Source organism: Vipera berus (genome assembly GCF_964194415.1).
Source record: "Vipera berus genome assembly, chromosome: 2".
Taxonomy (NCBI): domain Eukaryota; kingdom Metazoa; phylum Chordata; class Lepidosauria; order Squamata; family Viperidae; genus Vipera; species Vipera berus.
Window position 1 is genome coordinate 242431019 of NC_138203.1, and position 62262 is coordinate 242493280.

At 40.8% G+C, this 62262-nt stretch overlaps 1 protein-coding gene across 1 annotated transcript; it reads left to right on the top strand.

The window, feature by feature from the left end:
* Nucleotides 1-496: 496 nt before the first annotated feature.
* LOC308661523 (protein SSUH2 homolog) lies at nucleotides 497-46156 on the top strand (the record flags this gene model as incomplete). The annotated part of the gene is made up of 9 exons (XM_081316471.1): nucleotides 497-626; nucleotides 963-1023; nucleotides 3753-3877; nucleotides 11897-11959; nucleotides 13074-13171; nucleotides 18840-18932; nucleotides 27706-27811; nucleotides 28922-29029; nucleotides 46010-46156. The coding sequence occupies exons 1-9, from the start codon at nucleotides 507-509 to the stop codon at nucleotides 46154-46156; spliced, it is 921 nt and encodes a 306-aa protein (XP_081172597.1). The 5' UTR covers nucleotides 497-506.
* Nucleotides 46157-62262: the final 16106 nt, after the last annotated feature.

The window sequence follows — 62262 nt, forward strand, 5'->3', positions numbered from 1 at the left end:
CAAAGGGGAAACCAGGTTCACTTAACAGCCATGTTATAATTTAACAATTGCCGTGATTCACTTAACAAATGTGGCAAGAAAAGTCGTAAAATGGGGCAAAACTCACTTTACAAATGTCTCATTTAGCAACATAAATTTTGAGCTCAATTGTGGTCATAAGTCCAGGACTACCTGTACTGAAATCAAATGGATATACTCAGGATTAGAAATTCTGGGATGCAATGTTTTCAAAAAGACGTCTCCATTAGGGCAGCCAATTCTGAACCAGTGTGTCAAAAACATGTTATTGCTGAAATATGGTGTTTGGCACTTATTAATGAAACATGGCCAAAACCACTAGCCAATGTTCTTCATAGATGATCATTGTTCTCTGCCATTGGGGTTGCAAGGCTTAAGTCATCAGCTTCAATTTAGTCTGTTTTACTGGAGATGCCACAGACCAGATGCATATATGCTTTAGAATTGAATGTGTGCTTGCTGTCTTGTTAATTCCCAGGTTCCCTAGAATGACAGATGACATGGCCAGAAGTGCACTGCTCAGTTTTGTCAATTCCAAATGTTGCTATGGCAACAGAGCTGCAGGCGAGCTCCTCATTCAGGAATTGAAGCCACAGACCTTCTACAGAGTGAGTGTTTTGGGATAGGTTACCAGGGAGTGAACAAAACCAGGTGAGGGAAATCAATAGCCTTGCACAAGTGAAACTTCTGCAACTGTTAGAAACTAGAAAAATGTGATGTTTGTTCAGACGTTGGACTAACTCCTGAAGCCCTATAGGGGTAAACAAAATGCTTTAATGGCCTCAGTGACATTTTTTCCAAAACCATGTTGATGATGGTAGACAGGGTGATCCAGAAGTGAGTTAAAATGATGTCTCAAAAGATCCAAAATAGAAAAATAATTCTTTTTCTCAGACTAAGATTTCTAGAATTAACATTTGATGACAAGTTGTGTTTCTCCACAGTATCGACTGGAAACCTTTAATGAAACAAGAGCATGTGAATGGACATTTGAGCCTTATACCAGTAAGTAAACATTTAAAGAGATACATTTACTTCCAACCAAATCTTTATAAAGAGTTTTTGGCAGAAAAGGGTCCAGTAATTAAATGCAACCTGCGCATACCACTTATAAACTATCATTTGTATCTAAAAACACAAATGAGCTTAGGACTCCCAGTTTCCAAATACATACATGTGTGGAATTTTGTATCAAATTCGTCCAAATATGGTATTTGATTCAAATCCCTGAAAATCCCAGTTTTATTTTAAGAAACAATTTATCATGAACACCTATGAGAGACAATATTCAAGGAGGTAGTTTTCAGTGGCATAGAATTAGGAGTATGTGTTGGTAAAGCAAAAAAGAAATCTCTAAATTTCCCATTAATAAATACCAGACATTGATATTCCAGGAAGGTTATCGCCAAGTACTTGCTCAGTGATAAACCAATAAATGATAGGATCATTGTTTATTAGAAATAGTGGATGTCCAGGAAGTGTTAGTACATAATACGTATATGCATTACAGTTTTCCATTCAGTAGTTCTATGCATGAAAAAGAAGATTAAAAAATGACATTAAGTAGTTATCATAATCTTTTAGAAAGTCTAAGGTAAAAATAGGTAAAAATAGGTAAAAATGGAGTTGAAAAACTAAATAAAACCATTCTTAAGGAAAGAGTCGGTTTGGTCTAGAGCAGGGGTGTCAAACTGCTGGCCCATAGGCCAGTTGCATCATGCAGAGGCCACACCCATGCCAGCTCTGGCAATGCAAAAAAAAAGTTGTGATACATCACAACACATCATGTGACGCGGCGAGTTTGACACCTGTGGTCTAGAGGTTAAGGCACCTGGCTAAAAACCAGGAGTCTGTGAAGTCTGTCAAGTCCCTCTTTAGCCATTAAAAATGACTGGGTGACGATGGGCCAGCCATTCTCTCTCAGCCCAGCTCACCTCACAGGCTTGTTTGTGGGGAAAATAGGAGGAGGAAGGTTTGTTTGTTGGATATGTTTGTCACCTTAAGTTATTTATAAAAAAAATGATAAAGGTGGGATATAAATAAATAAAAATAAAAAGAGTTCTTCAAGACTCTTTATTACTGTGTTTTTCCACCACCCCCGCCCCCATTTTTGCAGCCAAGTACAAGTTCCCTCTGTAAAATGCCATTGATCTAGTGGTGGGATTCAGCTGGTTTGCACCACTTCGGCAGAAACAGTAGCTAATTTTTTGTTGCCCAGGCCCAGAATGGACTTCTAGAAGAGGCATCCACACAAGAGAACTGGTTGTTCACATATTTGAATCCCACCACTGTATTGATCAAATAAAATATTGCAGTATTTTCCAGTCATAGACTTTGTTTCTTCTGTTTCACTGATTTATAAGTTTGGGGAAACATGGAAATCATACCTGTAGGAAGATTAAATTTTGTTAAATATTTTTTCCTAATTTTATTAAAACCTTTAATCCAAATGAATTTCTGTAAGGGCTAGGGGAGACCACAATATATATCAGTTTGCCTGTAACTCCTGCTATACACCAAGAAAAGTCTTGATCAATAAAATGTAATTTTGCACAGTACAATGCCATCTATGAATTATTTCCACAGCCAATTCCAGATGACGCACTAAAATGGATGTGCAGGGAATTTTATGCCATGAAGATTTTCAAGCTGATTCATCAAATTCAGATGATAAATTCTCTTCCCATTTTTTTTTAAATGACTTTCAAGAAAACCTGTCAATATTTGATATAAAGAATAGTATAATACGGGACTGGTTCCCTTGATTCTAAACAAAGTGGGAATATACCATTTGTGAAATATTTTTAATGGTTGTAATTGATGTCATGCAACAAGCCTTACCTTGTCATCTTTGGAACTTGTGATGAACAGTTGGAACTTGTGATGAATTCTTTGTACAATATATTCAGCGGAGACAAGTTTTCCATCTCTAATCAATCTCTGGTCCTACCTGTTATCTGAAACCTTGTTCTGTCTCTCAGATGTATATCAGTAATACAGCCTGGCAAGTAACTTGAAAGTGGGAGAAAGAGAAAAGCAATATAAATGATAGCTGGCATAAATCATTTTGCTGCCTGATACAGAGCAACAAATGAACTTTCTCTCTTTCCTCCCAGTCAACATGTATTGTGCTCAAAGAAAGGGAAATTCCAAGCAAGCTTTTCTGTCCATCACTAACAATAAATATACATCCAGTCTTTGAGTTTAATGGTGCCATTATTATTATTTTGCTGTCTTCAAGTCAGTGTTGACTGCTGGTGATTGACTGAACAAATCCCTGCAATTTTCTTGCAAGACTTCAGAAGTGACTTGTCACTGCCTTCTTTCTAGGGCTGAGAGAAAGTGACTGGCCCAGGTTACCAGCTGGTTTTGTAATCAAAGCAGGACTAGAATTCACAATCTCCCAGTTTCTACCCTGCTACAGCCAGGATGGCTCCCTCTTAGTCCCACATCCTGGATAAAATGATGCAAGCCTGTTGAATAGATTCCAAGATTTTGTTGCGGGTCCCAAATCTATACTCTCAAGACAATAAAATAATGTAATGCAATAAAATAAATGCAATACTATGGATCAGCTACAGTATGATAGATATAAAAAAATGATAGGAATGTCCAATGAGAATAAATATAATTCAAAGATGCACTTTTAAAATGTTAGTTTCATTGATCACAATGGATTAAAAAGTACTAAATCTTTTGTTGGATTGTAGCATATATTTGTTTTATTTTATCAGATGCTTTGGTGGATGGTCCACAAAATGGTGTATCTCCTCGACCTTGGGATATTAAAGTCCAAGTTCCACAGATGTTTCAGGAAGACACAAAAAAGTTTCGTGTTCCCCATTCTTCTTTACTCAAGGTAATTTTATCAAAACAAACAACAAACAAACAAAACACCCCAACATTTGTTAAAACCATATTTTGATTAATGCCAAGGAAACTTAAACTAGTTGTAATTGTAGTACAAGTAATGAAACATGGTTTAATCTTCTTGCCTCTTGCATTTAAAACAGTGATAGGAAGCTGTATATTATAGCTGAGTGTGGCTCAGTAAATCTTCCCATATGGCTCATGAATATTAAGTAGAATCCTAAATCCTGATCTGAAATTTTGCCCTTAACAAAAAGTGCTATTACAGAAGGCCAGGTGGTAATGTCTTTCTCCTTGTAATTTTACCAAGTCATGGTAAAATTACAGCCATGGTGGCACAATGATTAGAATGCAGTATGGCAAGTAACTCTGCTTACTGCCAGGAGTTCGATCCTGACCGGCTCAAAGTTGATTCAGCCTTCCATCCTTCCGAGATCAGTAAAATGATTGTTGGGGGCAATATCCTGACTCTGTCAAGTGCTTAGAGAGTTCTGTAAAAGCACTGGGAAGCAGTATATGTCTAAGTGCAATTGCTATTGTCTACTTTTTTCCTTTTTTTATTTAAAAAGTTTTACAATACATTTTAACTTTAATCCCCCCCTCCCCCACCCCTCTCCCTCTCCCCCACTCCCTCCTCCCCCCCCCCGACTTCCCAGAGCTAAATACAGGGCATAAAATCAAAAAACAAACATAAACACCCCTGTTATCAACAATAAACTATAAATTCTATCTCTCACTAGCTCATATAAAATGAGTACAAACAATATTAATATTACAAATAAAGTAGGAAAGAAAAAGAGGAAAACAGAAAAAGATCTTTACTCAAAATAAATTTTCTTAATCCCAGTCCTTATTCATATTAATTTCAAAAAAAAAAAAAGAAAAGAAAAAAAAAACTTTCACCTGCTATTTGCATTCTCCCACCTTTCTCTAATTTCCAAACAAATTCTCAGTTACGCACCAAAAGCGCTTATCTCTGTTAATCTTAATAATCTCCAACCAAACTAAACTATAATCAAAAATAGTTCTTGCATGTATCACGCCAAATGTCTCGCAGTTCCAAATCATCCTTAAGTTCAAATAAAAGTTCAGATAAAAAGAGTATATACAAAAAAAAAAAAATAGGCAATCTCTAAGACAACTTATTGTTAATTAGGAGCTTACATACCCACTCTTAGTTCAACACATACTTTAAGTCCATAACCCTAATATACTTTTCTAGCAAGCAAATAACATCAATCTTAAATTGTGTAAAATATTAAAAAAAAGAAAAAAAACTTTCTTTCTCCTCTATAATAATTTTACTCCATTGACATTCTAATCTAAAAATTTAATCAGCAATCTTAACGCCCCAAAACTTTTGGAGCACCTCTGTCATGACCCCCAAAACTTCTTTAGACCGTTCTCCTCCTACATCTTCACTGTAAGCACACTTTGAAGATTCCATAACTTTCTGCTGGTCTTGCTCTCGCTCTCGTCTCGCTCTTCTTAGGGCGGCACGCGTCATCCTCTGGCCTCCTGCAGCAACCGATGAAACTGTAGCTTGATCCCCTCCAACACCATTGTCCTCTGTCTGTCTATCTGCAACATTTTGAAACTTTCCCACACCGTATCCTTTTGCAGCTTCCAAAAATGATAGGGGGGTTGCTTTTAACACATTACTATAAAAATCACGTGCCTGAGCCACAGTAACCAAACAATGTCTTTTACCTTCGTACGTCGCCACCAACCCAACTGGAATCTCCCATCTGAACTTAATATCACGTTTCTTAAGTTCCTGTACTAGAAATGCAAAATCTTTCCTTCTCCTTAGGATCTTCGGAGGGATCTCTTTTAAAACCAAAACTTCTTGCTCAGCCACTACCAAATTAGTATCATAAGCAGCTTGAATGACTTCATCTCTAATTACTCTCTTTGTAAAATAGACCACCACATCTCTGGGTAACTTCCTCTGTCTTGCAATCCATGAATTTACACGAAAAACTTTGTCCATATTTCCCTCAATTTCAGATGCTGACTGGCCCAGTACCCCTTCCAGAGCCTCAAAAATCAGCTGCTTTAAATCTTCTTTACCATTCTCCTTTAAACCCCTAATTCTAATAGCATACTGCATCTGATTATACTGAACAAGGCTCAATTCTTCGTCCACTTTATCCCTTATATTTTCATTTTCTAATACCTTTGCTTCTAATATAGAGTTCTTTTGACTGAGATCCTCCACTTTTATATCCAGCTGTAGCACACATTCAGCTACGGATTCAACCGTAGACAAGATGTCCACCCTCATTGCTCTCAGCTTCTCTTCCATCTTCTTCTCCAATTTCTCCATTTTCTCCTCCAATTTCTCCTCCAGCTTTTTCAACTTTTCATCCATCATATCAGACATCAGGTGTGCATGCTTTCCAAGAGCGTCTTGTAAATCCTTAAGCGTCAATACCGGGGGAGATGCAGGAGGAAGCAAAGCTTGCAGTGAGGTCTCTTGCACCAGGGAAGACCCCGCATTCCGAAGAGCTTTAGAAGTTTTAGCCGCCATCTTCCCCCACTTTCACTTATTATGCAGTTTCACTTTAAAGCTATAAAATCCATTGAGCTAGAGAGTAAAAATAAAGAGTCCACTTCACCTTGACCTCCTGTACCGCTCTGCCTGCATCTTGATAATCAAAAGTATTTCCTTTTGGCAGGGGTGGTTGCTAACGCCTGGCTCTGCTCCAAGAATCCCAGAGCAGAGGCGCTGCGCAGCTCGGAGCAACCCAGGCTTCGGGGGGGCTCATCCTTCAGCCGCCCAAGCTCTCAGCTCAGGCAGCCCCAGAGAGCTCAACCCCTACCTGGGGCCTCACCCCCTCCTCTTCTCCCGAGGAGGGGGCTTCAAATCCATCTAAACAGCTGATCGGTGCTGTTTACGATGGAAAAACACAGCTGCGGAGCGGGCAGCCCGAAAACGGCTGTCTTTCGACGTCGCGTTGCCACCGGAAGTCGCTATTGTCTACTTTTTTCATGAGGAAAGTTGTTTGATGCAGTGAAAGGAAAAGAATCACTTTTCCCCTTCATTATGAAGAAATGAGTTTTCCTCTTTCTCTTCTTCTTAATGGAGAAACAGAGTGCCTAAGGTCTAAGTCACTGGATTGCTTTCAGTGGAATTTTACAGAAGGGGATTCCCATCCATTGATGTAACCTGTGTCCTGGGAAGCCATCTAGTTCTTGAACAGGAAGAGTTTGCTGTCCTTGTAACAAGATCTGCTTTCTATCTGGGATATTTTGCATTCCCTCACTCTTTTCCTTCTGGATCACTACAAGATTATTATTGCTCAGAGTTAAGCCATTTCCAAAACATCCCCTTTTGTTACTCCATCATACAGTGCTCGTACAGCTTTCAGAGACCATCTTGCTACTGGTCCATCATGTCACTGAGCTAATTAGCGATGGCAGTTCTAGACATCCTGTTTGCAGTCATTTAAGTGAGGATCGTGTAGGTTGTTAAGCTAGTTGTAGTTAATCTAACATAACCATGATGGTTCCAATTAATGAGACAGATCAAAGAACATTCAGGCATTGTGTATTCTAAAAAGTCTATAATAATGAGAACAAAGCATCGGCACTCATGGATGGATGCCAGAATCTGAATTTTCTTCCCCTGAACACATCGTATCAAACACAATTCCCTCCCTTAGTTTTACATGTCATAAATCACATTCTCCAATTAGTTTAACATGGAAAGCTTCACTTCCTTTCTGTAGCACACCATTCCTTATCTTATTAAAACAACTGGGTTAGCATTCTCCCCCCCCCCAGCTTTGTTTGATTCAAAGCAAAACAGTTTAAAGGAAAAGGCTGCCCTCTTATATTATCAGAGCATAAACATCCAATGTTTGCAGTGTTGACAAACAACTTCCCACTTCCTGCCAGCTTCCCCATTGACTTTGCTTATAAAATTGTAATGACTAGAACTCTAGTGAAACTACCGGTAAGTTTGAATGGTTGTTGAACAAATAGTTGTTAAACAAGAATCACCTATATTGCACAGTTATAAATCAATGAAGTGACTTCCTAGAGAGCAAAAATCTTTTTAAAATCATTTAGATTACAGGGAGTCCTTGACTTACATCAGTTTGTTTAGTGACTGTTCAAAGTTACAATGGCACTGAAGAATGTGACTGATGACCTTTTTTTTACAGTTATGACCTTTGCAGCATCACCGTGATCATGTGATCAAAATTCAGATGCTTGGCAACTGGTTCATATTTATAACTGTTGTTGTGTCCCAAAGTCATGTGATCACCTTTTGTGGCTTTCTCACAAGCAAGGACAATGGGGAAGCCAGGTTCACTTAACAGCTGGGTTACTAACTCACCAACTGTAGAAATTCACTTGACAACTAGCAAGAAAAGTCATAAAATGGGGCGAAACTCACTTAACAAATTTCTCACTTAAGAACAGAAATTTTAGGCTAAGTTGTGATCGTAAGTCGAGGACTACCTGTATATATACCACCTCTGCCCAGCATAAAAACCCCTTAAACTTTTAACATTTTACTCATCGCCACCTTTCATGCATTATCAATCAGAATTCTGCCAAATATCTTCTTAGGAAAACTTAACAAACTAATTGGGTTATACTGTTTATATTCACTCTTGCTACCTTTCTTTTTACATAAAAGGTAAAGATAAAGGTTCCCCCACACATGCGTGCTAGTCATTTCCAACTCTAGGGACCGGTGCTCATCTCCGTTTCAAAGCCGAAGAGCCAGCGCTTGTCCGAGGACGTCTCCGTAGTCATGTGGCCAGCATGACTAGACGCCAAAGGCGCACAGAACGCTGTTACCTTCCCACCGTAGTGGTCCCTATTTTTCTACTTGCATTTTTACGTGCTTTCGAACTGCTAGGTTGGCAGAAGCTGGGACAAGTAACAGGTGCTCACTCTGTTACGCGGTACTCAGGATTCAACCCGCCAAACTGCCAACCTTCTGATTGACAAGCTTAGCGTCCTAACCCACTGAGCCACCGCGTCCCTTCTCTTTTTACATAGGGATACAAAATTGGCATTCTAACAATTATCAAGCACAAAACAGTTGTAACGTATACAGTAAATATCAGCTCCATTCATTAAAACAAACCACAGGCATATTTTAACATTTCTCCAATTTTTCAACATTCTCACCCATTTATGACTTCCTTTCTAACACTTTCCCCACCAAATACTAATGTTTACAATTCCAGTCTTTGATAAATCTCTGTAATTCCTGTGCTGATTTTTAAAATGCTCTTTCCAGCAACCTCTCACTTCTGCTTCATCCCAAATTTTTTTACATTTTTATTTTAAATTCTCTGTGCTGGAAACTCCTTATTTAGCCCTATTCCCCCATTTTCTATGCATTTTTTCTTTCCTTCACAACTGCTGTTTGCTCTGCCTCTTTTAATCTTAACCACTCTTTGTTTTCTTTAGCACTCTATATAACATAATAATTTCTACTAAACAGCTTCCATTTCTTACCTTTTACTCAAATTCATTCTTTTGGGAGAGTAATATTTTTTTCTTTTATTTTTTTCATGCAGGATTGATACTGCCTCTTCTTGCAGTTTCACCACATTCACTCTATTTTATCCATTCTTTCTTTTTCTTTCATGTCCTTTTCCCTCCAGATTCATTCACATATATATATATATAAATTCCTTATTCAAACGCTTTCATTATTCTTGTATTCTTGACTAACTGAATTGTTCATCATAAATAATAAACATGTTTAAGATTTATTTCATAGAATCTTAGACCCATGGACCTGGAAGGGACTGTTGTTGTTCAGACAATAGGTCATTCCTGACTCTTTGGGACCCCATGGACACCAGGCATCCCTATCCTCCGCTGTCTCCTTGAGTCTGCCCAAATTCATGTGCAGTGCGTCAGTGACACTTGTCTAACCATCTCATCCTCTGTGGTCCCCTTCACCTTTTGCCTTCAATCTTTCCCCACCTCAAGGTCTTTTCCAAGCAGTCCTCCCTTCTCATTTGGTGGCCGAAGTATTTTAGCTTCAGTTTCAGTATCTGTCCTTCCAAAGAACAGTCAGGGTTCATTTCCTTTAGGATTGACTGATTCGATCTCCTTGCAGTTCAAGAGTCTTTTCCAACATTAATACAAACTCTTACTCAGTGCAAGATCCACTATAACATTTCTGACTATGACTTTTGTTTTTGTTTCATCATATAGGGGGTGAGATATTACCCCCCGTAGATAGGGCTCGTAACTTGGGTGTCCTCCTAGATTCACAGCTCTCCTTGGATGATTATATAGGAGCTGTGACTAGGGGGGCCTTCGCTCAGGTTCGCCTGGTGCGTCAGTTGCGGCCCTATCTAGACCGGGATGCCTTGCGCACAGTCACTCATGCACTCGTGACCTCGCGTTTGGACTACTGCAATGCTCTCTACATGGGGCTACCCTTGAGGACTACTCAGAGGCTCCAGCTGGTGCAGAATGCAGCCGCGCAAGTGGTGGTGGGGGCTTCCCGATACTCCCATGTAACACCTCTACTCCGTGAGCTGCATTGGCTTCCGGTTGTCCTCCGGGTAAGATTCAAGGTGCTGGTTACGACCTATAAAGCCCTAAATGGCATGGGTCCAGGTTACTTACGGGAGCATCTGCTGCCGGCATCAACTTTCCTTCGTCCAGTGCGCTCCCACAGAGAGGGCCTCCTTAGGGTGCCGTCGGTCAAAGAGTGTCGACTGGCGGCCCCCAGGGGGAGGGCGTTCTCTGTGGGCGTGCCAGACCTTTGGAACCGTTTACCGGTGGAGCTCCGGATGGCTCCCGACCTTCGCTCCTTCCAACGTGACCTAAAAACATATTTATTTGAACAAGCCGGCCTGGTCTGATGGGTTTAGGGGTATTTTAATATTTTGTATTAATTTATTTAATTGGGCTACTGTATTTAATATTTCTTTTAATTTTTATATATTGTATTTTATTGTATTGCCCTGTACACCGCCCTGAGTCCTTCAGGAGAAGGGAGGTATAAAAATTAAATTATTATTATTATTATTATTATTATTATTATTATTATTATTATTATTATTATTATTATTATTATTATTATTATTATTATTATTATTATTATTATTATTATTATTATTATTATCTCCAGCAAAGCAAAACTCACAACTTCATGTGGCAGCCAGTTCCACGGCTAACAGCCAACAAAGTCAGTGAGCCCATTTTTACATCTTAATCATTGTGGAATTAACTCATTTGGCCTGTTCCTTTCCCCCATTCTGTCTAACAGCTCATCATATATTTGAAGACCACAATGTCCTTTAAGAATATAGAGAAGGTCTGGACAAGATTATCAGTTATCATATTTAAAATTTGGGAAGGAATTGACAGGGGGATAAAAAAAGGCCAAATCCAGTTGAATCATCTGTCTATCTCTGCAACAAACCATCATAATGTTGAATTCGAGTCACCTTGAAGCAAGATGGGCAGCAAACCAATCTAATAAATAATATAATACATAAAATAAAATAATAAAGATACGGAGAGTGTAAATTGCCTTAGTGACGCATTTCATCTGGTGGAGGTGTGTTGTTCCCCCTTGATGAAATGAAGAGCCTGGTAGAGTTGTGTTGCTCTGCCTCAACAAAGGCCTGAAGCAGTGCTGATTAGGACCAGCCCTCTTCTCCATTTAACCTTGATTTCAAAACATGAATTGAATCTGCTGTTATGGAGCAAAATGAAATTTCCATTGTACTTTCCTAATTTTAAAAGTCAATGAGATTTGGCTCTTCGATCCATATTTGTTTATGCTTTATTATAAATCCCTACAGCTGCTAGTCTTGCACAGCATGAGGAAAGTCTTTTTTATTCTTTGCCATAATTACTTTACAATAGAATAGATGCATGTTAATACTTGAATTAGGTAAGAATAACTGCCTTTGTTGACAGCCATCCTTGCCTAATTCAGGTATCATCATATACAATTGTCTATTTTAGGTAACCGTATGTAGTATGTAGTTCATTTCTATTTCAGGAATGTCGTAAGTGCCATGGCCAGGGCCGATACAAATGTAGTGGATGCCACGGTGGAGGCAGGGTGAGTATTGATGGTGCATTAATTTGTCTTATGTTCTTTGATGCTAAAAAAAAGGGTATTACACATGCTTACTGTTCAACAGCATTGCTGAGCAACTTAATTCTATTTAAAATAGGAAAGTTGCATGTGTTGCTATTAAAGCCCTGAGTTTGGTGTGGAACTGGTAAAAACTTAATCTCTGAATTTGTCAAGTGATTTTTTTTGTCCCTCCAAATGGCACGAATCTCCAGTATGTCAAGGCAAAGTGAAAAGCATTTATTAAGGTAGGTCAGATCTTTATATAAAATACAGAAACAAATGATACACCCATTTGGTATATGTGATATGTCAGAAAGCAAGTGATCAAACAAATTGATTATATGTGAGAATTGTCTATGGAGATTCTCAGTCGTCCAGGTCATGGTTGTCCCAAAGGAGCTTTTTCAAGAGGCAACTGGACTTTCTTGTTTTTTTTTTCTTTGAAAACATTTCACTTCTCATCCGAGTGAGAATTGAACACTAGAAAACACTGATTGTAGTTAACATTCTACAAGTGGCAAATGTATTTATTATATTACTGCCTTTGGCAGCTGGGTTTTTATCTTTTAGTCTTGCAAGTGATTTGAGGACTTTTGGAATATGTTTTCTATTGTTTAATTGCTGAAAAAGAAATTCTTAGCTTAGAAGAAAAACATGCTTTCCTAAAGCTAAAAAAGAGGCTCAGATTGCCATACCAAAAAAACAACACCTTTTTAAAATGCTAATAATGAAACCTAAAATTCCAGGTAAACATTCTGTTTTCTGTGAACTCAAATTAATTTCATTTCTGTATACAGGGGGTTGGACTAAAAGACCTCCAAGGTCCTTTCCAACATTATTATTATTATTATTATTATTATTATTATTATTATTATTATTATTATTATTATTATTATTATTATTATTATTTTGTTGTTGTTGTTGTTGTTGTTACTATTATTATTGTCTGCCTGAAGAGAATTACAGACTGAGCTAAAAGAACTTCAGCCCAAATCAAATAAAAACCATGCCTTAAGTATTCTGTTATTGTGCGGTGTGTGTGTGTGTGTGTGTGTTTCATCCTGATGTTGTCTTAGCTATTTTGTGTCCCCCATAGATGAGGTGTGTCACATGTAATGGAGCCAGGAAAGCCAAAGCCAAACATTTAAAATATCAGAAACGGTGTCAGATGTGCTCAGGTACAGGTCGCAAAAGGTAAGGACTTTGAGAAAGTGATAATGATGAAGATAATGATAGTAACAATGGTGCTCTCATTTTATACATATATTCATATACATGAATCCATTATACTATTCCCTTTCAGGATTAGCAATATTATACAAAATGAATAAAAATAGAAAGAAATACTAAGTAAAATCAACTGAAGAGAGAGAAAAAAGGAACAGGAAAGAAAAGCAGACAAAATCTAGTTTAGACTAGTATTCATTATATCCCTTCATACCTTTCTATCCCTCTTAACTACCCTTGCTTCCAAAGCATATACTGCTTTTTGCTCTTTAAAATTCTCACTGTCCTCTTCTTGAGGATCAGATCATCTGATCATCCAACCTCAGCTTCCTTTGTCAACCTTTTCTTCTTGATCCACTTGTATGTTTACTGATAAAGGGGAATACTTGTAGCTCTGGGTTAAAATGAGAAGTCTTTCGAGCTTTCTGAGCTTGGTTGTTTTCTTGCCAGCCTTTCTTGAAATATCTGCAAGAAAACAGCCAAACTCAGAGAGCACCAAGGACCTCTCATTAGTATATTTCTTTTGCAATTCAGTTTTCATTTATCTTCTCTATGTACAGATCTTCAGCTTCTGTCAGCAGAGGCCACTCACAGCTTTCTGAGCAGGAACATATGATGTAATTGTCCTTTCATTCTGAGCCTATTGTAAACACACCCCAGCTATGATCCAAAACTGCTGTTTTCCAACTCAAGTCATATTAAATCCTTCAGAGTGGACGGTCACCAGCACTCTGTTCTGTTTTAACGGCTGTCCTTTCTCTGAATGGTTGCAGTGTCTCACATGTCACCTCCTCCCCTCTAGCTAGTCATCACTGATCTGTGAAGGAAGAAACAGTCCCTAAGAGGGAGTGTCCTGAACTGATGGATCAATGGCCACAGGAGCTAGCCAATGAAGACTGCCTGTCTGCATATGTGGGAAGGGCAATCTGATGATATACGTGAAGTACTAATACCACTTTACAGTGCCTTGGTAAGGCCACACTTGGAATACTGCATCCAGTTTTGGCCACCACAATGTAAAAAAGATGTTGGGACTCTAGAAAGAGTACAGAGAAGAGCAACAAAGATGATCAGGGGACTAGAGGCAAAAACATATAGGGAACGGTTGCTAGAATTGGGTATGTCTACTTTAATGAAGAGAAGGACGAGGGGGGACACGATAGCAGTGTTCCAATATCTCAGGGGCTGCCACATAGAAGAGGGACTCAAGCTATTCTCCAAAGTGCCTGAAGGCAGGACAAGAAGCAACGGATGGAAACTAATTAAGCAGAGAAGCAACCTAGAACTAAGGAGAAATTTCCTGACAGTGAGCAGTGGAACAACTTGCCTTCAGAAGCTGTGAATGCCCCAACAATGGAAGTTTTTAAGAAGAGATTGGACAACCATTTGTCTAGTATTGTATAGGGTTTCCTGCCTGAGCAGTGGGTTGGGCTAGAAGACCTCCAAGGTCCCTTCCAACTCTGTTATTCTAATTCTATTTTTTTTGTCTGATTCTGGGTGACAGGATGAAGACCTCAATCTAGGCAATGGTCTGATAAGAAGGAGCTCTGTCTGCATGTGGGGCAAAAACATGGAAAGTGTTTCAGAAGGGATCCTCCTTAATTTTTGGAGACTAAAAAGAGAGGAGGGGAGATGCACTTGATTGATGACAGCCTTGTCTTGTATTCCAGACAAGAAGCACCTCCAAATGAAGTAATCTACTTCATCATTTTAACAGAATCCTGACAGATTGAAAATATTTCTCCTGTCCTTTCTTTTGAATCACCAGAGAACTGGGAGTGGAGGGAACTTCTGAAATGCTTCCCATGCTTTCCCTCACCTGAAGATTGAACTGCCTCTTATCTGATCCTTGTTTAGACTTGGAGTCTTCCTCTATCTCTCAGGGTCATTCCCAAATCCTATTACTGGCAAAAAGCAACAGACTGCTGGCCGTAGTCTAAAGTGAGCACCAGTTCAGCCTCAGTCCCAACCAAAAGCAATCTAGACTGGCATATCTGAGTTTGGCTTAAGAAACACTGGATCCTTCTGAAATGACAGGCTGCAGTTCAGGACTGCTTTATAACCTCCAAAATACACTTCTTCAATACTGGTCTCAGGGTTCAGTCACCCGTTCATTCTTGATCCAATCATCCCTTCTTATATTACCAGACTCACTTTACTGCATTCCACATATTTTTATGTTTCTTCTGATATACGCAGCTTTCATTTCCACATAAGAAAGGAACACAGTCATCTGAATTTTTTTTTAAAAAAGGAAATTATTTCTGGCAATAGAGAAATGCATGACTTTATATCTGAAGTCATACTTTAAGGTAATATTGGTTCATTGCCCATTATCCCTTTCCTGGTATAGAAGATAACCACATAAACATCATGCTGTTTTCCTCTTTTCTTTGTAACTGCTCTTCAAGGTTTTCTCATTACCTCAGTGTAGCAGCCATCAGGTAGCTGGGGGGGGGGAAAGTAATATGACAGATTTAGAGCCACTAAAACAATGATGGAGATGTTTTCTTCCAGGCCAGACTGTGGAGGTGGATTATGGGTAACATAGATGCTGGCTTTTCACTGGGATTAGAAAGAAATTGTTCTGAAAGTTTTGAAATGTTCGTAAGACTTTCTTCCAACTTTCTAGGTAGCAAGAAAATTGTTCTAAACTTAGATTTTCAGAAAACATACTCCAAAGCAACAAGTTTGCATCAAAATAATGGCTGAAGGATTGTACACTGCCACCAAATAGTTCAAACGAGATTAGATTTTCTTCTAAAAGTGCACTAAGAGAGGAACCTCTATTGCTCATATGCTATCTAGGTTTTAGCCAGAAAGGTTCAATCTCATATATTTCACAGGAGATCGGAGAAAAGTAAACTCACAACACTGGGGCCAAAAAAAGTAAACTCTTGTCTCTTCGGCTGACACCAGAAGTGGCTTCAACCGTGAAGGAAGTGTATTACCTTTGTCTCTGAGGAAAATCCAGAAATACTGAATAGGTTACAAATGTGTTTTGTGCAAGATTGAAGATATTAGGAACAACTTGCCGTAAGAAGTTGTGGGTGCTTCATCACTGGAGATTTTTAAGAAGAGACTGGACAGTCAATTTTCTGAAATGGTATAGGGAGCAGGGGGCTGGACTAGAAAACCTCAAAGGTCTTTCCAGCTTTACTCTGACTGATTGATAATGGTAAGGTAAGGTAAAGGTAAAGGTTCCCCCACACGTGTGTGCTAGTCGTTTCCGACTCTAGGGGCCGGTGCTCATCTCCGTTTCAAAGCCGAAGAGCCAGCGCTTGTCCGAGGACGTCTCCGTGGTCACGTGGCCGGCATGACTAGATGCCAAAGGCGCACGGAACACTGTTACCTTCCCACCGCAGTGGTCCCTATTTTTCTACTTGCATTTTGACGTGCTTTCGAACTGCTAGGTTGGCAGAAGCTGGGACGAGTAACAGGCGCTCACTCTGCTACTCGGGATTCGACCCGCCAAACTGCCGACCTTCTGATCGACAAGCTCAGCATCCTAACCCACTAAGCCACTGATTGATAATGGTAGTATTAGTATTAATCGTATTAGTGGTAGAAGCTTTCTTCAGTGTCATTTTCCTTGGAATGTACAATAATGCATCCAAACAAAATAGGGAATCCAGTAGACCCATTCTCCCTACATTTTTTTCTTCTTCTTAGTGGTTTCCCGCAAGTGAAGGGTCTGCTTCTTTTCAGATCAACCCAGGGTTGATCCAGTGGTTGTGACTGGAATTAATCAAGCAGCTTGTCAACCAAGCCTGACTTCATGGTCTGAGTGAGACTGAGTAGCCCAAAGTCTCTCAGTGATCTTCATGCCTAAGGAGATATTAGAACTCATAATCTCTTGGTTCCTATCCTGGTGCCTTTAACCAGGCAAATAAAAGAGAGGAGAAAGAGGATAAATGTACTCTGTTGAGCCTAGTAGACTTGCCCTGCATGTATATGTAAAGAAGATAATTATTCTTCTTATTCAGACAAGAAAATAGGTAAGACAAGACATAGAAACACCAGTTCTCTGCAAAATGCTATTAGTTTTTTTCCCTTCTATTTTACCAGGTGTTTTTCTAATAACAGTGCTGAGATTGAAATGAAATGCAAGGATTTTGAATTATTATTTTTACCAGTGCAAATGGTAGAACTTAATTGGAACTGGATATAACGTCTTAAATCACATGAGGAGAGATCAAGATATCATGTTCAACAATAATTATCTTGTGGAGAGAGAGTCAAATCTCAGCATGATAATATAAAACTTTCTTTTCCTACTGATTTTCCTACCCATTTTTCTACCAATATTTGTCTTCAGCTGATATCTATTTACTCAAGCTTATGTGCAGCTCACAAATTGTTATCTTTTAGTTTTTCCAGCTGCTAAAATGCATGGTTTGCCATGATCTTTAGGGAATGCAAAATACCTCTCTGTTCTTCTAAAGTGTTTTATAAGACTCCATTAAGCTTAAAATAACAAAGAACAAATAATCAAGGTAATAATTTGAAAATGGGGATCTTAGGGGACTAACAGTTTCTTAAAATGCTTTAATAAATCAGTAGGTAATCGCTGCTGATCTGTATCATCACACTAATGCTATATAAATTTACCAACAATAAACACATGCCATCTGTACATGTTGTAGACAGGATAATACATTCCTTGAAAGGGTCACCTAATCTTCCACGGTTGAATATGGAAGTGGCTAAGATGTGCAGATACCCATACTAATTTCCTGCGCTGCCATCTTTGTTTTCAAATGACCTCGGTATTACTGGCATAAATCACAGAGTTTAGTCAATTAGCTGTTGAGTTAGAGTTAATTAAGAAGCAAGCAAAGTTTTATTTCTTTAGTTCCTAAACTTTATCTTAGTAGTCAGAAGGGTAATGTCACACAGTGGACCCATATCAACTATTCTACATTTAATTCTTCCTCTCCTTCATCATTTCTCAAAATTCCAGAGTTAATAAAGTTTTAGAAACCACAATAGTGTCAGATTATACAAATATACTTAGAACAGCTTGGGTAACAAGATATATTGATAGTTTATGTAGATCAAATTATCTGCAAAGCATGACACATCTGGAAGTCAAGCTAATTGAAAGAAGGGTGGTCCATATTTTTTCCTCCTCCTCCTCCTCCTTCTGGATTATCTCTTTAAATATCAAAAAGGAGAATGACTTTTTCTGCTCTTTTGTCTTCCTAGGCTAAGTTAAATGCTTACTCCACTGACACAATTAGCAAACACTAGGAATTAGACTTGAAAGATACCACAAAATAAATAATACACAAATTGTCCTTACTAATATCAATATCAATATCAATTATTCCAATTAAGGATCTACTCTTACCACAGTCTGGATGATTTGAAATAAGGTACTCCATGTCAAATCTCCTGCATCTTTAGGTTGTTTTTTCTGGTTTTCCTAGACATCTCTTAAATATTTCAATCAAACAGAATTTTACTTTCACTGGAATTTGCTAACAATGGATGTCACAATTTTTAAGCATATGTGCATATGTATGCATGTATATAGATATATTTTTTTAAAACGGTATTTTATATTTAGTTTTATATTTAGCATTTAAAATAAACTAAAAAAATAAACAGATTCCATTTTTACATCTAAAAGGTGCAACACCTGTTCTGGAAGAGGCAACAAAATCTGTTCAACCTGCCAAGGGGCAAAAAAGTTGCTGCACTTCATCCAGTTGATAATAACTTGGTATGTGATCCTGTTGTCAATGTTGTTATTGTTGATGTTAGTATGAAAAATCAACTGCTGTAATTGCTAAAGCCTCTTCAAAGAGCTCTCAACCTATGTGATGAATGTTCAACAACTCTTAATTTTACATCCTTTCCCTGTCTGTCTTCATTTTTATCATTACACATTAAATCAGACATGTCAAACACAAGGCCCGGGGGCCAGATCCGGCCCGCGAAGTGGTTTCATGCGACCCGCAAAGCCATCCTGGAAACAGTGAGGGAACGGCCCCCACTGCCTTGGCCCTGGCCCAGAGACCCTCCTCCTGCCAGAGACCCTCAAATCTGTCCCACTCCTGCCCAGGCCTCCATAGGCACCCTTGATGCAAATGATGTAGAGCTGGCCATGCCCACCCAGTAGGCCATACGCACTCTAGCCACGCCCACCCAGTAGGCCACACCCACCCAGGCCATACCCACCTGCCCCCCTGAGGACAACTGCAATGCTGATGCGGCCCTCAAAGAAATTGAGTTTGACACCCCTGCATTAAATCCTCTTTTTCACTGTTCAGCTGTAATTGGTATTAGCCCTCTTTTCCAGTGCTCAGCCTGATATTTCATTGGCTGTCCTGGTGTTGACATATTTGGTGCCTCACAAAAGGATGGGATAAGGCAAATATTGATTTGGGGGGTGTCTTTAAAAATGTAGCTTAGAATATATTCTGTACTTTGGTAGCCATAGGAACAGTGGTGGGATTCAGTTGGTTCGCACCACTTTGGCAAGAACCGGTAGCTAATTTTTTGTTGCCCAGACCCAGAATGGACTTCTGGAAGCGGCATCCACACAGAGAACCGGTGGTTCACATATTTGAATCCCAACACTGAATAGGACTATTCAGATAGCTCTCTCTCTCTCTGAGGTTGGAGAGAGAGATTTCTATATAATTATTTCTATTTATTAAATAATATATCACAAAAGCCATACATACTTAACAATGGGATGTTAATTTAAGATCTGTGTTTGGTACCTTAAGTTCTCTATCATCATCCTCAAAATCTATATACTACTAAATTCTCGTTATGTTTATTTGTTCATGTTTGTATTATCAATTTAGTCCAAATGGTGGGATTATAGCACAACCATTTTTGAATCAAGGTACCTAAGATCCTCTCACTTAAAGATTGTGTAAAAATTCACTCCCATGGAACTGAAATTTCCACAATGTTCAGATCGGTTTTATTTGCAAATTTGTGGCTGTTGCAGCACCCACACAGTCACGTAATCATGATCTCTGATGTTCCCTGCCAGTTTTCCACAAGCAAAATTAAAGAGGAAGCTTGCAGGACATCAAAAGTTTCTTCCACCCTCACTTATTTTTTGTTTGCCTGTGATCATTCTAATTTTCTGTTTAGAAAGTAAATATTGACAGTATTGAAATTTGCTTGCCACTACAATTATTTCTTTATTTATGATATAGAATGTTCTTAGAATTGGTCTTGATCACAGGGCTGTCCAGCACAGTCCAGAATAGGGCTGTCTGGCATTGGAGTAAAAAAACCAACAACACAGTAATTCACTGTGGTCACATCAGACTGCACTACCTTTTTCCTCAAAAGATGACTGAACAGATCATAGACTTGCCTAGTAATAGCTAAATTTGCTGTTCTATCCTCCTTTGCTCAATACAGATGGTGATGGTAATATTGTAAAACCACGCATAAAGTCCTGGGTTCTAATTGCTAGAAATGAATGCAAAAACAGATACAACAGGCAGCCTGTAACAGTGTTCCAGTTTTCTAATATAAACACCACGGTTCTCTATGCCGCTATTTTTATTACAGAATTTACATGATGTTATTATCTGATTTAATTGTGCTGAAGCTATGTAAGCATTTGCGTGCTTCTGAAGACACACCCATTAAGCCTGAATTAAGTTACAGTGAGGCTGTATCGGTTTTACTAATGAAGATACTCTTCCAAAATAGGGGTGGACACATTGTGTAAATTAGCCCATCTGAGGTACCTCAGTCCAAAAATCCCAAAAAAGTCTGACTGTGGGCAGAGATTTCCTGCAATACTTTACTTAACCACTGAGCCACAAGGGGTCAGTGGTGAGGCTTAGCTGTAGGAAACCTTATGTTTTGAGACTTATTGAGAAACAAAACCTTTATCCCTTGACTAAAATGGCATGAGACAAATATTTAATTATAATAAATGGCATGATTTATGACAAGACAACTATTGCCTTTATTCAAAATGGCATACCTCATATACTTCCTTTGTTATGTATTTACATGTTTTAATCATAGTTAAAAGCCGCGGCAGCTTTTGACAGCTGTCAAAAGCTGTCGGAGATTAACCACGCAGGCGCAAGCCGGCTGACAGCTCTCGGCTGTCAAAGTCGCCGGCTACCGTGCACGCGCCACCAGTTTGACAGCTCCGAGCTGTCAAACCGGCCCGACACCGATTGGCTAACACAAACAAAGCGGGAAACCGGCACAGCCCCGATTGGTTAAACATCTGACAGCTGTAAGTATAAATAGGAGCGCTGTTTACTTGTTCTTTGCCTGGTTCAGAATAAAGTTAAGTTCTGTTTAAACCTGCTGTCCTGCCTGCTCCTTCAAAGCACTGGCAACGAATGTGGGATGCCCTGCTTCGCGTAGCTGAAGTCACCGTCTAAGGGGAGAAGAGATTTTTTCCCTTAGTCTCGAGCTAAGTCACTAGCTGAAGTCACTGACTGGAAGCACAGCTTCCACTATAACGCAAGCAGTACCCACGACCGGACAGCATGACGAACCACGGCCATATCCACGAATTCAACACCCGCCACCCAGAGTGCTGGGAATCACATTTAGGCCAGGTGGAAGGGTACCTGGTGGTAAAGAAGATAACCGATGACCGGGCCAAAGCAGCAGCACTTCTCTGGCTCAGCGGGCCTGCCGTATATGATGCCGCTGTGGGACTATTCAGTCCAGAACCCATCGCGACCATATCATATGCAGAACTCACTGAGGGACTGAGCAAACATTTTATGCCAACAAAGTCAGAGCTGTTTTGGAGAGTGAACTTCGCCCGGCGCGTACAACTCCCCGACGAACCTGCCAACGACTTCATAACTCGAGTCAGGCATGCTGCACGGCGATGCCGGTTCCCTGACCTGGAGGACCGGATCCATGACCAGATCGTTATCGGGCTGAAGGACGAGTGCCTGCGAAGAAAACTAATTGCCAAACCCACTCTAACGCTGGCAGAAGTAGCCATGGAAGTCATCGCCTACGAAGATAGTCACAGCGACAACCCCCGATCCCCTGATAGCGGACCCAGCGGGTCCATGCACCAGGAGGACGGTGCCTACAGCGCCCCAGAGGACGACGACGTCTCCACGGACATCGATGCCGTTCAACGCCGATTCGAGAGGCTCAAGTCCCAGCGCAACAGCCGAGGGGGTTCCTTCAACAACAACAAGAGCCCCAGCTACCAGCCTAGCAAGGTCAAATGTGCCAGCTGCGGTGGAAACCACTTGAGGGCATCGTGCCGGTTCCGCAGTGCCAAATGCCACGGATGCGGAAAAACAGGTCACCTCAAAGCCGTGTGCCGTAGCCTAAGCTGAGAAAACCTACACGAATTGGAGGTGACGTCTGCGGGTACGAACCGACCCACACCCAGAGAAAATTTTTTAAACCCCTAGTACTAAATGTTAAGGGAAATTCAGGGAAAAATACGATCCACACCATCCTTAAGCCCAAAGTTAAGGTGGACGTCCTAATCCATGGAGTTCCTTGCGAGATGGAGGTTGACTCGGGGTCCTCCGTCTCTCTCATCTCATGGCAAACTTACAAAAACATTTGCAGCCGTAGTCGGCAGCAACCTGTTTTGCGACCCACTAAACTCCGCCTGGCGGATTTTCAAAAAAACCCCATTAAGCTCAAGGGAAAAGCCTCAGTCCCAACAGAATTTAGACAATTTAAGGGACCCCTCACTATATTAGTCACACAAGAAAACAGGACCAGCCTGCTGGGACTGGACTGGTTCGAGGCATTAGGAATAGCACTGACAGGTGTCAACGCCATTCAGCTGTCAAACTTAGACACCGTCTGCCATCAGTTTGCGGACGTTTTTGATGGCTCGTTAGGAAAGTATACAGGACCCCTGGTGTCACTAAAACTGAACCCTAACGTAATGCCCATAAGAATTAAGGCTAGGAGGGTCCCATTTGCATTAAGAGACAAAAAAGAAAACGAACTAGACAGGCTAGTTAAACTGGGAGTTTTAGAACCAGTCGAAGGGGCCGAATGGGAAACACCTATAGTGACCCCAATCAAGCCCAATGGACAAATTAGACTCTGCGCTGATTATAAAGCCACCCTGAACCGCGCTTTAAATGCCCACGCTTACCCGGTTCCGGCTGTCAAAGACATCCTCGCGGCCATTAAGTCAGGCGCCATTTTCGCTAAATTAGACTTGGCGCAGGCGTACTTACAACTGCCTGTCACCCCTGACACTGCCCTAGCACAGACAATCGTCACGCACAAGGGAGCCTTCAAAATTAACCGCCTACAATTCGGCATATCTGCAGCCCCAGGGATTTTTCAGGAAATTATGGAGAAAACACTCAAAGGAATCCCTGGGGTCTGCCCATATTTTGACGACGTTCTAATTGCAGGGGAATCCGAAAGGGACTTAGCGACCAAACTGGCAAAAGTGCTCCATAGGTTCAGAGCAGCAGGGCTTAAATTAAGGCGGGACAAATGCTCCATAGGGGTGCCTTCAGCGGAATTCCTAGGCTTCAAAATTGATGCAAAAGGGATACACCCCACTGAGTCTAAAATAAAAGCCATCAAAACGGCCCCTATCCCTAAAAACAAACAAGAACTGCAAGCCTTCCTGGGATTAGTTAATTTTTACCACACCTTCCTGCCACATAAGGCTACCATAGCAGAACCCCTCCATAGGCTTTTAGACAAGGGCACCCCATGGTCTTGGTCCCCGCAGCACGATTCAAGCTTTAGACTCCTAAAAAACTTACTGTCCAGCAACGCCACCGTAGCACTGTTCAATGAACAGTTACCCCTTTGCTTGGCATGCGATGCCTCCCCCTACAGCATCGGAGCAGTCCTAAGTCACCTGACAAAGGAAGGAACCCAAACTCCTATAGCGTTCTATTCCAGAACGCTGTCAAAACCTGAGCGCAATTACGCTCAAATCGATAAAGAGGCTTTAGCCATAGTGGCCAGCGTGAAGAAGTTTCACGACTACCTCTATGGACGCCAATTTACCATTTTTACAGATCACAAGCCTCTGTTAGGAATTTTTACAGTCGATAAACAAACGCCCCAAATTTTGTCTCCCCGCATCCTCAGATGGTCTACCTTTTTGTCAGCCTATTCTTTTACACTAGAACACAAGCCAGGGAAAAGCATGGGTCACGCAGACGGGCTTAGCAGGCTTCCCCTACCAGAGATAGACCCTGACCCTGCACCAGCTGGAAAAATACTAGCTATCTCTGAATTACCAGAATGCCCCTTATCAGTCAGGGACATTTCTTCCGCCACAGCTGCAGACAAAATCCTGGGCAGAGTTTTAGGCTACGTGACTTCAGGGTGGCAACCCACACCCCCAGGACCAGAATTCCAACCCTACTTTCTAAAACAAAAAGAATTATCCTCCCACCAGGGGTGCATATTATGGGGCAGCAGAGTAATAATTCCTGAGAAACATAGGACCAAAGTCCTAGCAAGCCTGCACGAGGGTCACCCAGGAACTGTCAAAATGAAAGCTTTAGCCAGAAGCTACGTCTGGTGGCCTGGCCTCGACAAGCAAATAGAAACACATGTGGCTGGGTGTTACCCCTGCCAACTTGTCAGAGCCGCCCAGCCCCAAGCTCCTGTACACAGGTGGGAAACAACAAAAACACCCTGGTCCCGCGTCCATTTAGACTTCGCAGGTCCCTTCCAGGGACAAATGTTCCTAATCGTGGTAGATAGTTATTCCAAGTGGTTAGAGGTGGCCCCAGTCACAAGCACGACCTCCGCAGCCACAATACAGGTGTTAAGAGGTTTGTTTGCCACACATGGGCTTCCGGATGTGTTAGTCTCCGATAATGGCCCCCAATTTACTTCCCACGAATTCCAGAGTTTCACAACGGCGAACTCTATTAGACACACCACCACGGCTCCGTTTCATCCCTCGATGAATGGCTTGGCTGAGGTGATGGTAAAGTCAACCAAAGAGGCACTGCGGAAAATCATCACCGGCAATTGGCACCGCAGACTTGCACAATTTCTGTTAGCGCAACACACCACCCCCTGCACGACCACCGGAAAATCCCCAGCCGAACTCCGCTGGGGCAAACGACTTACGACCAGATTAGATCGCTTACATCCAGATAGAACCCCCGCGGACCTAGACCTACCCATCCGGCACAGAACTCTCAATACCGGGCAAGCCGTCTGGGCTAGGAACTACGGAGCTGGCAATAAGTGGATACAAGGGGTCATCATAGAACAGACTGGACCCTTGTCATACATCATCGATACCGGAAACAACAACCACCTCCGTAGACACATCGATCAGTTACGGCAACGCAGCCCGCAAAACATGGGGGGAAGGGGGAGCGACAAAATGCCATCCAACTCCCCCGAGCAAATACCGTCACACCAACCCCCCCCCAAGCAAATGTCATCACAACAAAACCCCGAGCATAATGACTTTTTTCCGCAACATGCATCCAACGAGAGGGACCCGGAAACCGAGGAGCCAAACACCCTGCCCCCCGAGCCAGACTCTAACAGGGACACAACACCAAGGATTGAGGAACGGGCAGATGAAACACCCTCCCCCCCCGATGTTCTGGAAGAGCAAGGAAACCCCCCGCCTACCTGAAAGACTTTGAATGGGGAAAGCCGCAAAGAAACAGCCGGGGGAACGTTCGACCCAATTAGAGGGAGGGGTAAGGGGTGTTATGTATTTACATGTTTTAATCATACACATCAGTCATTAATATAGTTCAACGGGGCTGAGGTAAAAGCCACGGCAGCTTTTGACAGCTGTCAAAAGCTGCCGGAGATTAACCACGCAGGCGCAAGCCGGCTGACAGCTCTCGGCTGTCAAAGTCGCCGGCTACTGCGCACGCGCCACCAGTTTGACAGCTCCGAGCTGTCAAACCGGCCCGACACCAATTGGCTAACACAAACAAAGCGGGAAACCGGCACAGCCCCGATAGGTTAAACATCTGACAGCTGTAAGTATAAATAGGAGCGCTGTTTACTTGTTCTTTGCCTGGTTCAGAATAAAGTTAAGTTCTGTTTAAACCTGCTGTCCTGCCTGCTCCTTCAAAGCATCCTTGTCAGTTCTTTAGCAGGATAATAACTATGATATTTTGTATTCAGAAGCATCTGGGTAGGATGGATTTGTATTTCTAAAATTAAATGAGAATGTCAGAAAGAGATTTTTTTTTCCAAGTGAACCTTACACTATGTTTCTATCTCTTTCCCTTCTTCCCTGGCTCACCCTAAATAGGTTTTAAGACAATCTCACCTTTCATTTATAAATTCTACATACTTTCCAACCACTCCTTCCATCTTTTTTCAATAGTGGGGTTGAAACCACTGTTGATCAGAAAATAAAATTATTTACACCAAGGACATTTACACAGAAAGGACCCTTCTTGGCAAAGAAGAACTTGGCCTTTGAATGATTCTTTCTTTCACTTTTAAATCCATGCTCACTTTTAGTTCCTCTGAATCTTGTTCTGAGTGTGGGCTTTCATTATGAACTAGCTTACTTTAGCTGACCTTTCTTTTCATTGCTGTGCTACTCTCCTCTTAACTTGTCTTTCACAAACTGATTACTTTCCTACAGTGGTGGGATTCAAATATGTGAACAACCAGTTCTCTGTGTGGATGGACTTCACTTCCTGAAGTCCATTCTGGGCCTGGGCAACAAAAAAAAATTAGCTACCGGTTCTGACGAAGTGGTGCGAACCAGCTGAATCCCACCACTGCTTTTCTCCCTCTTCAGTTATGCTTTTAATGCACAGCAAACTATTAATACATCCATCTTTTTAAATCAAACTACAGTGTTGTGCCTTATCGCTATGTACATATGATTTTGCATCAGGGACTCCTAAACTTTTGCCATCACATTTTCTTTTACTGTCTTCTTAAGGTACACCTCCCTTAAAAATCCAAACAGAAAAACAAATGAACAATGAAAACAATAAAATTAACATTTGGGAAAGGTGGATTTATTGTGTCAATGTAACTACAAAGTTCTTCATCCTCCCCTAGTACACCTTACAGTTTGGGAAAAGGGTAAAGGTAAAGGTTCCCTCGCACATGCGTGCTAGTCGTTTCCGACTCTAGGGGCCGGTGCTAATCTCCATTTCAAAGCCGAAGAGCCAGCGCTTGTCTGAGGATGTCTCCGTGGTCATGTGGCCGGCATGACTAGATGCCAAAGGTGCATGGAACGCTGTTACCTTCCCACCGTAGTGTTCCCTATTTTTCTACTTGCACTTTTACGTGCTTTCGAACTGCTAGGTTGGCAGAAGCTGGGATGAATAACAGGCGCTCACTCTGCTATGCGGCACTCGGGATTCGACCCACCAAACTGCCGACCTTCTGATCGACAAGCTCACCCTAACCCACTGAGCCACCGCGTCCCTTTTTGGGAAGCCACATATTAAATCTCTCTCCCTCTCCCTCTCCCTCTCCCCAACCCCTCCCATTCCCCTTCTCATTCTCCTTCTTGTCCTTCTCCTTGTCCTTCTCCTTCTCTAATCCTTTTTATCTTCCAGGAAAAACAATGTACATGAAGTCATTTCTGAACATCAACTAAGCTTTCCAAGAGATCTTCTCAGTAAAGCTATGGGGAAAAATTTACTTAAAGATGAAAATACTCTGGTAAGTACGATGATACTTCCTTAAGGCAAAGTTCCTGGTGTCTGCAAATGATGCCTCCAGATCCTTATTGTCTTTCTAATCATCATCAGCATTACCATCACCACCATCACTACCAGTACCAATAAAAAAGGAAAAAAGAAAACTGGAAACTACATGATTTAATGTTATAATTCATTTATTACCTCAGGTGTTTTATCTAGCATTGATATATTAAATGTAATTGGGCTTTCATTGAGATTTCAACTATATACTTAGATTGGGTTCATATATTGGCCACTAGTTACTATGAAGTATTTCTAAACCTCTAGTTTTTGGAGCTATAATCCAGTCCAAAAGAAAGGGAACACCTCGGAGAAAATGACCCTACTTAAGCTATTTGCTCCTGCTTTTTGTTACAAGTTTCAAGATAAGTCTTTGAATAGTATTTAATATATTTGGTCTTGGTCTGTAGATGGTAGTAATGCCACTCTCATAGCTTAGCATCTCATAAACATTTGCAGAATATTTTTTATTTTGTTTCATTGATATGTCTGTTCTATTTGCCAATACAGCTAAAAAAAGTAATGATGATATTATATATATTAAGACATAAGCACCAGCAACCGGATGCACTTACAATTTCTACTTTTGTGCCACAAGAGGAACAGATGATGACTCATAATTTTTCTTATTACAATTAACAATCCCAGAATTACAAAGTCAATACATCTTGTCCTGCAGTTTTATATTCATCATATGCATATTACGTATATTGAGATAACTCTCATTTTAAGCAATTGGAGTAGGGAGACTCACTTAAGGTCTGCAGTTCCTAATATTCTGCTTTTTATAGCTTTAGGCACTGAGTAATCTTCCTAGTAACAGTGATGGGTAAAATTGGGAGGAGAAGGAAATTGTAATAATAGCACGCTTGTTCTGATCTCATCAGGCTTGACAATGTGTTATGTACATTGCCTGAAGTAATGCCATTACTTCAACTCATGTACCTAGTGTGCTAATAAAAACAATGGATGGGTAGACATGATCTGAAAGGACAGAAAGGAAATTAAACAAGGAACCCAGCAACATACAATAGAACGTATAGTTTTTGAAGTTCTTTTTATGCTTCAGGTATACCCACTTGTTGATTTCCCTAATGCTGAGATCTCACTGGCTTCCCAAAGAGCTATTGCAGAGCATCATGGACAGCTCACCAGCATATCTCGCATCCTACGGCAGGTATATCAAAGTAGGCCTTTTAAAACTTGAATTCTACCCAAACTTTGAACTTACTACAGATGAGAAATTTGGAAATCAAAATACTTGGTTATTTCAACAAGCAAAAATAACTGTTTGTGATATTGCACTGTATCTGTTTATCACTGAATCTGCATTTTGTAAGGAAAGAAATGCACAATTCCTAAGCATTGGCTATTGCAGGAGCTAAAAACTGGGAGATCTTAATGTTTGTTTGTTTTACTTATAAGCAGCTAATTTAAGAAGTTGTGTTAGCAGATGGGGAACACAACCTTCTTTATCTGCATACTTTTCCAAGAGAAGCATTTCCCCAGTCTGGTTTCTGTGGAAGGTTATAAATATTTTCCCCATTTTAATCTGGAGGAAATATAGGTGGTTTATATGTGTTAAAAGCATAGTAAAAATAATACCTATAAGCAATAATTAATTGCACGAATGGCTCGAATGAAATATACTTTGAAATCATTAGTGCATTAATCAAATGCAGTAATAGCTAAAACGAAAGATACTTAACATTTACTCACTTAAAAACCCCTCACACAATGATTGAGGCTGGAAACATACTGAATTTTGGCACACACATATCTCACTAAAACTGGTGATTTTAATGACGACTTCTGGAATAAGCCACAATTGGATTGTTTATGCAACACATTAAGCCTTTTTCCCAAAAAAAGGCACCTTCAGGCTTTACAAAAGGTACAGTAAGGAGGCATAGCAGTTTTGAGGACCAGAGCCATCCTTAGAAATAAAGATAATGTTGTAAGATGGGCATTAATCTTCCATAAATCCTTTGGAATAGGCTATATTTTCCTCATAGATCAGATTAGATTGATACAAAATCAGGTGGAGCTGGAAATTTAGCAGAGAAAACAGTTCAAAATTGTACGTGGCAGAATGGCTACATGATCAGAGAGTTCTTTCTCCCTTATAAGAGATTCACCCTCCATTTTGCTCTTAAAACCCTTCTTGCCAAACATTTTAACTGAACACTTGTTTAAAAATATGCATTTTTTTTTGTTTTAAAATGTCTCTCTCACACACAACTGCATAGAATGTGGTCATCATCTATATTACGTTAGTGTATAATATTTGCTCAATAATTTGAGCACACTTGGAATACTGCATCCAGTTTTGGTCACCACAATGTAAAAAAGATGTTGAGACTCTAGAAAGAGTACAGAGAAGAGAAACAAAGATGATCAAGGGACTGGAGGGTAAAACATATAAGGAACGGTTGCTGGAATTGGTATGTCTAGTTTAATGAAGAGAAGGATGAGGGGTGACATGATAGCAGTGTGCCAATATCTCCAGGGTTGCCACAAAGAAGAGGGAGTCAAGCTATTCTCCAAAGTACCTGAAAGCAGGACAAGAAGCAATGGGTGGAATCTAACCAAAGAGATAAGCAACCTAGAACTAAAGAGAAATTTCCTGACAGTTAGAACAACTAACCAGTGGAACAAGCTGCCTCCAGAAGCTGTGAATGCTCCAACACTGGAGGTTTTTAAGAAGAGACTGGACAGCCATTTGTCCGAAATTGTATAGGGTTTCCTACCTGAGCAAAGGGTTGGACTAGATGACCTCCAAGGCCCCTTCCAACTCTGTTATTCTGTTAATTTAATGTACATTAACTAAGATGTACATTAAGAACTCAGGAATGTGAACAAAAGGAATCCAGGAACACTTCATCTTCTGCTATATGTAAGAGATAACTCATCAACCTATCAGAAGATTCAGAATTAATTTGGAATAAAATCAGAAATGTGGTGAATATATATACCAAACTAGATGGAGTTATTGTTAAGCTATTTTAGAAATCTAATAAGTTAAATAATTAGTCACATATTACACTTCAAGAAATTTATTTTTTCTGCCACAGAGAGGCTATGTAGTTGCATTTTATTTTGTGATAGGATTTGCATATTTTTGTAATTATTTAGTTACTACTGTCTTTCTATCTTTTCCTCTGAGCCTAATGTAGTGTGCATACAAGTCTCTTCATTTTATACCTACAAAAGCAACAGAGGCAATTGGACTGAATGAGAGTGATTTGTACTGTGTCCCCTTGTGAGCTCTGTGTTATCTTAATTACCCTGCCAGCTATTTTTAATATCTCTATTGTATTCTCCCTTTTTAAAATATATTTTATTAAAAGTTTTTTCTTAACATACAATACAAAGAGAAATAAAACAATGGAAAAAAGGGAAGGAAAGGAAATGGAAAATGAAATTAAAAAAGAAACAAAAAGCAGTAACTTCCAACTTTTTTTTGGTGCAGTGAGGAAGATAATAAAGTTATGGTATCAACTTCTTAGTTATACCAAATAGTAACTATTAGCCATTTGTATATGGTATCAACTTCTAGATATACCAGATAGTAACTGTTAGTCATTTATATAGCAGTAATCCATTTAGTTGGCAAAATCCAAAGTCAAAGTTTCTTTTCTCTCTCTCTCTTTCATGCAAAAGGCCCAGAAGCAGCTTTCAAGTACCGGTAGTCCTTGACTTATAACCATTTGTTTAGTGACTGACTGAAGTAAAAAAAAGTGACCGTTTTTCACTCTTATGACCTTTGCAGCATCCCTGTGATTATGTAAATCAAATGCTTGGGAACTGGCATGTGTTTATGATGGTTGCACTGTTCTGGGGTCATGTCACCTTTTGCAGCCTTCTGGCAAGTAAAGATTTTTAATTACATGTGGTGGAAATCTCAAAAAGGTGCCCTGAACTTATGGATCAATAGCCATAGGAGCTAGCCAATGAAGACTGCCTTTTTGGATAGGTGGGAAGGGCAATCTGATGATATACAGGAAGTGTTAATGCCACTTTCTAATGCCTCGGTAAGGCCACACTTGGAATACTGCAATCAGTTTTAGTCAACATGATGCAAAAAAGATGTTGAGACTCTAGAAAGAGTACAGAGAAGAGCAACAAAGATGATCGGGGACTGGAGGCTAAAACGGCTGCTGGAATTGGTATGTCTAGTTTAATGAGCAGAGAAGAGGGGGGACATGATAGCAGTGTTCCAATAAGTCAAGAAGAGGGAGTCAAGCTATTCTCCAAAGCACCTGAAGGCAGGACAAGAAGCAACGGATGGAAACTAACCAAAGAGAGAAGCAACCTAGAACTAAGGAGAAATTTTCTGACAGAACAATTAATCAGTGGAACAACCTGCCTCCAGAAGCTGTGAATGCTCCAACACTGGAAGTTTTTAAGAAGAGACTGGACAGCCATTTGTCTGAAATGGTATAGGGCCGTGGTGGCAAACCTATGGCACACGTGCCACAGATGGCACGCAGAGCCCTCTCTGTGGGCATGTGCATCATCGCCCCAATCCTAGCCTTCAGCTGGGTTTTATAAAAACTCTTCACTTTAGGCCTCCGCCTCCATGTGCAAAAAACAAAAGGTTCAATCAATTTCAACTTCTCGCAGGAAAAAGAAAAGATCTCACAAAGTTGGAATTGATTGAACTTTTTAGTCCCACCCAGTCTACAGTTACCACCACAGCCATGCCCACCCAATGGGCCATGCCCATCCAATGGACCACACCCACCCAATGGGCCACATCCACCCAGCAGCCGACAATACATAAGAGGGTTTTGTGTTGCAGTTTGGGCACTTGGTCTCTAAAAGGTTTGCCATCACTAGTTGGACTAGATGACTTCCAAGGTTCCTTCCAACTTTATTATTATTACTATTACTACTACTACTACTACTATTATAGTTATTATTATTATTATTATTATTATTATTATTATTATTATTATTATTATTATTATTATTATTATTATTGTTATTGTTGCTGCTGTTGTTGTTGTTGTTGTTGTTGTTATTATTATTATTATTATTATTATTATTATTATTATTATTATTATTATTATTATTATTATTATTATTATTATTATTGTCAATGGGGAAGCCAGATTTACTGAACAACCATGTTCCTAACTTAATGACGGCAGTGATTCATTTAACAATGAAGGCAAGATCAGGCATAAAATGGGGCAAAACTCACTTAACAACTGTCCCCAAGGTACTTTTTCAAGAGGCAACTGGACTTTCTTGTTTTTCTTTGAAGATGTCTCATTTCTCAAAGAGTCCAGTTGCCTCTTGAAAAAGCACATTTGGGACAACCATGACCTAAATGACTGAGAATCTCCATAGACATCCACATAACAACTGTCTTGCTTAGCACTGGAAATTTGGGGATTAATTGTAATTATAAGTTGAGGACTACCTGTAACCCCAAAATTATTTACATTCTTATCCCTAATTAATGCAGCCAGCTTTGTCATCTCTGCCAGTTCCATCAACTTTTGAATCCATTCCTCTATTATGGGAGTTAATGCTTCTTTCCATGTCCAGGCATATAAAATTCTTGCAGCTATCAACATTATATAGCAATGAAGTTCAATTTTTTTCTCCCATTTTTTATCTACTAGTCCTAGATAAGTCTTTGCCTTATCACATGTCCACCACATGTAATTAAAAATTGCCCTCCTTATGCTTGCATTGTAACAAACTTTCAAAACACTTTTATACATCTTTGATAACTTATCGGGAGTTAAATACGACCAGTATATCATTTTATAGAAATTTGCCTTAAGCTTATAATTCAATGTGAATTTCATCCTTTACTCCACATATTTTTCCACTGCTCTAACATTATATTAAAACCAATGTTCCTATAATTTCTCTATTATATTCTCATGTCTCAGCAGGTGATGACACCTGGTTGATCTTATTCAGATTCTGAAGGACTGGGAAGTTATAAAATGCACATTATATATGTATGACCACTGAATGAACAAATGAGTGACTGACAAGAAAGAAGGATGTTGAGGTGTTTGGCCATAGGGAGAAAATGAGTGAAGATCAAATTCCAAAACAAATATATGAAGGAAGAGTGAATAGTAAGAGGAAAAGGGAGTCTGGGGCAATCATAGTTGGGAAGAGATATTAAAAAAGGCTGCTATAAAAAGGGAACCACATATGGACATGGTGGAGTGAGGATGGGTTGTAAGGAGAGACGGTTATGTAAAAATGTACCAAATGGATTTCTTTTCTTTATCCCATGTCTTTAAATTGGCAATAGCATTTAGGGTTATATACTGCCTCATAGTGCAGTTTACAAAGTACCGGTAAGCATTATTTGCCTATTGTTCCCAACAATCTGGTTCCTCATTTTACTGACCTCAGAAGGATGGAAGGCTGAGTCAACCTTGAATCCTATCAGGATTGAACTCCTGCTTTGGGCACAGTTTCCCTGCAATATTGCAATTTAACCACTGCACTACCAGGGCTTCTTCTCTTGTGCACCAATTTCTCTGACTTACCCTCCCCCTCCCTCCCACTGTGCTGGCCATGAACTTGCTTTGTATGTATTACAGAGGCAAACTGCTTCTGAACAATTTCTAAAAAAAAAATTGCATGGATATGTAACAGTACCAGAAATAAATCTGGAGCTGAAGAAGATTTTATTTTTATTGTGTTGTAGTAGTTTAGGCTTGAAAAGAAGATGCTTGCATGTAACACAATGTAACAAATGACAGAAGTCATTTACTAGTACAAACAAGGCCTAGTATATTTACACATTGCTCCTGTAAACCCTAGCCACAATTTATGCAGTTGCGCCTTTCTTGATTCTGTCTTTCACACAGGCCAGTCTTCATATTTACTCAGGAGGAGATATGAGTGAGCTTCAAGATATTCGCTGCAATAATCAATTACTGTTAAAGGTTTAGAAACCTACCAAAGCCTCTATGTGAATGTAATAGTTAAAGGATGCGATGGGTAGGGAAGCCTTTTCTATTTATTGTCCCTTTCTCAAGAGGAGGATTGATGGAAGTACTAAAGATTAGAGAAGCTTTGAGGAACAGCAAAGAGGATAATCCTGTGTGACTGGAAAGAAAGTCACTCTCCTGCTTTTAAGGAATGGATTAGGCTATGAGTTCATTATCTAGTTTTGAAAATTCTTTGTGCTTTAAAAATGAGGAGTTGATACATTATGTTGTATGATCCAGATTACAGTCAATGACTGGATGAATTTATCATATGAGTGACATGATAGCTCAGCAGTTAAGACCCTGCACTTGCCAGCTGGAAATCCCACAGACCAGTTTTGAGACCCAAGCCCTTTACGATGGTGTGAGTTCCCATTTTTCTCCCCAGCTCCTGCCAATCTAGCTGTCATGGTTTTGACAGACAGAGACAAACAAAGCAGAACTCCAAGGCTTGGAAATTCCTCAAAGAACCTGTTTATTAGTTATAAAGTATTGGCATGATTAAAAGTGAAAGCAAGTCTGAATTTCCCACTAAAACTTTCCCAGTTACAAAGTATAATGTCCCACTGAAAAAACTGTGCCAACACTATGTTCCCCAATATATTCATTTGGCGGGCTTTCTTATACAACGTCCAGTCCCTGACTGCGTGAGCAGTAGATGGCCTTAGTTCCCATGGGACAGCAGATTATTTTGACTAGTGAAGCACCTGGACAAGCCCCCCCTCCCTCTGTTCTATGTGGCAACCTGGGATGAAGAGAAAGATGGCTGCAGCCAAGTTTATTGTAGAGTTGACACTAGCATTCGAAAGCATGCAAATGTGAGTAGATAAATATTGTGTTTCCCCAAAATTAAGACCAAGTCTTATATATACATTTGCCTCCAAAAGAGGCACTAGGTCTTAATTTTGGAGAATGTCTTACATTAGGACCACCACAGTGGGACTCCTCAGGGACTCCTTTACTTTTACCTTTACTTATCATAGGGATCATTTTTGTTATTGATATTTATTTTGTCTTTAACATTAGGACAGTTTTTTAAGATAAGTATTTAAGAGCAAAATTTAATATATTTTTTCTTTTCTTTTATATGTCACTATTTATTAAATGATGATGATAGTGATAGTGATAATAATAATAATAATAATAATAATAATAATAATAATAATAATAATAATAATAATAATAATAATAATAATAATAATAAAACCCAGTGGAACATAATAAAACTGCCTCCTGGATCAAAGATATCCAAAACCAAGCACACAAAACAAAATGGAGAATATTGTAATAACCACTGATATGGTTGCAAAACAAGTAAAGAAGGTCAAGAACTGGAGTGCACCTGGCCTGGACGAGCTGCATGGATACTGGTTGAAACACCTCACCAGCCTCCATCACCACATGGCTACTCAGTTTGATGAAATGTTTCAAAATGCCACAAGTGAAGAATGGTTAAAAGCTGGTCAAACATACTTGATAATAAAAGATCCTGAAAAGAGCACAGAACCAAGCAACTACCGCCCAATTACTTGTCTGCCAACAACGTTCAAACTTTTTACAAGAATACTGGCAAATTCAGTATTCAATCATCTGATGGAAAACAATTTCCATCTGTCCTGTTTGCCATCGTTCACTCCCTAGAGACTAAAATGGACAATGTGAAATTTGAGCGGGCCCCGAACAAGGAAGGTGGTGACCCTTTGAGAGCTGTATGCAACGAAATTTCATTTTGATGTATGCCGATTGGTGTACATTCAAAGTGACAATAAAGTTATCATCAATTTGTATCCAGCAGAACAAAAAGGAAATTATAAAAAATCAAGAGGAACAAAAGATCAGCTGCTCATTGACAAAATGGTACTTAAAAATGCAAAATGACCAAAAACAAATTTAAATATGGTGTGGATTGATTACAAGAAAGCATTTGACTCATTACCCCACAGTTGGATTAATGAATGTTTAGAAAACTTTAGAATTAGCAAAAACATCTGTACTTTTTTGAAAGCAAATATACAAAAATGGAAAACAGTTCTAACAGCAAATGGGGAGAACATTGGTGAAATCAACCTCAGATGAGGAATCTTCCAAGGGGACTCACTTTCACCACTACTGGTCAACATCGCATTAATTCCATTGACAATAATATTAAGAAACACAAAACTGGGATACCACATCTCAAGCCAGCATGGCAAGATAAACCATCTACTATACATGGATGACTTTCTTTTATATGTCACTATTTATTAAATGATGATGATAGTGATAGTGATAATAATAATAATAATAATAATAATAATAATAATAATAATAATAATAATAATAATAATAATAATAATAATAACAATAATAATAATAATAAAACCCAGTGGAACATAATAAAACTGCCTCCTGGATCAAAGATATCCAAAACCAAGCACACAAAACAAAATGGAGAATATTGTAATAACCACTGATATGGTTGCAAAACAAGTAAAGAAGGTCAAGAACTGGAGTGCACCTGGCCTGGACGAGCTGCATGGATACTGGTTGAAACACCTCACCAGCCTCCATCACCACATGGCTACTCAGTTTGATGAAATGTTTCAAAATGCCACAAGTGAAGAATGGTTAAAAGCTGGTCAAACATACTTGATAATAAAAGATCCTGAAAAGAGCACAGAACCAAGCAACTACCGCCCAATTACTTGTCTGCCAACAACGTTCAAACTTTTTACAAGAATACTGGCAAATTCAGTATTCAATCATCTGATGGAAAACAATTTCCATCTGTCCTGTTTGCCATCGTTCACTCCCTAGAGACTAAAATGGACAATGTGAAATTTGAGCGGGCCCCGAACAAGGAAGGTGGTGACCCTTTGAGAGCTGTATGCAACGAAATTTCATTTTGATGTATGCCGATTGGTGTACATTCAAAGTGACAATAAAGTTATCATCAATTTGTATCCAGCAGAACAAAAAGGAAATTATAAAAAATCAAGAGGAACAAAAGATCAGCTGCTCATTGACAAAATGGTACTTAAAAATGCAAAATGACCAAAAACAAATTTAAATATGGTGTGGATTGATTACAAGAAAGCATTTGACTCATTACCCCACAGTTGGATTAATGAATGTTTAGAAAACTTTAGAATTAGCAAAAACATCTGTACTTTTTTGAAAGCAAATATACAAAAATGAAAAACAGTTCTAACAGCAAATGGGGAGAACATTGGTGAAATCAACCTCAGATGAGGAATCTTCCAAGGGGACTCACTTTCACCACTACTGGTCAACATCGCATTAATTCCATTGACAATAATATTAAGAAACACAAAACTGGGATACCACATCTCAAGCCAGCATGGCAAGATAAACCATCTACTATACATGGATGACTTAAAACTGTATGCAAAAAGCCACACTGAACTTGAATCAATACTCAATGCAGTTCAACTGTTTAGCAGCGACATCAGAATAGACTTTGGACTTAGAAAATGTGCTATATTATCCATGCAATGAGGAAAAATGGGAAAAATAGAAGGAATAGAACTGGGAAATGGAAGTATTATAAAAGCACTAGCAAAGGATGACGGTTACAAATACCTAGGCATATTGGAAGCAGATAACATCTTGAATGGAAAAGTTAAAGAGTCAACACAAAAGGAATACATCAGAAGAGTCCACAAAATACTAAAATCAAAGCTGAATGGTGGAAATATAATTAAAGCCATTAATACATGGACAGTCCCAGTGATACGCTACCCAGCTGGAATTATCAACTGGACTTTGGCTGAATTGGAACATCTAGACCAGAAAACACGTAAACTTTTGAATATGCACCAAGCTTTACATCCACGAAGTGACATCGACAGGTTGTACCTGCCGAGAAGAATAGGGGGCAGAGGGCTACTGCAAATCCACCAAACTGTAGAAGAAGAAAAACGAAGTTTGAATGACTATGTGAATCAAAGTAAAGAAAAATTGCTGCAGGCTGTGAAAACAGAGAGCATTATAAAAATAACAGAAACAAAGGCAGAATATAAGGAAAAACAGCTGGATGACAGATTAAATAGATGGAAAACCAAAGCTTTGCATGGACAACATTTGAAAAACATTGAAGGAAAATGTGATAACAACTTGACATGGGCATGGCTTAAGATGGGAACCATCAAGAAAGAAACAGAAGGCTTAATACTGGCTGCTCAAGAACAAGCATTACAAACTAAGGCCATGAAAGCGAAGATACAAAAATCTACTGACAATCCAAATTGCCGACTTTGCAACAACAAAGTTGAAACTGTTTCACATTTAATATGTGAGTGCAGTAAAATCGTGCAAACTGATTACAAAGCTAGACATGACTGACTTGCTAAACTAATCCACTGGGCATTGTGTAAAAAATACAACTTGCCTGTGTCCGAAAAGTCGTGGGAACATAGTTTGGAAAAAGTTGTCGAGAATGAGAGGGTGAAGATCTTGTGGGACTTCCGAATACAGACAGATCACCATTTGGAACACAACACGCCAGATATCACAGTTGTAGAGAACCGAAGCGTACAGTTGATTGATATCGCTGTACCAGGAGATGCCAGAGTTGAAGAAAAAGAACTGAAAAAAAATTACAAAATACCGCGACCTGGCCATCGAAACTGCACGATTATGGATGAAACATGTAACAGTGATACCCATTGTTATCGGGGCACTGGGAACTATGTCCAAAAACTTTGCAAAACACATTAAGAAATTGCAGCTTCCTGCAATAACTCCAGCAAAGCTACAAAAAACTGTGCTATTTGGAACATCTTACATTTTAAGGAGATACCTGGTTGGTACCTAAGATGCTGGCAGCAACCCATGTCAACCATTAGTGCCAGTCAATTTGAGTGTTCAGTTGACTGAGTTTCATGTTTTATGAATAAATGTTTTATAATAATAATATCCTAAAGGTTAGAAAAACATTGAGTGGCTTTTCCCTCTCCATTATTCCATGGAAAATATGCCAAACGTCTTTCTCATTTAGACTGCTTATGATCCAATTGCAAATCCATGTGAAAAAAGTTATGGGTGACAGTCCTATGGAAAGACCTTTCGAAGAACCCCCAATTAAGGAGCCTTGGTGGAGCAGTGGGCTAATGCCTCCTTAAGTAACACCAGCTGCCTGCAATTAGTGCAGGTTCGCATCCCACCAGGCTCAAGGTTGACTCAGCCTTCCATCCTTCCGAGGTAGGTAAAATGAGGACCCAGATTGTTGGGGGCAATTAAGCTGACTTTGTAATAATGCCGCTTGGGGTGTGTGTGAAAGCCCTAATAAGCAGGCATATACAGTTGCAAGAAAAAGTATGTGAACCCTTTGGGATTACGTGGAGTTTTGCATGTATTGGCCATAAAATGCGCTCTAAACGTCATGTAAGTCTCAACAATAGAAAAACACAGTCTGCTTAACAGTCTGCTACACAAACATTAGCTGTTGTCATGTTTTAATTGAACATAAGATGGAAACATTCACAGTGCAGGGTGGAAAAAGTATGTGAACCTTTGGACTTAATAACTGGTTGACCCTCCTTTGGCAGCAATAACCTCAACCAAACGTTTCCTGTAGTTGCAGATCAGACCTGCACAACGATCTGGAGTAATTTTGGACCACTCCTCTTCACAAAACTCTTTCAGTGTAGCAATATTCTTGGAATGTCTGGTGTGAATTGCTCTCTTAAGGTCATGCCACAGCATTTCAATCGGGTTGAGGTCAGGACTCTGACTGGGCCACTCCAGAAGGCGTATTCTGTTCTGTTGAAGCCATTGTTTTGTTGAATTACTTGTATGCTTTGGGTGATTGTCCTGTTGCATCACCCATCCTCTGCGGAGCTTCAGTTGGCGGACAGATGGTCGTACGTTTTCCTGCAAAATGTCCTGATAAACTCTGGAATTCATTTTCCCATCAATGACAACAATCCGTCCGGGCCCTGAGGCAGCAAAGCAGCCCCAAACCATGATGCTCCCTCTGCCATGTTTTACACTGGGGATGAGGTTTTGATGTTGGTGTGCTGTGCCTTTTTTTCTCCACACATAGTGTTGTGTGTTTTTCCCAAACAACTCAATTTTGGTTTCATCTGTCCACAGTATATTTTGCCAGTAGTGCTGTGGAACATCCAGGTGCTCTTTTGCAAACTTCAAACGTGCTGCAGTATTTTTTTTGGACAGCAATGGCTTCCTCCGTGGTGTCCTCCCATGTACTCCATTCTTGTTTAATGTTTTCCTTATTGTAGATGTGTCAACAAAAATGTTAGCATGTGCCAGAGATTTCTGTAGGTCTTTAGCTGACACTCTAGGATTCTTCTTTACCTCATTAAGCATTATGCGCTGTGCTCTTGCAGTCATTTTTACAGGACGACCACGCCTAGGGAGAGTAGCAACAGTGCTAAACTTTCTCCATTTGTAGACAGTCTGTCTTACCGTGGACACATGAACATCAAGGCTTTTGGAGATACTTTTGTAACCCTTTCCAGCTTCATGCAAGTCAACAATTCTTGATCGTAGGTCTTCTGAGAGCTTTTTTCTGTGAGGCATGGTTCACATCAGACAGTGCTTCTTGAGACCAGTAAACCCAAAACAGGTGTGTGTTTTTAAAGGGCAGGACAGCTGTCAGCAACACATCCAATATCATCACACTGATTGGAGTCAAGGTTGGCTCACTCCTGGCTCCAATTAGCTCTTGGAGAAGTCATTAGGCTAGGAGTTCACATACTTTTTCCATCCTGCACTGTGAATGTTTCCATCTTATGTTCAATTAAAACATGACAACAGCTAATGTTTGTGTAGTATTATTTTCAGCAGACTGTGTTTTTCTATTGTTGTGACTTACATGAGGTTTAGAGCGCATTTTATGGCCAATTCATGCAAAACTCCAAGTAATCCCAAAGGGTTCACATACTTTTTCTTGCAACTGTACATAGAATGAAGGCTAATGCTAAGTTTGTAAGCCGCCCTGAGTCTTCGGAGAAGGGCGGGATATAAATGGAATTAAAAAAATAAAAATAAAAATAAATTTATTCAGTTTTCCTTAGAGAGCTCTGATCCAACACCATGGTACTATCCTTGTTGGTGTTAAGTTCTATCTTCCCTTTAAGGACTGAGGACTAGGACTGCAAGATCATAGCAGGATGGCAATGTGACAAATATCGAAGCTGCTGAAATTCTGGCTGCTTTCTTATGGCTGCTTATATTCATACTCATATTTTCATTCTAATCATATTAAATTTTAGCTTATATGAAACAATTCATCCTGGAAGTGGGAATACATAAAAAAGGAAAGTAACTTTTCTTTCTTAATACAGGCAAAATACACTATTTCTATTGTTTCTTCTGCTCTGGTGATATACCAGAAAAAGAATAATATAGAAATCCCATACCAATGGCAAAAACCTGCCTGGCTATGCCAAAATTCCACAATTGTGCTTTCACTATTGCAATTTAGAGCAATCTTGAAGCTGCAGCTAGGATATGGATAAGGGTTCTCTGTTCTGCTTCTGTAACTCTGGAATCTTCAGGGTAAAGTGCCAGTAAAATAACACAACTGGTAACACAACTGAAGCCCTTTGTACGCATACATGAGATTGACACGTGTACCAAAGAGGTGGGGCTTCCATTGTACTACTGCTACTTTTTGCCTTTTTTGAACACTTCTGTTGGTGCCAGTGCAAATAAGATGTATTTGAGGGAAAATATGAATTTCAAAAACCGCACTCCTGTCACTCTTATTTTGGGATGAAACCTCTGTAAAACTCTGTAATCTTCAGGATACAGAGCCAAAAGATTTTGGTTTATCCTTAAAGCAGGGCTCTCCAAACTTGGCAACTTTAAGACTTGTAGACTTCAACTCCCAGAATTCCCCATCCAGCATGGCTAGCTGAGGAAATCTGGGAGTTGAAGTCCACAATTCCTAAAATTGCCAAGTTTGAAGACTCCTGCTTTAAAGGACTCTCACAGCTTTGAAATACTTTTTGTATTGCTAAAATTGCTAGGAGACAGTGCAGAAGTCTGCTATGGATGTCACTAGCTAGCACTGATGATACGAGCAGAATATCTCTGGAATTATGGCATACTGAATCATTTTTATTCCTTCACTTTGCTTTCGCTGAGCTTGTTTTTCACTTAATGGAAAGGGTTTGCTCACGCCAAGGAAAGGATAAATAAAAGCAAGCAGCTTTAAAAGTGTCTCTGACACCAGCCTTTTCAAATGCGAAGTACTCTTCCTCTTAAGAAATGTATTTTCTGTCTGTTGGGAATGTATATAAAGATGAAAAAAAACCCAAAATAAAATGTTTTCTAAGCAGAAAATTGAACCAAAGGGAATATGTACTCTCGATTTCCCCATTTCTCTCAACCCTTGCCACTCTCTCTTGTAAACATCACTTGCCTTTTTTTTGTTTTTTTTCCTGAATATGAAGTCAGGGTGCAAATAGTTTTAATAAAACTTCTGCTTCTAATACAGGAAAGCTTAGCACGAGTGTTGGAGGAATATTAGTGCTGCTTATAGGGATGGGAAAGTGGATAGATCATGGAACTAAGGGCACATTACTGCCCTCTCCCTGCCAGAGATGGACTAGAAGACCATGGAAGCTGGAGCGAGAGGTTGGAACTGGAGGAATAATAGAAAAGAGACCAGGACACAATAGTAAAACTGCTTGGGAGAGCCAAGACTTGTGTCCAGTTAGGTCTGTTCCTGGCTTGTTGCTCCTGCTCCTATAAGAGAGGCTGTCTTGGTTGGAGAGATGAACCTGAACACATTAGCATTACAAATCAGCAGTGCTGTGGTCATTGGAGGGGAGATACATTAAACATGCAACCAAGGTAGCATAGCAACTCTAACCTAGTAGTACTCAGCAAGGAAAGTGAACTGGGGACTAATAGGTAAATTGTTTCCTATAAATGAAGATCCACTTATCGCTGCTTCTGAGTAGGTAGCTCCTTTCTGGGACCTAGTGTACAGTAGGTCATCAGATTGTCAGAATTCTGTGCTTCAAACTGTTGCACGTAAGAGTTCATCCATCCATGACAGGAAAATGTCCCATACCCAACCCAGACTTGGTTGGGTAAGGACAACGATGTCATTCTATCTGTAATCTGTCTTATACCGGCTTCTGACCAGAGAAAAGGGATGGCATTGATCTCTACATGGGGATTGTGATATTTGAAAAGTATTTGGAAGTTGCAGCTGGTGCAGAATGCATAGTTCTGGGAGCTCCTAAGACTGCACACATAACACTGTTACTGTGTGAGTTGCATTGGTTACAGTTTGCTTCTGGATCCAATTCAAGGTGTTCACTGTTACCTTTAAGGCCCTACATGGCTTGGGTCCATGGTATGTGAAGATCTGTATTTCCCCAATGGGACACACTCACCCCACTCAAGCCAGTGGAAGAGGCCTGCTATGGATCCCATCTGCTAAGGAATTGAAGCAGGTGGGGTCAGGGAGAAGAGCCTTTTCTGCTGTGGCCCCATCCTTGTGAAACATCCTACTGCCAGAGGCGAGAATTGTCCCCACCCTTTAACACACAGAAAGATGTTAAAAGCTGGCTTGCGGGTTGCCTGACGCCATGAGGAGAGTAGGGTAAGAAGACCTCACCCAGTCCTGCCCATCTCTTAGTTCTCTTAATTTCAGTTTGAGTACTTTTTTAAACCATACTTTAATCTGTGCAGTTTTAATGGTTTAATATTGTAATGTTTTTACTTATTTTATAACTTGTAATTCACCCAGGGTCACCTTATAGATGGGCAGTATAAAAGTTCAATAAATGTATAAATAAAATAAATAAACCTCTCATAGGTTCTGAGATAGTGGGATGTGAATACTTATTTGGTAGGTTGAAGCTATGTGAAAGCTGTGGCTGAATTTGTCTGAATTGTGGAATGATAAAGATGTCAGTAGCTTGGGAGAGAGATAATTTTTTGCATCTTCCAAAACTTCTGACATTTAAGGGTGGCATTAGGACAGGGGTAGGCAACCTTGGCTCTTTTATGACTCGTGGACTTCAACTCCCAGAATTCCTGAGCCAGCCACCCCTGCACTAGGAGAATCAGGCAGTTGTAATGGTTAGGCCCCTAAACAATGGCAGTAAAAGTTTCAACTATTTATCTACATTTATCCTTCTTGCTTCTTTTATCTCTGTGAATAAGATGATTATCTACTAAAGACAGAAATTCATTGCAAAATATATGCCTTCTGTAAGGCATGTTTCTTTCATGCGCAAGAATTACATCATATGGTAGGAGAAATGCAAATCCTCCTGCTGCACTTATAAAAATATATTTTATATCAACACAGATTAAATATGTAATGTAGATAACATTGCCCATCACATACAGCCTCCAGCCCAATAAAACAATGTTTTTGGGAGGATAAACATTCTGATTGTATTAGTTGTTTATTTGCTGGGAGACTCAACCAATTTTCTATGTAAGTCACACAATCAGCACTCTTATGTGCTATTTTAGATTGTGGAAGGGGTGTCAAATTCATCATGCTTATATATGGGAACACATTCAATAATAATCTCAATTTAAAAGGACAGTTATTAAATATTTTCTAGCTTTGACCTGTGCTTCAATAACCCAGGAAAGTAAAAGATTTGATATGCATTTTGTTGAGTCTTTTATATAATGGCTTTAGAAGTCAGAGTCCACAAATGCACATTTGGTCTTTTTTTTTTATCTGGCAACCAGCACATTTAGCAGACATAGGTATAGTTTGCCAATCCCTTAATAGAAAGATCCTCTTAGATTTATTGTATGCATACAAGATACAGTGCTTCCCCCACATTATACCCAATATGTGTGTGTGTGTGTGTGTGTGTGTGTGTGTGTGTGTGTGTGTAAAATAATAGAGAGAAAGAGAAAACTGAAAACACATTAGCAAAATCTATTTTATTTCTGGGTTCTATTGTGGCACACAATAGCTTTCATTGTTTTTATTCTACATTAAGCTAAAAGGTGTTTAAAACATGCACACAACTCTGGAGTCCACATTAGTGTGTCAGAAAGCTGAACTAAAATAATATTCATGAGATGCTAATTGGGCATGCCCAAAGTATGCCTATATTTTAATAAAACAAGAGATAGAATTTCCAGTAGCTAGCAGAGTGCAGACCTCAGCATGAGAACTCTATTAGATCTGATGACAATGATATTTTCTTTTCTTTTCTCAGCGACAGACCATAGAGCTAATTCCTGTGACCGAAGTCCATTATCGATATGCTGCAAAATCATATATTTATTATATCTATGGAACAGAGAACAAAGTTTATGCCCTGGACTATCCAGAAAGATACTGTTGTGGCTGCACAATAATCTGACAATGAAATGCTGTGCAAGTATTCATTATATACAACAAGTTATTTTTATGTTTAAATGATATACAGTGGGATGATATGGATTCACTCCTTACTGGTGTGATATGCAGAATAATATTTGTATCCTTCTCCTCCAGATTAGGAAGCTGAAGGCATGGTAATAGAATCTCATAAATCCTATTTCTACTTTTCTTTAAACAACATATATCTAAATATGTATCTTTAAATATATGTGTCTAATATATATTTTCTGGGGGAAAAAGCACCTTGGGGCATAAACTATTATCTATTCTCTAAGTGTACAGTGTTCTAGAGTAATCACTATTAAATCTATAGGAGTGGAGCCTTAAGCAGATGTATGAGATGATGGAAACAGGAATATTTTTAGAAACCTCTAGAAAAGCAAGATATTTTCATATATGGTGGACCTGTAAAAAGGTTAAAGCTTTTTGGATTAAAATTTGGTGGAATATGCAAAAAATATTCAAGAAAAGGATAAAGTTTTGTCCGCAATTGTTTTTACTGGGCATTATTACAGATACTACTGTTGTGGACACTAAGTTGATGTTGAATTTAATTACGGCAGCGAGACTTTTAGTAGCGCAATATTGGAAGAAGGAAGAACTGCCGACTATAGAAGAATGGATTTTAAAACTTTCCAATTTGGCAGAAATGGCAAAGATCTCAGCGTACTTGAAAGACCAGTCACAACAGAGATATATTGTGGAGTGGAGAAGATGGATTGATTACATCCAGAATAAATATGGGACTAAAAAGTTTCACCTAGCATTTGAATAAGTATTGATGTGATATATAAATTACTTGTAGTTATTTTAATAAGAGTTAAAGTGCGATAGAATTTAATATTTTATTGTTGTTTGCATATGGTAGATTATGATTGTTTGTATTTTTATACCCTGTATTTAGCTCTGGGAAGTCAGGGAGGGGGAGGGGGAGGGGAGGGAAGAGTTGGTGAGGTTTGGGGAGAGGGGAGGGGGTTGGGAGGGGTTTTGTCTTTTAAAAAATGTACTGTAAAACTTTTCAATAAAAAAAATAGAAAAGCAAGATATTATATATGGGTTGAAGTCATTTTCTTTAAAATTTGGATTGTTTTGCATTTGATTTTGGTTAAATGAGAGACAAGGCAGTTCAGTTCCTCCCCTTTATGTCAACTCTACAATGAATCTGGCTGCAGCCATTTTGCTCATTCTATGTTGCCACAGGAATGGGAGGGGGTGTAGAGGATTTCCACTAGTCTAAACATTTTACTGTCCTGTGGGAACCAAGGTCATTTCTGTCAGTTAGATGGGGACATGAATATTTGGTTAGAAAGCCCGCCAAACTATTCTATTGGGGAACATAGCTGATTGCATAGCTTGGGGTGGGAAGTTCAACTTTGTAATATTGTCTCTCTTTGAAGGGAATTTCAGACTTGGTTTCACTTTTGACTGTGCTGATACTATGTAACCAATAAAAATGTTCTTTGAGGAAGTTTCAGGCCTTGGAGTTCTGATTTGTTTGGTCCTGTTTATTGGAAATTTGACACTTTAGTTATTAGGAAACAGATGCATGTGCAATATATATAGAAAAAAATGTAGCATGAATCTAGTTGTTCTAAGACATAGCAATGTACTAAATTACAAACCTGAGATTATCTACTTGTGTTAGTATAATATGTTGTACTAAGTATATATTTTATATTTTTGTAGGGAAAACACAACGGTATAATAAAACCATCTTTTTGTTTCCTGTGTACCTGTTTCATCGGGATTAGGCAGAAAGGAAGCATCCTAAGATTTATCTGTATATAAATTTCAAACTGGCAGGTAGAGTAGACAGGTGGGTGAGAGCAATATAGTGTATCTTACAGCCAATGTAATTTCCAGAGATGTTGGTTTAAGACATTGATCCTTAAGTCCTAAACTTATTCATAAATTTGCTTACCTATAATGTTTCTTTAGAACAAACATGACTAATTATGAGACATAATATCCCCTTCCCCCCAAAAAAAAGAATAATCTTGGTGTGATTCCCAATCCCAACTATGTTAGAGTCCCATATTCACAAAGTAATTATTTTCACATATAAAAAAATATTACAGAATTGTTAGGTCATATTTACAAGTGAATGAATCTGTAGTACCCTGTCTTGCTTACTCGTGATTTCAGGCTAATGATAGAAAGGAGATGAATGAATGAACGCTTGGGGTTTCCTGCATTTTATGTAAACCAATGAAACTCAATTTGAAAATGCTGATCCGGTGCATGGGACCGAGAGGGAGTATCCACAGGCTTGAGGGATCTCATTAAACTAAAATAATTAAGAGCCTGGGGCCTCAATGGAGCTTCAAAAAACAGGAAGAGAAAGACTGGAATGGATGAAAAGGCAGAATGATGCTCTGTTATAAGTCCCACTAGTTTCCTTTACAGCTTCTAAGTGAGCCATTGATGATTTTCCCTATACCATAGTCCCTGTTAATGCAGGATTCATGGTATCAACAATCGTTTCAGGAAAAGCCTATGAACATAGTCCCACTTTAATGATTTTCCACTAGAGGGAAGCAACAACATAAAAATCAGTCTTTATTATTCATGAACAAGTACATATTTGTAAGACATTTTGCAAATCCACTTGGGATGAATGTGCTTGTGTCTGTGCCTGCATATTCAACTTGCATTTACATGTTAAGCAACTGTGCATATAAGTGTTCGTATCATTCTTTCTCAACTTTTATATGAATATATACTGGATGCTATAATGTAATCCACAGTAGGTAGGAAAAAAAATCCAAAATTCAGACAACAGCAGAAAGCACATTGCAGATACATGTACTGACTACTGGTTTACAGTATAAATAGTGCAATGTTTTGTATAGTTTACTCAAAAGTAAATTTCACTGAATAAATTTTGCCCTAAAGTTAGCACACAAAACTGTAATCATAATTATTATTCAGTTTAAATACTGTACATTTGATTTTGGTGTGGTTTTTTTTTTGCTGTGCCTGCTGTGATAGCTTCATACAACATCCAACTAGGATAACTAAATATAATTCTTATGTTGGGGCACCATATGATTATATGTCTAAATAAAAAGTTATATTCAAGCTTTGACTCATACAGTATACTAAACAAAGGCTGCCACTCATAGCATGTAAGCTATTAATTACCCAACTTAATTTTAGCCTAGTTGGTTGTTTATAATTTATCATTTAAACCTTCACTCATTTGTATAGGACTCTGGGCAGCTAATATGGGATAAAAACAATATAACAGTTAAAATGGAATTCCTACACTGATACAATTCCACCTAATACAACTTTGCTGGTTGATTCCTTTAATGGTCCAGCCTAATTTCTATGAAAAGAACAAGGTCTTCAATGTTTCCTTGAAGGGAAGCAGTGTTGAGGCTGTGAATCTCTTTGGGAGTGTTGTTTCAGGAGATTGTGTGAACATAGTCCTAGAATCTGATGTGTAAACTTTAGTCAACAGTTCCTAACCCACAGTAATATTCGTACTCATGCCACTAAGGACACACACTTACACACACACACAAACACACACACAGAATTTATTTTAGAAGATGGCGATAAATCATAATTCATTTCCAGAAGTTCATAAGCTATCTGGAGTTTAAAGATATGCATGCTGATTTCTGGACAGAACATCAATATATAATTATATAGCAATAGCAATAGCACTTAGACTTGTATACCACTTCATAGTGCTTTTACAGCCCTCTCTAAGCAGTTTAGGGAGTCAACATATTGCCCCCAACAATCTAGGTCAGTGATGGTGAACCTTTTAGAGACCGAGTGCCCAAACTGCAACCCCAAACCCACTTATGTATTGTCAGGTGCTGGGTGGGCATGGCCTGTTTGGTGGGTGTGGCTGCGGTGGTAATGGCAGACTGGGTGGGACTAAAAAGTTCAATCAATCAATTCCAACTTTGTGAGATCTTTTTTTTCCCCAGTGAGAAGTTGAAATTGATTGATTGAACCTTTTGTTTTGCACAGCAACGGAGGCCTAAAGTGAAAAGGTTTTATAAAACCCAGCTGAAGGCCTAGGACTGGGGTGATGGCACGCGTGCCCACAGAGAGGGCTCTGTGTGCTACCTGTGGCACGCAAGCCATAGGTTAACCACCATGGATCTAGGTCCTCATTTTACTGAAGGATGGAAGGCTGAGTCAACCTTGAGCCAATGAGAATTGAACTGCTGGCAGCCAGCAGAATTAGTCTGCAATACTGCATTATAACCACTGCACCACCATGACTCTTATAGATAGAATCATTATTTTACAAGATCAATGCCTTTTTTTCTTTTAGTAACTTTGAAGAGCATCTAGAATGAGTCTCAGAAGTAAGAGAGGATCTTCCAGATGACAACTTGTTGAATCGCTGCTATCTGTGTTTATATATACAGGACCTGGTAACCTGAAAAGATCCAGGAATAATTGAGCTTCCGTTCCCAAGAGCTCTAGCTTTGGTCATATGGGCTGGTGTGGCTGAAAGGAGCAATAGCTGGAAAGTCACAGGTTACCCATCTAAATTATATTATTTTCAGAAGATTGCTTCTCAGATGTGGTATTCTTTGGAAGCTTATCCATTGCACAGTACTATTGTGAAATACCTTTAAAACTTCTAAAATGTGATTTCAGGCAATAAAGATGATACATTCATTATTGTGACTGATCTTGTAGTGCATGGTGTCCTGCTATCTGAAATGAAAGTGCATTTGCTGGCAAAAGACAAGAAACCAATAACTAATCTCTGGGTGGTTTTGACAGGATTAGAGAAAACAAATTTCCACTCTGCTTCTCTTTTCAAAAGTGCTTAGCAAAAAATGCTAAGAACCTACCAGCATTTTTTAAAGATTTTCATTTTGTTAAATAATAATAAACAGTCTTCCTTGAATTAATACATTTAAATGCAAAAAGCGGGAGAGGGTAAATACTTAATTCCTTTTCCTAATTCCTGGAATATTAAAAAAAATATAAAATATTTTCAAACTGCTCATATGCCTACATAAACAAAGAGCTATTGTAGTTTTCAAGGTGAAGAGTCAATAATAAGAATTTTATCCCTCCTGATTTCTGCAGTATAAATTAGCTGCACGTAAAGGGAAGGTGAGCAACATGACAAGGGAAACATTTCTCTTTGTCCTACATTCTTTGGCACTCAGCAGGAGCTGTGTGTCACCTATTTGTATGTGTGTGTGTATTTCCAAACTTCATAAATTGAATCAGAAGAAGACCTTAACTGAGGGATATTGAAGGAGAGAACCAACCTAGAACTAAGGAGAAATTTCCTGACAGAATAAATAACCAGTGAACAATTAATCAATGGAACCACTTGCCTCCAGAAGTTGTGGGTGCTCCAACAATGCAGGTTTTAAAGAAGAAATTGGACAACCATTTGTCTGAAATGGTACAGAATATAGGGTTTCCTGCCTGAGCAGAGGATTGGACAAAGACCTCCATGGTCTCTTTCAACTCTGTTATCCTTTATTCATGTATTGAAAGAGAATCTCTCTGTCTCCCCCTCCCTCCCTCTTTACATCATCATCATCGTCAAACCATGTAGCTGTAACATCAGACTGTTGAAATTGTAGGATTTTATATGAGCAATACAAATGCATAACACACTCTCCCATCAATATACAGAAGAATCCTGCAGATTCTGAGATGAAGTGACATGAATGTATCTTATGTGTTGGTCTATTCATCAAGCTCTGAAATTCTTCACATGCTGACCTGCTGACTTAGTTCATTTTTGCGGGGGGGGGGGGAATGCCATGAATTGGATGTTTTCTTAGCTTTCCAAAGCATAGTGGGTTCCTTCCTAGTCCCAACTGTCCAGTAGTAGACACATTTAAGGAATTTTTGCAATAACAATGTGGTCTATCCTGTCTGAAGAGTGCCTTTATTAATCTCAATCAAAAAACCCATTTTAGGACATGACTGCAGCCTAATCTATTGCCATATTTGGCTTTTTCCCTTTGGAGTTACACATTTTCTTCCTGGTAAAATAGAAAAACATGCTTACATCATCTTCAAAGCATGTGATTGAAAAACTAGTCAAATTTGGAATCCTGGCTAACTCACCATTTATTGATGTGACAGGTCAAATTGCACAATTGAGTAAAAAATGCCTATCAAAATCGCAACCAGAAGCTGACTTGATAAAATCACATTACTTCTTAATATATTTTTGTTGTTATTTCTACTGTTATCCCTATTATCATGGTTTTTGGATTTCACAAAGAAAAAAAGAAGAGCTTTTTGAACAAAATTATATCACAAAACATTGTTTCCTGATATGCCTTATTTTCTTTTCTCCCAGCTGTGTATCTTTTCAGGCTACACATCCAGTACTAATATTTAAAGAACACGTGCAGGAATTCATTTAAGCTTGCTATTTTATAAGTCTTTTAAAAATACTGTTTCTTCTTCCCTTCCATTAATCTAAGATAAATCTAAATAATTATTTTCATATCATATGTTGATAATACAGGGGAAAAAATACATTCACATCTAATAATAGGAGTAATTTTATGCAGTATGTGCTTTAAAACCAAAGACAGTACTGCATTATGTCAAAATTAAAATTCAGTTTCAATTAGAACCCATTTTTGTGTAATTTTCAGGGAAAAGAATAAGCTATTATACAGGTAGTGTTTTGAAATTTACGGTTTGTTCAAAGTGCAATAAGCTATCATACCTTTATGGTCTCAACCGAGGAAGCATCTAATAAAAAAGAAATGGCAGATAGAGAGAAATGGATTGCTTATTACAATTTCTATTAATACAGGAAATGGGAAAACTAAAGTCAAGAGAATTACTGAGTGCAGAGGGATATAGCTTTCAATGGTTTTGATATGCACAATTAAGAGAAAAGTTTAGTATAAATAAAAAAGTGATCGCAATTAATCAAGAATTTGAAAATTAGTTAAGTGCAAATGATGAATGTGCAATTGCAAAAAAAATGTATAAGGTTTTATTAAGGCATGAAACTGAAGAACAAGTTAAGAACTGTATGATAAAATGGACTATGAATATAACATACAAATGGACAAGTGGGAGACAATATATGGGATGAAATTCATACTGCTTTATAACTGAAGACAGAATTTGTTTAAAATAATGTACTTTTGGAAAAACTATCAAAGATGTATAAGCAATGTTGGAAATGTGAAAAACACAAAGAAATATACTGCTCAAAAACATAAAGGGAACACAAGATAAGACATCCTACGATTAAATACAGTACATTGTGTTGTTTAAGTGTTCCCTTTATTTTTTTGAGCAGTATATTTTACCCTGCAATGTGGACTTGGAAAAAAGCTATAAAATTCTTGATGCGAATACATACAGTACAATGATACAAAAAAAATCTTAAAGATTAATGTTGAAAAGAACTCAGGACCTTTCTTATTGGGACTTATGGATAACCAATTAGAAAAAAACAACAGACTATTTTATGGATAGCAATAGGGGAATGGTGGAAATGCACAATGGGGGAATGGGCTGTGAAGATGCTGGGATTGTAAGAAATGTCAAAACTGACTTGTGTGGTCATGGCTAAAAATACTTTTTTAAAAGACTGGAAACCTTTCACAGACTCTTTGCTGAAAATAGAGAAAAATGAAGTGATAATTTATGAAGAATGTAATGTATTGGCCCTATTTACTTGATCTGCTTTCACATGTTTTTGAATGCTGTTTGAGATTGCTTAATCAGGAGGCTGTGTAACGGTTGTTGGCTTCCCAGACATGCAGTGTCCAGGATGATCATTGGTTCGCTCAGTGTTGTGACTCAGGGCCAGCCTATGGGTCCGACAGCCGGCTCCGATGTATCGGATGACTCAGATGAGGGGGAGGAGGGAGACGAACCGGCTGATGATGGTTTGGAGGCTTTGCAGAGCCCTCAGCCGGGGACCTCTTCTCAGCTGCGTGAGCCCGATAGTGCGGAGGATGATGACCCACAGCTGGCCCTGTTCAAGGACGCCCGACGCAGGAGGCAGTCGAGCAGGAACAAACAAAGAAAGGCTGTGGGACTCCTCGGGAGGAGGCACAGGGAGACCACGCCCTGAGCTCTCAATAAAAGGAGTGTTTGGGGAGGGGCTGGTTGCTGAAAGCAACTCTTCCGCTTGAGGAGTCAAGCTCTAGTGTTTTTGTTAATTGAGTAATAAATCTTGGCAGATGCCTTTTAGCCTTGGACGCTCTCCAGTCTCTTCTTTCTGAATAGGGGTTTGCCTTACTACAAGGCCAGAAGAGGGCTGGTTCAGAACAGTTTGCTTTCAGCCTCCCACCCCTTATTACTACGATGGAGCAGCTTCTTGCCGAGAATGCCCAGCTCACCCAGCAACTCACTTTGTTGGCAGCTCAGGTGGCTCAACTGCAAGCTCAGGTACATGCTGCACCCCCACCCAGGAGGAAATGTCAGATAGCTATGCCGGATAAATTTGCTGGTAATCCAGAACTGTTTCCTGCCTTCCTGGGACAATGCCAGCTTTTTATCAGCGTGAGAGCAGCTGATTTCCCCACTGACCGGGATAAGGTGGGGTTCGTGTTGAGTCTTCTGTCGGGGGATGCAGCTCGTTGGGGCACGCCTTTGCTGGCACAGCCTAGCCCTTTGTTGGATAACTTTGGGGGGTTTTGTGACCATATGCGCCTCATGTACGAGGACCCAATTAAGGCGCAGACCGCCACCCGACGCCTGAAAGCTTTGAGGCAGGGTCAGCGCCCCCTACAGGCCTATATCAGTGATTTCCGGCTGCTTAGCCAGGATTCCGCCTGGAATGAGGCTGCACTCGTGGATGCCTTCCAGGATGGCTTGTCGGAGGAGGTGTTGGATGAGCTGGCCCGCGTGGACATTCCCTCAGACCTGAATGGGCTGATCCATCTTTGTCTGCGGATCGATGCCCGGCTGCAGCAGCGAAAGAGTCGCTGTGCCACCCCACAGACCCCTGCCGCTCCTGTTGTGCGTGAGCCCCCAGTCCAGAGGGAGGAGCCAATGGAGCTGGGTGCCGCCAGGTCCCGTCTCTCGGTGACGGAAATGGACAGACGACGATCGGGGGGGTTGTGTTTTTACTGTGGGGACCCTGGACATTTGGCTGCTTCTTGCCTGAGGAAGCGTCAGCGGGCATCAGTGACCAAGCCTGCCCCGAGAAAGTCTTCTACTTTGCTGTCGGGAAATGGCCCGAGCCCGATCTAGACGGTGTGATAGATCGGGCGACCCACAACGACCACGCCGAGCGACGCCGTTCTGACGGTGCCTGTGAACCTCCACGGCATTTGATTTTGGAGGCACGTCTGATCCTTCCTGGCAAGCCAGAGGGGATTCCGGTCCATGCCTTAATTGACTCTGGGGCTACCACTAACTTTATGGACTCGGCCTTCGTGGCCAAATGGGCTGTTCCCCGGTGTCCGGTGGATCCGCCCATGCTTGTGGAGACCATCGATGGTCGAGTGCTCCTGTCCGGGCCTATTACGGCCGCCACGCAACCCGTGTGTATGGCCATCAGTTCTCATGTGGAGGCCATCCAGTTCTACATCACTTCGGAACTGCACTTCCCCGTGGTCTTGGGATTGGCGTGGCTCCGGGCGCATGATCCACAGATCTATTGGTCTCAGAACTTGATCACCTTCCCAAGTTTGCAGTGCGTGGATCACACCCGCCATATCTGTGCCGGCCAGGTGGAGGGTTCCCCAGGGGTTTCCTTGCCTCCCGAACTGTCCGACTTTGCCGATGTGTTCAGCGAGTCAGAGGCGGACCAATTACCCCCGCACAGGCCCTATGACTGTTCCATTGATCTAGTCCCTGATGCGCCTCTCCCAGTGGGGCGTTTGTACTCCATGTCGGAGCCCGAGTTGGCTGCATTGCGGGACTTCCTGACAAAGAATTTGGCTCGTGGTTTCATCCGGCCCTCGTCCTCGCCAGTGTCTGCGCCCGTGCTCTTCGTCAAAAAGAAGTCGGGCGAGTTACGGCTTTGCTGTGACTACCGGAAACTCAACGCCATCACGGTGCGTAACCGCTACCCGTTGCCCCTCATCCCCGAGCTCTTGGACCGACTCCGGGAGGCTAAGATCTTCACGAAACTGGACCTGCGTGGAGCTTACAACCTCGTCAGGGTTCGGCCGGGTGATGAGTGGAAGACGGCGTTTGGTACTCGCTATGGACATTTCGAGTACACGGTGATGCCGTTTGGCCTGACCAACGCCCCCGCTGTGTTTCAGCATTTTATGAACGACATCTTTCGAGATCTGTTGGACCAGTTTGTCGTGATTTACCTGGACGACATCCTGATTTACTCCCCGTCGCGTGAAGCGCATCATCAGCATCTCCGTCAGGTCCTGCAGCGCCTCCGGAAACATCGGCTGTTTGCCAAGTTGGAGAAGTGCCAGTTCTACCAGGTGACCATCGATTTCTTGGGTCACCGCATTTCTCCTGAGGGCATCGCCATGGAACCGAGTAAAGTTGAATCGTTGCAGAGTTGGCAACCCCCGCGTCGCGTGAAGGATGTTCAGCGACTTCTTGGATTTGCCAACTACTATCGAACATTCATCCCTGGCTTTGCTGCCTTGACAGCCCCCCTTACCCGGCTCCTGCAGAAGAAGACTCGGTTCCAGTGGAACGCGCCCGAACAACAGGCGTTCCAAGCTTTGAAGGACGCCTTCATGAAGGAGCCCATCTTGAAGCATCCTGACCCGCAACGGCCGTTTGTCGTGGAGGTGGACGCCTCCGACATTGCCATTGGGGCCGTGTTACTCCAGGCAGCGACGCCCAACGGTACCCTTTTCCCTTGCGCGTATCACTCTCGGAAATTGAACCCCTCGGAGCGCAACTATACCATCTGGGAGAAGGAGCTGCTGGCCATCAAGGCGGCGTTCGAGGCTTGGAGGCATCATCTGGAGGGGGCGCGGCATCAAATCGAGGTCCGGATGGACCACAAGAATCTGGAAAGCCTGCAGACCGCTCGGAATTTGAACCAACGCCAGATCCGGTGGTCCCTCTTCTTTGCGAGGTTTGACTTCCGGGTGCGGTACATACCAAGCGGGCACAACCAGAGAGCGGATGCTCTGTCCAGGAAGCCCGAGTACACCCGAGTGGAAGACAAGCTTCCGCCCAGGACAGTGATCCCCGTCGAGTCTTTTGCTGCGGTGCGGGAGCCGGTGGATATACGGGCTCGGATCCGGGAGGCGCAGCAGCAGGAGGCGTGGGTGGCTCAGCGGAAGGAAGAGGTGGGGCCAGATTCGCCTTGGTCGGTCACGGATGGACTCCTGTATTATCGTGACCGGCTCTATGTTTCAGGAGGGCCACTCAGGGGACTCGTCCTCAGCCAGTGTCATGATAACCCGGCTGCGGGGCATTTTGGCCTGTTCAAGACTCTGAACCTGGTCTCCCGTACCTTCTGGTGGCCCCGAGTCCGACACGATGTCCAGTCTTATGTCACCTCCTGCATCCCATGCAGGCAGGCCAAGTCAGCGACAGGGGCCCCGCCTGGTTTACTGCAGCCTTTGCCAACGCCCAAGAGACCCTGAGGGGCTGTGTCCATGGACTTTCTGACGGATCTACCCCCATCCTCCGGCTTCACGACAGTGTTTGTGGTGGTGGACATGTTGACCAAGATGGCGCACTTCATCCCCTGTTGCGGCTTACCGTCAGCTCACGCCACTAGTCGCATGTTCATCCAACAGGTGTTCCGGCTGCACGGCCTTCCCGATAGAGTCTTCTCCGATAGGGGGGCCCAGTTTACAGCCCGCTTCTGGCAGGAGTTGATGCGGGCGTTGGACATTAAGGTTTGCCTCTCGTCCGCGCATCATCCTCAGACCGACGGGGGTACCGAGAAGGTCATCGGCATCTTAGAGCAGTATCTGCGCTGCTACGTTAACCTGCAGCAGGACAATTGGGTGGACTATTTGGCCATAGCCGAGTTTGCCTTTAACAACTCGCAGCACACCTCCACGCAGATGACACCGTTCTTGGCCAACGTGGGTTATCACCCCCGGTTTTTCCCCCTTTCTCCCGTGGACTCACCGGAGCCGGCAGCGAACGAATTCATGGCGGAGTTACAGGCGATCCATCGGTTGGTGCGATGGCAGCTGGAGAAGGCCAAGGCCGACTACAAGAGGTTCGCCGATCGGTCGAGAAGGGATACGCCTCCATTATCGGTGGGGGATCGGGTCTGGCTGTCCACCAGGAACCTACCATCCACTCGGCCGGCGAGGAAGCTGGACCACCGTTACCTTGGACCGTTCCCAGTCGAGGCCGTCATCAACCCGGTCGCCTATCGTTTAACTCTGCCACGTTCCCTGCGCGTGCACCCCGTCTTCCATCGGTCCTTGTTGGTCCCCGAACAACCGGCTTGTCCACTTCGCCAAGCGGAACCTCCCCCATCAGGACCTCGTGATGGCGACAGCACCCCCGAGTACGAGGTCGCCAGCATCAGGGATTCCCGCTGGCTGAAAGGTCGCTTCCAGTACCTGATCGAGTGGAAAGGGTACGGGCCGGAGGACTTCACATGGGAAGACGCAACCGCCGGTCATGCCCCTGCGTTGGTGACTGCTTTTCACGAACAGTTCCCATCCCGAACGCATCCGGATCGGCAGACCCGGGGGAAGGGCCCTGCGGTGCGGGATAGTGTTGTGACTCAGGGCCAGCCTGTGGGTCCGACAGCCGGCTCCGATGTATCGGATGACTCAGATGAGGGGGAGGAGGGAGACGAACCGGCTGATGATGGTTTGGAGGCTTTGCAGAGCCCTCAGCCGGGGACCTCTTCTCAGCTGCGTGAGCCCGATAGTGCGGAGGATGATGACCCACAGCTGGCCCTGTTCAAGGACGCCCGACGCAGGAGGCAGTCGAGCAGGAACAAACAAAGAAAGGCTGTGGGACTCCTCGGGAGGAGGCACAGGGAGACCACGCCCTGAGCTCTCAATAAAAGGAGTGTTTGGGGAGGGGCTGGTTGCTGAAAGCAACTCTTCCGCTTGAGGAGTCAAGCTCTAGTGTTTTTGTTAATTGAGTAATAAATCTTGGCAGATGCCTTTTAGCCTTGGACGCTCTCCAGTCTCTTCTTTCTGAATAGGGGTTTGCCTTACTACAAGGCCAGAAGAGGGCTGGTTCAGAACACTCTAGGGCGGGAATGTTGTTGTTGTTGTTAGCTGTGAAGTCATGTCTGACCCATCGCGACCCTATGGACAACGTTCCTCCAGGCCTTCCTGTCCTCTACCATCTTCTGGAGTCCATTTAAGCTCATGCCTACTGCTTCAGTGACTCCATCCAGCCACCTCATTCTCTGTTGTCCCCTTCTTCTATTGCCCTCAATCTTTCCCAGCATTAGGCTCTTCTCCAGTGAGTCCTTCCTTCTCATTAGGTGGCCAAAGTATTTGAGTTTTAGCTTCAGGATCTGGCCTTCTAAAGAGCAGTCAGGGTTGATCTCCTCTAGGACTGACCGGTTTGATCGCCTTGCAGTCCAAGGGACTCGCAGGAGTCTTCTCCAGCACCATAGTTCAAAAGCCTCAATTCTTTGGCGCTCAGACCTTTTTATGGTCCAGCTTTCACTGCCATACATTGCAACTGGGAAGACCATAGCCTTGACTATACGCACTTTTATTGACAGGGTGATGTCTCTTCTTTTTACTGTGCTGTCTACATTTGCCATTGCTTTCCTCCCCAGGAGCAAGCGTCTTTTAATTTCTTGGCTACAGTCCCCATCTGCAGTGATCTTTGAGCCCAGGAAAATAAAATCTGTCACTACCTCCATTTCTTCCCCATCTATTTGCCAGGAATTGAGAGGACCAGATGCCATGATCTTGGTTTTCTTAATGTTAAGTTTCAACCCAACTTTTGCACTCTCCTTCTTCACCCGCAACAAGAGGCTCTTTAGTTCTTCTTCACTTTCTGCCATTAGAGTGGTATCATCTGCATATCTTAGGTTGTTGATATTTCTTCCCGCAATCTTAATTCCAACTTTTGACTCATCTAGCCCTGCCTTTCTCATGATGTGCTCTGCATATAAGTTAAATAGGGAGGGCAACAGTATACAGCCTTGCCGGACTCCTTTCCCAATTTTGAACCAATCAGTGGTTCTGTGTCCAGTTCTCACTGTTACTTCTTGGCCCACATATAGGTTTCTCAAGAGACAAATAAGATGGTCTGGTACTCCCATCTCTTTAAGAACTTGCCACAGTTTGTTATGATCCACACAATCAAAAGCTTTAGCATAGTCAATGAAGCAGAAGTAGATGTTTTTCTGGAACTTCCTAGCTTTCTCCATGATCCAGTGTATGTTGGAAATTTGATCTCTAGTTGCTCTGCCTCTTCGAAATCCTGCCTGTACTTCTGGTAGTTCTCGTTCCACATACTGCTGGAGTCTAGCTGTAGGATTTTAAGCATAACTTTACTAGCATGAGAAATGAGTGCGATAGTTTGAAAATTCTTTGGCACTGCCTTTCTTTGGAATTGGAATGTAAACTGATCTTTTCCAATCCTGTGGCCACTGTTGAGTTTTCCAAATTTTCTGGCAAATTGAGTGTAGCACTTTTACTGCATCATCTTTTAAGATTTTGAATAGCTCAGCTGGAATACTTTCACCTCCACTAGCTTTGTTGTTGCTCAGCTTTTCTAAGGCCCACTTCACTTCACATTCTAGGATGTCTGGCTCGAGGTCAGTGACCACCTCATTGTGATTATCAGGGATGTTAAGCTCATTCTTGTATAGTTCTTCTGTGTAATTTTACCACCTCTTCTTAATCTCTTCTGCCTCTGTTAGGTCCCTGCCATTTTGGTCCTTTATCATGCCCCTTTTTGCATGAAACGTTCCCTTCATCTCTCGAATTTTCTTGAAAAGATCTCTGGTCCTCCCTATTCTATTGTTTTGTTCTATTTCTTTGCACTGTTCATTTAAGAAGGCATTCTTATCTCTTCTAGCTATTCTCTGGAATTCTGCATTCAATTGGGCGTATCTTTCTTTTTCTCCCTTGCCTTTTGTTTCCCTCCTTTCCTCAGCTATTTGCAAAGCTTCCTCAGACAGCCATTTTGCTTTCTTGCATTTCTTTTTCTTTGGGATGGTTTTGGTTGCTACCTGTTCTACAATGTTGTGAACCTCTGTCCATTGTTGTTCAGGCACTCTGTCTATCAGATCTAATTGCTTAAATCTATTTGTCACCTCTACTGTATATTCAACAGGGATATGATTTAATTCATACCTGAGTGGCCTAGTGCTTTTCCCTACTTTCTTCAGTTTAAGCCTAAACTTTACAGTGAGAAGCTCATGGTCTGAGCCACAGTCAGCTCCTGGTCTTGTTTTTACTGACTGTATACAGCTTCTCCATCTTTGGCTGCAGAGCATATAGTCAATTTGATTTCTGTGTTGACCGTCTGGTGATGTCCATGTGTAGAGCCATCTTTTGGGTTTTTGGAAAAGAGTGTTTGCTACAACCATCGTATTCTCTTGACAAAATTCTATCAGCGTGTGCCCTGCTTCATTTTGTACTCCAAGGCCAAACTTGCCTGTTATTCTGGTTATCTTTTGGCTTCCTACTTTAGCATTCCAATCCCCCATGTTGATAAGGACATCATTTTTTGGTGTTAGTTCTATAAGGTGCTGTAGGGGTTCATAGAACTGGTCAATTTCATCCTCTTCAGCACTGGTGGTTGGGGCATAGACTTGGACTACTGTAATATTGAATGGTTTGCCCTGGATTTGAACTGAGATCATTCTGTCATTTTGAGGATTGTATCCCAGTATTGCTTTTCCTACTCTTTTATTGACTATGAAGGCTACTCCATTTCTTCTGAGGGATTCTTGCCCACAGTAGTATACCTGATGGTCATCTGAATTAAATTCACCCATTCCTGTCCATTTTAGTTCACTGATACCTAAGATGTCAATGTTCAGTCTTGTCATCTCTTTTTTGACCACGTCCAGCTTTCCTTGATTCATGGATCTTACATTCCAGGTTCCTATGGAGAAAAAATCTTTACAGCATCGGACTTTCCTTTCACCACCAGACACATCCACAGCTGAGCGTTCTTTCGGCTTTGGCCCAGTCGCTTCATTCTTTCTGGCGCTACTAGTACTAGCCCTCTTCTCTTCCCCAGTAGCATATTGGA